Genomic DNA, 72,089 nt, shown 5'->3' with positions numbered 1-72,089 from the left:
GGATGCTGAGAGGGGAGTGGAGTGGAGGAGGGATGCTGAGAGGGGATTGGAGTGGAGGAGGGATGCTGAGAGGGGAGTGGACGAGGGATGCTGAGAGGGGAGTGGAGTGGACGAGGGATGCTGAGAGGGGAGTGGAGTGGAGGAGGGATTCTGAGAGTGGAGTGGAGAGGAGGAGGGATGCTGAGAGGGGAGTGGAGTGGAGGAGGGATGTTGAGATGGGACTGGACTGAAGGAGGGATGCTGAGAGGGGATTGGAGTGGAGGGGGATTCTGAAAGGGGAGTGGAGTGGAGGACGGATGCTGAGAGTGGATGGGAGTGGAGGAGAGATGTTGAGGCGGGAGTGGAGGAGGGATGCTGAGAGGGGAGTGGAGGGGAGGAGAGATGTTGAGATGGGACTGGACTAGTGAGGGATGCTGAGAGGGGAGTTGAGTGGAGGAGGGTTGCTGAGAGGGGAGTGGAGTGGAGGAGTGATGCTGAGAGGGGATTGGATTGGAGGAGGGATGCTGAGAGGGGAGTGGAGTGGAGGAGGGATGCTGAGAGGGGAGTGGAGGGGAGGAGGGATGCTGAGAGGTGGCTGGAGTACAGGAAGGATGCTGAGAGGGGATTGGAGTGTAAGGGGATGCTGAGAGTGGTTTGGAGTGGAGGGGGATGCTGAGAGGGGATAGGTGTGGAGGAGTGATGCTGAGAGGGGAGTGGAGTGCAGGAGGGATGCTGAGAGGGGATTGGAGTGGAGGAGGGATGGTGAGAGGGGATTGGAGTGGAGGAGGGATGATGAAATGGGTAGGCCATTTAGAACAGAGATGTGGAAAAACTTTTTCACCCAGAGAGTGGTGGATATGTGGAATGCTCTGCCCCAGAAGGCAGTGGAGGCCAAGTCTCTGGATGCTTTCAAGAGAGAGTTAGATGGAGCTCTTGAGATAGTGGGGTCAAGGGGTATGGGGAGAGGGCAGGAATGGGGTACTGATTGTGTATGATCAGCCATGATCACAGTGAGTGGCGGTGCTGGCTAGAAGGGCCGAATGGCCTACTCCTTCACCTGTTGCCAATTGAGTGGGGGATGGAGTGTAGGAGGGAATCCGAGAGGTGGCTGGAGTGGAGGAGGGATGTTGAGAAGGGGCTGGAGTGGAGGGGTGATGCTGAGAGAGGGCTATGGACAGTTGGGGGTTGTGGAAATTTCCAGATCTTTCCCTCCAAATTACATATTGCCAGGCCTTGGAAATACATTGCTGCTCCTTCAGTGTCACTGGGTCAAAACCCTGGAACTCCGGATCATCATTGTGGGTGTCCCCACACATCAAGGATTGCAACAGGCCAAGGACAGGCCACCACCACCACCTTCTCAAGGGAACCTCTGGTGGGGCAGTTATACACTGGCTCAGACTCTGAAACTCACGTCCCTTCGAGGAATAAAAATAAATATTGTTGCCCAGGGGTTGCTGAGGGTGGAAGTGTAGATGGGGGTTGTGATCGGTAGAGAAAGAGGATGGGGAACGTGAGCTGTACATTAACACTGAACATCGTTCTGTCCCTCAGTCACAGACTCCACACTCGGTGATCCGTGTGTAACCCACACCGTCCTGGATCAGCCCTGGAGGAGCACAAATTGTTCCAACACTGAGTGTACCAGTGGACAATGGATGGGTGATGACAATCTTGCTATGGGATGGTACAGATTTAACAGGTAAAGTGAGGAGATAATCACTGAGAAACTGGACACAGAAGGGGAATGTAAACAGGGGAACAAGGGGTGTGTGAATGGGAAATGCAGGGAGACCGGGATCATCAGTGACTACACTGAGATGGGGAGTAAATACAGGGAGAGGGGAGATCCCACATTCTCAGGTTAGAGACAAGGGGGAGTACAACAGAGAGGGAATTCCCAGGATTGGGGTGTTATTGACCAGAGACAGGGTACGGACAGGGTGAGTGTAATTTCCCATGTCTCTCTGAGTGAATAAACTCCCTCAGATCAGTGACTGACTCTCTGATTGTTGTTTCAGTTCTGGAGGATGGAAGATTCCCGAGACGGTTGTTCCACAGGATCACTGCTCTGGGAAGTACCCAGGCTGGTTAAACGGTAGGGTCAGAGTTTACATCAGTGGGGCTCGGTTATTTTTGGGGAGAGTCAAACTGATGACCCGGATCTCTTCAGATAGGTTTCAGTGAGATCCCCCAGACGTTTGACAAGGTCCCTCATGGGAGGCTCATTCAGAAGATGAAGGTGCTGCTGTGGGGAGGGTGGGGTGGAGAGGGAGAGGGCAGCAGCTCAGTGCTGACTGAGGCCGGACCGGACCGTGGGTTGTGAACCACTGATTTACAGTGGGTCCTGATTCACATTCCCCGCTGTACTGTGGGACCGGGTACATTTTACAGTGTTTATAAATCTCATTCCAGGTCCCCATCCCAACGTGGGAGAGGGGGAGGTGACCAGGACCGTCTGCTTCACTGTGGGTGAAGACACCTGTTACTGGAGACGGGGGATCAGGGTGAAAAACTGCTCCGGTTACTTTGTGTATCGGCTGAAGCCGACACCGGACCAACATTCTGTGTACTGTACAGGTAGGTCACCGTTCCCCAGTGACACAGCAGTGTGGTAGTTGTGGGGAAATTCTGGGACGTCCTGAGTCACCAACACACACCACGGGCTGAGTTTTCCAGTCGGCTGCCCTGCCCGTGGTCTGTGATCACCTTTCCCGTATCCCCCTTCACACCGGGCGGGGTCAGAATGAAACTGCCCAGTCTGACCTGTGACAGAGATCATAGAACACAGAACAGTACAGCACAGCACAGGCCCTTCGGCCCACAATGCTGTGTCAGCTGCCGGGAGAGAGTCCGCCCATCCCCTGGAGTGAGGCTGACAGGAAATGGAGGGAGTGAGGGGAGAGAGGGGGAGTGAGGCTGACAGGAAATGGAGGGAGTGAGGGGAGGGGGGAGTGAGGCTGACAGGAAATGGAGGGAGCAGTGGTGAGAGTGAGGGGAGAGGGGGGAGGGAGAGAAAGATAGGAAATGGAGGGAGTGAGGGGAGAGGGGGGAGTGAGGCTGACAGGAAATGGAGGGAGTGAGGGGAGAGGGTGGAGTGAGGCTGACAGGAAATGGAGGGAGCAGGGGTGAGAGTGAGGAGAGGGGAGTGAGTCTGACAGGAAATGGAGGGAGTGAGGGGAGAGGGTGGAGTGAGTCTGACAGGAAATGGAGGGAGTGAGGGGAGAGGGTGGAGTGAGTCTGACAGGAAATGGAGGGAGTGAGGGGAGAGGGTGGAGTGAGGCTGACATGAAATGGAGGGAGTGAGGGGAGAGGGGGAGTGAGTCTGACAGGAAATGGAGGGAGTGAGGGGAGAGGGTGGAGTGAGTCTGACAGGAAATGGAGGGAGTGAGGGGAGAGGGTGGAGTGAGGCTGACAGGAAATGGAGGGAGTGAGGGGAGGGTGGAGTGAGGTTGACAGGAAATGGAGGGAGTGAGGGGAGGGTGGAGTGAGGTTGACAGGAAATGGAGGGAGTGAGGGGAGGGTGGAGTGAGTCTGACAGGAAATGGAGGGAGTGAGGGGAGAGGGTGGAGTGAGGCTGACATGAAATGGAGGGAGTGAGGGGAGAGGGGGAGTGAGTCTGACAGGAAATGGAGGGAGTGAGGGGAGAGGGTGGAGTGAGTCTGACAGGAAATGGAGGGAGTGAGGGGAGAGGGTGGAGTGAGGCTGACAGGAAATGGAGGGAGTGAGGGGAGGGTGGAGTGAGGTTGACAGGAAATGGAGGGAGTGAGGGGAGGGTGGAGTGAGGTTGACAGGAAATGGAGGGAGTGAGGGGAGAGGGGGAGTGAGTCTGACAGGAAATGGAGGGAGTGAGGGGAGAGGGTGGAGTGAGTCTGACAGGAAATGGAGGGAGTGAGGGGAGAGGGTGGAGTGAGGCTGACAGGAAATGGAGGGAGTGAGGGGAGAGGGGAGTGAGGCTGACAGGAAATGGAGGGAGTGAGGGGAGGGTGGAGTGAGGTTGACAGGAAATGGAGGGAGTGAGAGTGAGGGGAGGGTGAACTGAGGCTGACAGGAAACGGAGGGAGTGAGGGGAAGAAAGGGAGGGGCAGAGGGGACGGGGAGGGGGTAAGAGGGGGAAGGGGGATTTTATCTGCTCCGATCGCCGATACATAAATCTCAAAACGTTGTTTAAATTTTCTCCAGTTCCCCAACAAATGAAGTGTCGGTGCCGGTCGCAGCCCTTCCATTTGTAAAACTGTCAGCAAACACCGAAACAGTGCAAACTCAGTTTTTTCCGATTATCTTCGATTCTCCCGGAGAAAACGGATTATATTTCCAGACCAACTTCTGACACTATGTCATGTTCTTTATATTAATATGTTCCGTGGGTTTCTAATAACGAAACATATTCTGGAAGAATAGAATTTTTTTGACAACAGCAGCAAAACCAGACGAGTCTCACAGTGCCATGCTTCTCGATGTTTCTCGATCTTTCTCAGATTTCTGCGCATGCTCAGAACTCTCTCCAATCACGGTCTTACACGTCACATCTCCACCACAGGGAGCGCCCGAGGTGTGGGGTAGAGGGGGAGGGGCAGGGGGAGGGGGAGATGGGCAGAGGGGAGGGGGAGAGGGAGGGGCAGAGGGGAGGGGGAGGGGGAAATGTGGGGAGAGGGAGGGGCAGAGGAGAGGGGGAGAGGTGGGGAGAGGGGAGAGGGAAAGCGGGAGATGGGCAGAGGGGAGGGGGAGAGGGAAAGAGGGAGAGGCAGAGGGGAGGGGAGAGAGAAAGAGGGAGAGGCAGAGGAGAGGGGGAGATGTGGGGAGAGGGAAAGAGGGAGAGGCAGAGGGGAGGGGGAGAGAAAGAGGGAGAGGCAGAGGGGAGGGGGAGAGGGAAAGAGGGAGAAGCAGAGGGGAGGGGGAGAGGGAAAGAGGGAGAGGCAGAGGGGAGGGGGAGAGAGAAAGAGGGAGAGGGAGGGAGGGGGAGATGGGGAGAGGCAGAGGGGAGGGGTAGACGGGGAGAGGCTGAGGTGATGGGCAGAGGACAGGGGGAGATGGAGAGTGGACGAGGAGAGTGGGAGTGACGTTGAGGCAGAGGGAAGGGGGAGATGGTGAAGGTCCGAGGAGAGGGGGAGATGGTGAGGGGTCGAGGGGAAGGGGAGACGGGGAGTGGGAGTGACGTTGAGGCAGAGGGGAGGGGGAGATGGTGAAGGTCCGAGGAGAGGGGGAGACAGGGAGATGCCGAGGGGAAGGGGAGACGGGGAGAGATTAGTGAAGGGGACACTCCAACTGGAGGGAAGGAAGGAGTGACTGACCGGAGAGTGATTCAGACAGAGAGAGGGACACGTGACAAGATGGGTTTGACCAACAAGGGTTGGAGGTATTAAACAGGAAATTAGAGGAGATCAGAGACAAGTGAGCCGAGTCTGGGTTTGACCATTACCCCAGCAGGGTCTGCGAGCTCCGGTACAGATTCCCAGTCGGACACAACTCAGGAAATCCGGATATCAGTGACTGGAGAGCCTGATTCGGGTTTGACCAACCCCCCAGCAGGGTCTGCGAGCTCTGGTACAGATTCCCAGTCGGACACAACTCAGGAAATCCGGATATCAGTGACTGGAGAGCCTGATTTGGGTTTGACCACCCCCCCAGTAGGGTCTGCGAGCTCGGGTAACTGTGGTGGGATCACTGAAGGGAATGATCTTTCTCTCCTTCAGCCCCAGATATTCATCTGGGCTTTGACTGAGAGTAGTGACTGGTCACAGACATTCACGAGGGAGAGTTGCTGAACAGGGACTGGATGGTTTTGGTATCTCTTCAGATCAGAGACTTCCTTTTCAAATTGTTGTCCCAGTGGCTCCCATTTCAATTCAACTTCCCATTCCCATTCCCACGTGTCTGTCCAAGGACTCCTGCACTCACCTGATGAGGCCAGAATCAGGATGGAGGGGTAACACCTCACATTCCTTCTGGGTAGCCTCCATCCTGACGACATAAACATTGATTTCTGTAATTTCCGGTAATTTCTACCCCTACCACTTCTCTCGATTTCCATCCCCACTCCGGCTCCCATCTTGGTCCTTCTCTTCTCCTCATCTGTCCATCCTCTCCCTCTGTTCCCCCTCCTCCAATCCTCCACCCTTGTCTCTCAAATCCCTCTCCTCACATCCCCCTCTCTCGGCATTCACTCTGTCTGCATCACTCTCTTTTCAGTCTCTCCTTCCCTCCCTCCAGTTGGAGTGTCACTCTCACTGATCTCTCTGCCCAACTCACCTCACACAATCATCACTCCCTCTTCACTCGCCTCCCTCTCCATCCCTCTCTCCTGTGTGTTTTCACCCATTTCCTTCTGTCCATGTACTGAATTACTCAAATCCCACTCTGGTCGTTTCTATGTCTCATCAGTCACCGTGTAACTCCTCACAGTCATTCCTCCCTTCCTCTCTGTGACCATCCTCCCCTCTCACCTCCATCGCTCCTCCCCTTTCTCTGTGTCCACCCCTCTCTGCCCTAACGTATTTGAGCGGTGGACTGACAGGCTGGATTGTGTGTGTCTGTACACTTCCGGGAGACAGTACCATCGACTGCTGGACATTGTCTCTCAGGGTCTTGTACTCTGTATGATTTCCTTTTCAAGTGAAGATGCTTCTTTGCTCGATATTCTGAACTCTGTTACTCAGTGTTTTTGAATGTTTGGTACCTTGTCCCCAGAGGAATGTGGCCTTGTTCGGCTGTATCCATGTATGGTTTGAATGATAATTAACGTTAATTTGATTTGATATGTAGAGCTATTGTGATAGGCAAATCACAGTGGGTCCAGGTCCTCGCTCTGGCACGAGTTGATTCTAGTCATGAGTAATTCAGTACGTGGACAGCAGAAAATGGGTGAGAGGGGTGGAGAGAGAGGTGCAATGCGGGAGATGTGAGGAGAGGGATTTGAGAGACAAGGGTAGAGATATTAAAGACCAAAGGAGAGGGGAGATTTGACCTGGATTTGAGCCTCCTGTTCCTGCCATTGAGTTCCTACCTGACTGAAGGTAAAACTTGTTTACTACTTTACCCTTCCATTGTATCTTTACTTATTGCAGAACTTCTGTTGGACACAACTCGGGAACGCCAGGGATCGGTGACCGGAGAGCCTGGTCCAGGGTTGACCACCAGCCCAGCAGGGTCTGTGAGCTCAGGTACAGATTCCCAGTCGGATAGAACTCAGGGTCCCCAGGTAGCAGCAATGGGAGAAACAGGTCCGGGTTTGACCACCAGCCCAGCAGGGTCTGTTAGCTCAGGTACAGATTCCCAGTCAGACACAACTTGGGAAGCCCAGGAAACAACGACAGGAGAGCCTGGTCTGGGTTTGACCACCAGCCCAGCAGGGTCTCTGAGCTCAGGTATTAATGATGGGGTTTGTGAGGGTCAATGAATAGAACGATCTTTCCCTCCTTTAGTCCTCGATATTCATCTGGACTTTGTCTGAGAGACGTGTCCAGTCACAGAAATTTTGGGAGGGAGAGGTGGTGAATGGTGACTAGATGGTTTTGGCTTCTTTTCAAATCAGAGATCTCTTTGTCAAATTCTTGTTCCAGTGGCTACCCAATTTAATTCTACTTACCATTCCCTTCTGATATGACTGTCCACGGCCTCCTCTGACTTGATGAGACCACCCCAAGGTTTGAAGAGCAACACCTCATAGTCTGTCAGGGTCACCACCAACCTGATGGCATGAATATCGATTTCTCTTACATCCAGTAAATTCTTCTCCCTCCCACTTCCCTCTTTTTCCACTCCCATTCTGGCTCTCCTCTCAGCCCTTCCCCTCTCCTCATCTGCCCATCTCCTCTCTCTGGTCCCCCTCCTCCATCTATTTAATCCATTGTCCACTGTCCTGTCTCGTTGGATTTCACCTGCTTCATCTCTTTACCTCTTCCACATATCACCTCCCAGCTTCTCGCATCATCCTGCTCACGTTCCCAGACATCTTCTCACTGCCTGGCTTCACCTATCACATGCCAGTTTGTACACTCTCCACCTTCTTATTCGGGCTTCTGTCCCCTTCCTTTCCAGTCCTGAAGAAGTAACTTGGCCCAAAACTTGGACTGTTTATTCTCCTCCAGAGATGCTGATGGACCTTCAGCATTTTCAGTGCATTGTTCTGGATTCCCAGCATCTGGAGAAACGCTCGTCTGTACAACTGCTTGTCCCTGTTGTGATGTTTAAGGTCTGTCAATCTCCCGTGTCTGTGTTACTTTGTTCCAGACCTGGAGACTTCAACACTGGAACAGTCTACAGGATTGTCTACTGGAGAGCACACCCAGGAACTGTCCTCTGTCCCAGCGGGAGACACATCCTCAGGTAGCAAGTCTCATGTCAGTCTGTGTTCATTCAGTCTCTGTCACTCTGTGAGGTTGAACCTCCCATGGACCAGTTCACCTACTGGATGTACAGTGCATTGTGGGTAGGGGTGTGAATGATGGAGTCAGTGGTTCCTCTCTCCTGTCTGTTGGGTTGGGTTTGGTGAGTCGTGAGGGATGAGGCTCTGTTGGGGGTTGGAGAGAGTAGGCTGGGAGGAATGAGTGGAGAGGTGTGGAGTGACAGTGGTACTGGAGGGAGGGGAGGAGTGATAGAAGTGAGAGGGGAGGATGGTCACAGAGAGGAAGGAAGGAATGACTGTGAAGAGTTACACAGTGACTGATGAGACATAGAAATGACTGCAGTGGGATTTGAGTAATTCAGTACGTGGACAGAAGGAAATGGATGAAAACACACAGGAGAGAGGGATGGAGAGAGAGGTGGGATGCTGGAGTGGGAGGAATGAGGCGAGTGAAGAGAGAGTGATGACTGTGTGAGGAGAGTTGGGCAGAGAGATCAGTGAGAGGGAAGGAGAGACTGAAAAGAGAGTGATGCAGACAGAGTGAATGCCGAGAGGGAGATGTGAGGAGAGGGATTTGAGAGTGAAGGTTAGAGGTATTACAGAGCAAAGGATAGGGGAGTGTGTTTATTTCAGTGGACAGATTTGGATGCTGGTGATGGGTGGGGGAATAAATTTTGCTTACTGTAAGAGACATCGATATTCATACGAATAGGTAGCAGGCTACCCGTATAAGGTGTCGCTCCTCCACATTGAGGGTGGCCTCATCTTGACCCAAGATGCACCTCCACACCTCTGCAACATCTGTTCACAGGTTGTGGTTTTCCATTCCAAGACATCAGAGATGTCCTCCTCATTTAAAGAACAGAGTTTCCCCTCCCTCACCCACAACTCCTCCATTTCACGTACATCTGCACTCACTCTACCTTCCCACCGTCATAATAGTGATCGAGTCCTTCTTGTCCTCATCTACCACCCATCAGCCTCCCTCTCCAACAAATTATGCTCTGAAACTTCAGCCATATCCAAAGAGATCAGACCACGAAACATATCTTTACCTTTCCCCCCCCACCACCCCTCTGCTTTTCACAGTGGTCGCTTCTTCAACAATTGCCTTGTCCATTTATCCCTTCCCACTAATCTCCCTCCCAGAACTTACCCCTGCAAGTGGCCTAAGTGCTACCCCTGCCCCGACACCTCCTCCCTCTCCTCCATTCAGGGCCCCAAACAGGTGAGGCAACACATCAACCGTGAATCTGCTGTCTGTTGTGTCCAGTGTTCCCGGTGTGGCCTCCTCTACAATGGTGAGATCTGTCGTAAGCTGGGGGAACAGCTTCTCGAGCACCTCCGCACTATCCACCATAAGCGGGATTTCCAGATGGCCAAATATTTTAATGACTATTCCCATTCCCGTTCCGACATGTTGATCCATGGTCTCCTCTTGTGCCAAGATGAGGCCACCCTCAAAGTCAAGGAGCAACACATTATATTCCTTCTGTACCCTCTAACCTGCTGGTATGAATATCGATTTCTCCTTCTGCTGAACAAAATTCCCCCTCCTCCTCCTACTTCCTCTATTCTCCACTCTGACCTTTTATTTCTTCTCATCCAACTGTTACTTACCCCTGGTTCACATCCTCCTCTCCTTTCTCCCATTGTCCACTCTGGTCTCCTATCAGATACTTTCTTCTCCAGCCCTTGACCTTTTCCACCCACCTGGCTTCACCTATCACCTTCCAGTCAACCTCTCTCCCCTACCCCCACCTTTTAATTCAGGCATCTTCCCCCTTCCCTCTCAGTCCTGAAGAAGTGTCTTGGTCTGAATCATTGGGAGTTTACTCTTTTCCACAGATGTTGCCTGACCTGCTCAATTCCTCCAGCATTTTGTGTGTGTTGCTTTGGATGTCTGGCATCTGTCGATTTTCTCGTGTTTGTTAGAGTAATAAACAAGTGCATCGATAATAAATTTAATCTGAACTTTAATTTTTGATGCATCTCCTTTTGAAAATGTCCTCGATGATGGGGAAGATAGTGCCCATGATGGAGCTGGCTGAGTTTACAACCCTCAGCAGTTTTTTCCGATCCTGTGCAGTGGCCCCTCCACACCAGACAGTGATACAACCCGTCAGAATCCTCTCCACGGTACATCTGTAGAAATTTGCTGGAGTCTTTGGTAACAAGGCAAATCTCCTCAATCTCCTAATGAGATATAGCTTCTGGTGTGCCTTCTTCATGATTGTGTCACTGTGTGTTGCCCAGAATAAATCTTCAGTAATGTTGATGGAATCTCTCCACCCACCACCTCCCAACCCATTCCAGATTATTTACATCCACTGACCAATTTACATTTATGAAATGTTACTTTGTATCTGTCATAATGAAACATCCTTTGTTCCCTCACGAAAAATTAACCTGTGAGATGTTTCTGTTAGAATTGTTGGAACACCAATAGACAATTATTCAGAAGATATGGTGTAGGAAAGTGTAAATCAGTCCAGCAGCCCCATGACAGTGATTGATGGTGTCTGGGGAGTGTTGTACAATAGATGGTCAAGATGGTGTCTGGGGTGTGTTGTACAATAGATGCTCAAGATGGTGTCTGGGGAGTGTTGTACAATCGATGGTCAAGATGGTGTCTGGGGAGTGTTGTACAATAGATGGTCAAGATGGAGTCTGGGGAGTGTTGTACAATCGATGGTCAAGATGGTGTCTGTGGAGTGTTGTACAATAGATGGTCAAGATGGCATCTGGGGAGTGTTATACAATCGATGGTCAGGATGGAGTCTGGGGAGTGTTGTACAATCGATGGTCAGGATGGTGTCTGGGGAGTGTTGTACAATCGATGGTCAAGATGGTGTCTGGGGAGTGTTGTACAATCGATGGTCAAGATGGTGTCTGGAGAGTGTTGTACAATAGATGGTCAAGATGGTGTCTGGAGAGTGTTGTACAATAGATGGTCAAGATGGTGCCCGGCTGAGCTCTCCATCAACATCATGCCTCAGGTTTAGTTGTTTTTATAAGTTTGTAGAGATGGTATTGGGGACAGAGTGGGAAGTTAGTCATCAGGTTAGAGTTTAGGGAGAGGGATGTGGAGGAGACCAGGGCTTTTGAAGATGTCCTCGATGGTGGGGAGGCCAGTGACCATAATGGAGCTGGTTGAGTTTACAACCTTCAGCAGCTTTTTTCCATCTTGTGCTTTGGTATCTCCATATCAGACGGTGATACAACCAGTTACAATGATCTCCACAGTGCACCTATAGAAATCTGCTGTGTCTTCAGTTATAATTTATTATTATAAACTGATTATTATTAGAGCATTAAAACACATTATTAGAATATTAGAATTACTATGGCAAGAAGTACAGACAGACATTGTTTACCCTTCTTGCTGCCTCAGTAAAGCAGCCAGTGTAATCAAAGACCCCACCCTGGACATTCTCTCATCTCCCCCTCCCATCGGGCAGTAGATACAAAAGTCTGAAAGCACGTACCACCAGGCTCAAGGACAGCTTCTACCCCCACTGTCATCAGACTCTTGAACAGACATCTTGTACGATAAGAGGATCTGTCCTGGGACCAGTATGTAAGTGTCATTACAAAGAAGGCATGGCAGCTCCTCTACTTTCTGAGAAGTTTGCACAGATTCAGTCTGTCACCAAAAGCTTTGATCAACTTCTATAGATGTGTGGTGGAGAGTATTTCTGACTGGTTGCATGACAGCCTGGTATGGAAACACCAATGACCAAGATCAGAACAGTAGTGGATGCAGCCCAGTCCATCACAGGAAAAGCCCTCCCCACCATTAAACACATCTACAAGCAGCATCCATCATCAAGGACCCCACCATCCAGTCCATGCTGTCTTCTCACTGCTGCCATCGGGAAGGAGATACAGGAGCCTTAGCTCCCACACTACCCCTCAAACCATCAGGCTCCTGAACCAGTGTGGATAATGTCAATATTTATCTGAGTGTTTCTTAAATACCCCTAATATATCTGAATTTACCACCACCCCTGGCAGGACGTCCATGCGCCCATGACTCTCTGTGTGTAAAAAATATAAAGAAAAAACCTTAGCTTTGAAAATTATGACCCTTGGTATTAGCCACATCCATCCTGGGAAATAAATAGCTGGCTGTCCATTCGACCCATTCCTCTTCCCATCCTTTACACCTTTATCAAGTCCCCTCTCATCCTCCTTCACTCCAGTGATAAAAGCCTGAGCACACTCTCGAAAGCTTCCACATCCTTCCCATAATGAGGTGAGCAGAACCACCCAACCCAGTCTGCCCTGACACACATGGGGAGCAGGGAAATATTGTAAAGGCCACGGTGGGGAGGAAGGGAATGGGGAAGAGTGAAGGAGAATGGAGGAGTAGGAGGGGAAAGACTGGGGTGGAGGGAAGACCAAGGGAAGAGGAAGAAAGGTGGGGAGGAGACATCAGGGGAAGGGAAAGTGGAGGGAGACCGGAGGTGGGGGATGGGATTAAGGTCTGGTGTGTGGGATGAAGCGAGGTGATTAGAGGTGTGGGGGGGAAGTCATTCCCTTCTTACCCCTCCCTTTTCAATGTCCCCTCCTCTCTTCCCTTTACGATCTTCACATGCTCATTATGTGTGAGAGGGTGACAGGTCACCTCATTGTAGGAAGGATGTGGAAGCTTCAGAGAGAGTGCAGAATAGATTTACCAGGACAATATCTGGATTAGAGAGCAGGTCTTGTGAAGAGAGGTCGAGTGAGTGCGGGCTTTTTCTTTCGAGTTAAGGAGGATGAGGGGTGATTGATGGAGGTGGACAAGATGGTAAGAGGCATAGATCAAGTGGACAGCCAGACTTTTTCCCAGGGAAGAAGTGGCTAATACCAGGGGTTGTAATTTTAAAATGACTGGAGGAAAGTATAGGGTGGATGTCAGAAATTGTTCTTTACACAGAGAGTGGTGGGTGTGTGGAACACCCTGCAAGGGGAGGAGGTACACACAGAACCCCGAATGTATCTGTCTATACCACCACCCTTTGCAGCGTGTTCCACACACCCACCACTCTCTGTGTAAAGAACTTTACCTCTGACATCCACCCTCTACTTTCCTCCAGTCACTTTAATATTACACCCCCTGGTATTAGTCACTTCTTTCCTGGGATAAAGTTTGGCTGTCTGCTCGATCTATGCCTTGTACCATCTTGTACACCTCCATCACGTCACCTCTCATCCTCCTTCACTCCAAAGGGAAAAGTCCTCACTCACTCAACCTCTCCTGACAAGACCTGCTCTCTAATCCAGACACCGTCCTGGTAAATCTATTCTGCACTCTCTCTAAAGCTTCCACATCCTTGCTACAATGAGGTGACTTGAGTCCCTGTATCCCCCTCCCCCGGCTGAACATTGCAAGGGAGGGGGGTGGACATTGAGGAGAATGGAGGGGTGAGAGGAGAATGACTGGGGTGGAGGGAAGTGGGAAAGTGGAGAGGAGGGAGAGTGATGGGTAGAGAAAGGGGAGAGAGGAGGAGGGAGGAAAATGAGGACAATAGAGGGAGATTGTAGGTAGGGATGGGAGAGAGGTCTGGGATACAAGATGGAGACTGGAGGGAGGAGGGGTGCTGAGAGGGAGCTGTAGACAGTTGTGGGGGGAGAAACAATGGATGCCGGATGGTCCACAGCTGAGGAATTGGTGGTGGGATCATCTAAGGGAACGCTGATCCCCATGGTCAGTCCCAGAATTTCATCCCGACCCGTAGCGATGAAGGAGGAGACAGGCGTTCGAACATTCCAGAGGTCTGATCAGCGTAGGGAGCAGAGCACTGCAAATTAAATAAAAGTACAGAAGGGGCAAACGGGGCGGCCATTGTTGGGAAGTAGGTCGGTGATGAGGGTAGGAGTTGTCAGGCTTTGATAAGAAGAGGCTGAGGTCAAAGAAACAGGTTAAAAGATCTGGTCTTTGTTACCCATCGTACAGTGCAGGCAGGGTGGCAGATATGATAGTGGAATAGAAAGATAGAAATATAGAAATCCTGCAGCACAATACAGGCCCTTTGCCTACAAAGCTGTGCCGAACATTTCCTTACCTTAGAACTACCTAGGATTACCCATAGCCTCTATTTTTCTAAGCTCAATGTATCTATCCAGGAGTCTCTTAAAATACCCTGTCGTATCCGTCTCCACCACCGTTGCCGGCAGCCCTTTCCACGCACTCGCCACTCTCTGCGTAAAAAACTTACCCCTGACATCTCCTTTGTACCTACTTCCAAGCACCTTAAAACTGTGCCCTCCCGTGCTAGTCATTTCAGCCCTGGGAAAAACCCTCTGACTATCCACATGATCAATGCCTCTCATCATCTTATACACCTTTATCAGGTCACCACTCATCCTCCGTCACTCCAAGGAGAAAAGGCCGAGTTCACTCAACCTATTCTCATAAGGCCTGCTCCCCAATCCAGGCAACATCTTTGTAAATCTCCTCTGCACCCTTTCTATGGCTTCCACATCCTCCCTGTAGTGAGGTGACCAGAATTGAGCACAGTACTCTAAATGGGGTCGAGCAGGGTCCTATATAGCTGCAACATTACCTCTCGGCTTGTAAATTCAATTCCACGATTGATGAAGCCAATACACCATACGCCTTCTTAACCACAGAGTCAACCCGCGCAGCTGATTTGAGCATCCTGCGGACTCGGACGGCAAGATCCCTCTAATCCTGCACACTGCCAAGAGTCTTACCATTAATAACATATTCTGCCATCATATTTCACCTACCGAAATGAACCACTTCACACTTCTCTGGGTTGAACTCTATCTGCCACTTCTCAGCCCAGTTTGGCATCATGTCCCGCTGTAACCTCTGACAGTCCTCCACCCTATCCACAACACCTCCACCCTTTGTGGCATCAGCAAATTTACTAACCTACCCCTCTACTTCCCCATCCAGGACATTTATAAAAATCACCAAGTGTAAGGGTCTCAGAACAGATCCCTGAGGCACATCACTGGTCACCGGCCTCAATGCAGAATGTGACCCGTCTACAACCACTCTTTGCCTTCTGTTAGCAAAGTAGTTCTGGATCCACATAGCAATGTCCACTTGGATCCCATACCTCCTTTCGTTCTCAGTAAGCCTTTTTAAAAAAAATTTTTTAATGCATTTTCGACAACACTACAGGTAAGAAAAACCCCAAACCAAAATGAAGAAAATTAATAGTGCAAAAATAAACATACAATAATAATAAAATATAAAAAAGATAATTGAAAAACCACCCAAATTGAAGTCATGTAAAGTTAGTATCCTCCCCAAGCCCCACAACAAAAAAAAAACTCCAGACCAACCACAACACAATATAGAGAATATAAATCAGGACATTCAAACCCCCAAAACTGTAAATACACTTGAAAACAGAAGATAATAATGCCTACTACCAAAAAAGAGAGCTGAAAGCAAGGGACCGGAAAAAAAAACCTTAATTAAGAGGAAGGTTATGAAAGTACTCAATAAAAGGTCCCCAGACCTTATGGAAATTTACATCCGAATTAAGAACTGAATAATGAAATTTTTCAAGGTCTAAGCAGGACATAATATCATTAAGCCATTGAGCATGCGTGGGCGGGGCAACATCTCTCCATCTAAGGAGGATTAAACGTCTCGCCAGGAGAGAAGCAAAAGATAATATTCGACACTTAGTCGAACTCAAACGTATATCTGTCTCACCCAAAAAACCAAACAGAGCAATTAAAGGGTTAGGTTCTAAATGGTGATTCAGAATATAGGATAAAGTTATGAAGACATCTTTCCAAAATTTCTCTAAGCTAGGACAGGACGAGTACATATGAATAAGAGAGGCCTCGCCCCTTTTGCATTTATCACAAAGAGGACTAATATTAGGGTAAAATCAAGATAATTTAGATTTGGACATGTGGACTCTATGAACAATCTTAAACTGTAAAAGGCAATGGCGAGCACAGAGAGAGGTTGAATTAACCGATTTGAGAATCAATCCCAAGTCTCAACAGATAAAGAGATGTTTAAATCATGCTCCCAAGCCATTCTAATTTTATCCACAGGGGCACGCCGTAAGAATGCTAATTTATCATGAATAAATGATATTAAACCTTTACCCAGTGGATTAATAGAAAGAAAGAAATCCATAACATTTTTCTCAGGCATTTCAGGGAAGTTAGGAATTAAAGGATTAATAAAGTGTCTAATTTGGAGATAACTAAAAAAATGGGCATTAGGCAGATTGAACTTAGCAGAGAGCTGTTGAAAAGATGCGAAGCGATTATCGATAAAAAGATCTTCAAAATGTCTAATGCCCTTCCCATACCAATCATGGAATGTTGAATCATACATAGTAGGTAAAAAAAGGTGATTATGTAAGATAGGACTAGAAAAGGAAAAACCATAGAAACCATAAAATTTCCTAAACTGAGCCCATATTCGCAAAGTGTGTCTAACAAGAGGATTAACAATTAGTCTAGACAAACTTCTAGGGAGTACAGAGCCAAGAAGTGCAGAAATAGATAAATCTATTGGCAATGGAGTTGAGTTCCGTAAGCCTTGCCTGGGGTACCTTATCAAATGCCTTGCTAAAATCCATATACTCTACATCTACAGCTCTACCTTCATCAATGTGTTTAGTCACATCTTCATAAAGTTCAATCAGCTCGTAAGGCACCACTTGCCTTTGACAAAGCCATGCTGACTATTCATAATCATATAATGCCTCTCCAAATGTTCATAAATTCTGCCTCTCAGGATCTTCTCTATCAAATAACCAACCACTGAAGTAAGACTCACTGTTCTATAATTTCCTGGGCTATTGCTACTCCCTTTCTTGAATAAGGGAGCAACATCCGCAACCCTCCCATCTTCTGGAACCTCTCCTATCCTCATTGATGATGCAAAGATCATTGCCAGAGGCTCAGCAATCTCCTCCTTTGTTTCCCACAGTAGCCTTGGGTACATCCTGTCTGGTCCCAGTGACTTAACCAACTTAATGCTTTCCAAAGCCTTCAGCACATCCTCGTCCTTAATATCTACATGCTCAAGCTTTTAAGTCCACTGCAAATCATCCCTACAGTCACCAAGATCCTCTTCCATAGTGAATACTGCAGCTAAGTATTCATTAATACCCTGCCATCTCCTCCGGTTCCATACACACTTTGCCACTGTCACACTTGATTTGTCCTATTCTCTCATGTCTTATCCTCTTGGTCTTCACATACTTGTAGAATGCCTTGGGGTTTTCCTTATTCCTATTGGCCAAGACCTTCTCATGGCCCCTTCTGGCTCTCCTAATTTCATTCTTAAACTCCTCCCTGCTAGCCTTATGATCTTCTAGATCTCTATCATTACCTAGTTTTTTGAACGCTTCATAAGCTCTTCTTTTTGACTAGATTTACATCAGCCTTTGTACACCATGGTTCCTGTACCCTACCATCCTTTCCCTGTCTCATTGGAATGTACCTCTGCAGAACTCCACGCAAATATCCCCTGAATGTTTGCCACATTTCTGCTGTATATTTCCCTGAGAACATCTGTTCCCAATTTATGCTTCCAAGTCCTTCCGGATAGCCTCATATTTCCCTGTGCTCCAATTAAACACTTTCTTAACTTGTTTGTTCTTATCCCTCTCCAGTGCTATGGTAAAGGAGATAGAATTGTGATAACTATCTCCAAAATGCTTCCCCAGTGAGAGACCTGACACCTGATCAGGTTCATTTCCCAATACCAGATCAAGTACTCTTGTAGGCTTATCTACATATTGTGTCAAGAAACCTGCCTGAAAACAGATAACAAACTCTATCCCATCTAAACCACTCACTTTAGGGAGATGCCAATCAATATTTGGGAAATTGAAATCACCCACCACAACAACCTGTCTCTGTACCTGCTCCTCGATGTCCTTTTTACTATTGGATGGTCTATAAAAAGCACCCAGTAGAGCTATTGACTCCTTCCTGTCCCTAACTTCCTCCCACAGAGACTCCATAGACAATCCCTCCATGACTTCCTCCCTTTCTGCAGCCGTGACACTATCTCTGATCAGCAGTGCCACGCTCCCACCTCTTTTTCTTCCCTCCCTGTCCTTTCGGAAACATCTAAAAAGCCTTACAATTCTACCGCCAGGACTTAAGAACTTTTTAAAAGCTATTATTAATGCTTTCTGAGATAGTGATTTAGATGCATATCATATTTTTTACTGAGTTAAGTATTGTATGTAATTAGTTTTGCTACAACAAGTGTATGGGACATTGGAAAAAAAGTTGAATTTCCCCATGGGGATGAATAAAGTATCTATCTATCTATCTATCTATCTATCTATCTAGCCATTCCTACCCCTGCACCATCCAAGTCTCTGTAATGGCCACAACATCATATCTCCAAGTACTGATCCACGCTCTAAGCTCATCCACTTTATTCATAATACTCCTCGCATTAAAACAGACACATCTCAAACCATCGGTCTGAGCGCATCCCTTCTCTATCACCTGCCTATCCTCCCTTTCACACTGGCTCCAAACTTTCTCTATTTGTGACCCAACCTCCCTTTCCTCCGTCACTTCAGTTTGGTTCCCACACCCCGGCAATTCTATTTTAAGCTCTCCCCCGCATAGCCTTTGCAAACCCACCTGCCAGGATATTTGTCCCCGTCAGATTCAAGTGCAATCCGTCCTTTTTATACAGGTCACAGCTGCCCCAAAAGAGGTCCCAATGATCCAGAAATCTGAATCCTTTCCCCCTGCTCCAAACTCTCAGCCACACATTTATCCACCACCTCATTCTATTCCTATACTCACTGTCACGTGGCACAGGCAGTAATCCGGAGATTACTACCTTTGAGGTCCTGCTTCTCAACTTCCTCCCTAACTCCCTGTAGTCTGTTTTCAGGACCTCCTCCCTTTTCCTGCCTATATCGCTGGTACCAATATGGACCACAACCTCTGGCTGTTCTCCTTCCCACTTAAATATATCGTGGACGCAATCAGAAACATCCCGGATCCCGGCACCTGGGAGGCAAACTACCATCCGCGTTTCTTTTCTGCGTGCTCAGAATCGCCTGTGTGGCCCCCTAACTATAGAGTCCCCTATCACTGCCGCCATCCTCTTCCTTTCCCTACACTTCTGAGCCACAGAGCCAGACTCTGCCCCAGAGGCGTGGCCACTGTTGCCTCCTCCAGGTAGGCCGTCTCCTCCAGCAGTACTCAAACAGGAGTACTTATTCTTAAGGGGGACCACCACAGGGGTACTCTCTAGCATCTGCCTCTTGCCCTTCCCTCTCCCTACTGTTACCCACTTCTCTGTCTCCCGAGGCCCTGGAGTGACTACCTGCCTATAGCTCCTCTCTATGGTCCCCCTGTAGGAGGTGGGAATTCCTGGAACCGGATAGTCTCCCTGATGACTGCACCTGCGGGAGGTGCAGCCGATTCCAGCTCCTGAAAGACCCCATAAAGGAGCTGGAGCTGGAGATGGATGAACTTAGGAATATCCAGCAGGCAGAACAATTGATAGATACAACTTTTGAACAGGTGTCAGACCCAGAGTGCAGAATTCGGAGAGCAGATGGGTGAACACCGAGAGAGGTAAAGGGAGAAGGAAGTCAGTGTAGAGTGCCCCTGTGGCCATTCCTCTCAGCAACAGGTAGGATACTGCTGAGGGGGGTGACCTATCTGGGCAAGGCAGCAGCAGCCAGATCAACAGCACTGTGGTCAGCTCTGAACTTCAGAAGGAGAGGGTGAAGTCAGGCGAAGCAATAGTCACAGTGGACTCGATAGTTCGGGGAACAGACAGGAGATTCTGTGGCAGGAAAAGAGACGCCAGGATAGTGTGTTGCTTCCTGGGTGCTGGGGTCCAGAATGTCTCTGAGCGGTTGCAGAATATTCTGGAAGGGGAGGGTGAGCAGCTGGAGGTCGTGGTACATGTTGGTACCAATGAGACAGGAGAGGGATAGAGGTCATGCACAGTAAGTTTAGGGAGTTAGGAAGGAGGCTGAAAAGCAGGACCTCCACAGTGGTAATCTCCGGATTACTCCTGTTGCCACGAGCTTGTGAAGGTCAGAACAGGAGGATAGTGCAGATGGCTGAGGAGATGGTGTAGGAGGCAGGGTTTCGAGTTCTTGGATCTTTGGAACCTTTTCTGGGGAAGGGGTGACCTGTACAAGTGGGACAGGTTGCACCTGAACTGGAGGGGAAACAGTATCCTGGGAGGGAGGTTTGCTAATGCTATTGGGGAGGGTTTAAACTAGTGAAGAGGCAGAGGATGGGGTGGTTGGTGCACAAGTAGTGACAGATTCTTGGGAATTATGAGGAAGGATAGACAGATGATACAGCAAAGAAGCACTCAGCCAGATGGTTTGAAATGTGTCTGTTTTAATGCAAAGAGTATCATAAACAAGGCGGATGAACTTAGAGCATGGATCAATACATGGAACTGTGATTTTGTGGCCATTACAGTCTCGGATGTCTCAGGGACAGGAATGGCTGCTGAGTGTGCCGGGCTTTAGATGTGTGAAAAAGGACAGGTAGAGAGGCAAACGAGGTGGGGGAGTGGCACAACTATTCAGGGATAGTATCATGTTTGCAGAAAAGGAGGAAGTCATGGAGTCATTGTGGCTGGAAGTCAGAAACAGGAAAGGGCAATAACTCTGCTGTTTTTTTTTTACAGAACCTCCCCCCCCCCCCCCCCATAGACATCGAGGAGCAGATAGGGAGGCAGATTCTGGAATGGAGCAATAATAAGAGGGGTGTTGTGATGGGTGATTTTAACTTTCCTTACATTGACTGGCATCTCCTTAGAGCAAGGGGTTTGGATGGGGTGGAGTTTGTTAGGTGTGTTCAGGAAGGTTTCCTGATGCAGATAAGCCAACTGTGGGAGAGGTTGTAGTTGATCTGGTATCAGGAAATGAACCTGGTCAGCTGTCAGGTCTCTCGGTGGGAGAGCATTTTGGAGATAGTGATTACAACTCTATCTCCTTCACCATGGCGCTGGAGAGGGATAGGAGCAGACAAATTGGGAAAATATTTAATTGTGGTGGTTGTGGTGGGGAGAATATGCTATTAGGCAGGAACTTGGGACATTAAATTGGGAGCAGATGTTCTCAGGGAAAAGCATGGCAGAAATATGGCAAATGTTCAGGGAACATTTGCATGGTGTTCTGCAAGGTTTGTTCCATTGAAGGACAGAAAGGATGGTAGGGTAAAGAAACCATGCTGGACAAAGAATGTAGAAAATCTAGATAAGAGAAAAGAAAAGCGTTAAGAGAAAGGTTCAAGAAACTAGGTACTGTTAGAGCTCTAAAAATTACAAGGGTGCCAGGAAGAAGCTCAGGATTGAAATTAGGAGAGCTCGAAGGGGCCATGAGAAGGCCTTGGTGAGCAGGATTCAGGAGAACCCCAAGGCATTCTACAAGAATGTGAAGAGCAAGAGGATGAGCCGTGGGAGAATAGGACCAGTCAGGAGCAATAGTGGAAATGTGCATGGAGCCAGAGTAAGTAGCCGAGGTACTTAATGAATTATTTACTTCAGCGGTCATTACTGAAAAGGACCTTGGCATTTGTGGGAATGACTTACAGTGGACTGAAATACTTGAGTATATAGACATTAAGAAAGAGGCTGTGCTGGAACATTTGAAAAAATATTAATTTAGGTAAGTCGCTGGGTCCAGATGAGATATACCCCAGGCTACAGAGGGAAGTGAGGGAAGAGAGTGCTGAGCCTCTGACGATGATCTTAGCATCATCAATGGGGACAGGTGAAGTACCAGAGGATTGGAAGGTTGCAAATGCTGTTCTGTTGTTCAAGAAAGGGAGTAGAGATAATCCAGGAAATTATTGACCAGTGAGTCTGACTTCTGTGATGGGCAAGTTGTTGGAGAAGATCCTGAGAGGCAGGATTTATGAGCATGTGGAGAAACATAATCTAATTCGGGATAGTCAGCATGGCTTTGTCATGGGCAGGTCATGCCTTACGAAACTGATTGAATTATTTGAGGATGTAACAAAACACATTGATGAAGGTAGAGCAGTGGGTGCAGTGTATATGGATTTTAGTAAGGCATTTGATAATGCTAGGCTCATTCAGAAAATAATGAGACATGGGATCTAAGTAGATCTTGCTTTGTGGATCCAGAATCAGCTTGCCCACAGAAGGCAAATGGTGGTTGTAGGTGGTTTGTATTCTGCATTGAGGTCAGTGACCAGTGGTGTTCCGCAGGGATCTGTTCTGGGACCCCTCCTCTTTGTGCTTTTTATAAATCACCTGGATGAGGAAGTGGGTGTGGGGGGGTTAGTAAGTTTGCTGATGACACAGAAGTTGGGGATGTTGTGGATAGTCTGGAGCATTGTCAGAGGTTACAGCGAGACATTGATAGGATGCAGGACTGCTCTGAGAAGTGGCAGATGGAGTTCAACTCAGATAAGTGTGAGGTGCGTCACTTCAGTTGGTCAAATTTGAAGACATTATAATATTAATGGTAAGACTAGTGGCAGTGTGGAGCATCTGAGAGATCTTGGGGTCCATGTCCATAGGACACTCAAAGCCGCTGCACAATTTGACAGTGTTGTTACAGCTATACAAGACCTTGGTCAGACCCCACTTGGAGTCCAGTGTTCACTTTTGGTCACCTCGCTACGGGAAGGAATGGGGATACTATAGAGAGAGTGCAGAGGAGATTTACAAGGATATTACCTAGATTGGGGAGCATGCCTTATGGAATAGGTTGAGTGAACTTGGCCTTTTCTTCTTGGAGCAATGGAGGATGAGGTGTGACCTGGTAGAGGGGTATAGGATGATGAGAGGCATTGATCCTGTGACTAGCCAGAGGCTTTTCCCAGTTCTGAAATGGCTAACACGAGGGGGCATAGGTTTAAGGTGCTTGGAAGTAGGTACAAGGGGGATGTCAGGACTAAGTTTTTCACGTAGAGAGTGGTGGGTGTGTGGAATGCACTGCCGGTGACGGTGGTAGAGGCAGATACAATAGGGTCTTTTAAGAGGCTCTTAGGTAGGTACTTAGAGCTAGAAACATAGAGGACTATGTAGTAGGGAAATTCCAGACAGTTTCTAGAGGCTGTTTACATCAGCCTTTGTACACCACGGTTACTGTAGAGAAGGGCCTGTAATGTGCTGTAGATTTCTATGTTCGATGTTCTCTTTGCATTGTTGTCATCAGGAAGAAGGTACAGGAGCCTCAGGACACACACCACCAGGTTCAGAAACAGTTATTACCCCCTAGACATTAGGCTGCTGAACCAGAGGGGTAAAACTTCACTCACCACTCATAAACTGTTCCCACAACCTATGGACTCACTCTCAAGAACTCTTCATCTCCTGTTCACAATGTTTATTGCTTATTTATTATTATTATTATTATTTGTATTTTCACTGTGATGATCTTACAGTCTGCTGCATCACTTTTTATTCTGAGATTCTCCGACTCGAGAATCGGCAGAAAACTCTCACAGTGTTGAGAGAGACAGGGAGAGGGAGAGGGGGAGAGATAGAGAGAGAGATCGACCACAGAGATTTCCATCCATACATCTGCCACAGTGAAATCCTGATGTTCCTTCTCCCATTGTAGTTGAGAGGGGAGGATGGTCACAGAGAGGAGGGAGGAATGACTATGAGGAGTTACACGGTGACTGATGAGACATAGAAATGATCGGAGTGGGATTTGAGTAATTCAGTACGTGGACAGAAGGAAATGGGTGAAAACACACTGGAGAGAGGGATGGAGAGAGACGTGGGATGGTGGAGTGGGAGGAATGAGGTGAGTGAGGAGAGAGTGATGACTGTGTGAGGAGACAGAGAGATCAGTGAGAGTGACACTCCAACTGGAGGGAGGGAAGGAGAGACTGACAAGAGAGTGAATGCCGAGTGGGAGATGTGAGGAGAGAGATTTGGGAGACGAGGGTAGAGGTAGTCAGATTTGACCAGGACTTGAGCCTCCCATTCCTGCCATTGAGATCCTTCCTGATCGAACGTAAGACCTGTTCACTACTTTACTCTTCCTTTGTATATCTTCTTATTGCAGATTCTCAGTCAGACACAACTCGGGAACCCCAGGGATCTGTGACTGCAGAACTTGGCCTGGGTTTGACCACCACCACAGCAGGGTCTTCAAGCTCACGTACAGATACCCAGTCAGACATAACTCCGGAACCACAGGGCTCAATGACAGGTGAATCTGTTCCGGGTTTGACCACCACACCAGCTGGGTCTGTGAGCTCAGGTAAAGATCCCTATTTCAATTCAACGTCCCATTCCCAGTTGTCTATCCAAGGCCTCCTCTACTGACATGATGAGGCCAAACTCAGACTGGAGGGCCAACAACTCATATTCCATCTGGGTAGCCTGCAAACTAATAGCATGAACATTGATTTCACTAACTTCCAGTAATTTCTCTCCCCTACCACTTCTCTCTAATTCCATTTTTACTCTGGCTCCCCTCTTAACCCCTCTGTTCTCCTCAGCTGCCCATCACCTCCCTCTGGTCCCCCCCCCCCCATCTCTTATTCTGTTCACTGCGATTCGATTGCTCCGCCTTCAGCCCTTTACCTCTTCCACATAACACCTCCCAGCTTCTCAAATCAACCCCTCCCTCACCCACCCACCTTCCCACTCACCTGGTTTCACCTGTCACCTGCCAGCTGTACTCCTCCCCACCTCTTCATTCTGGCTTCTTCTCCCTTCCTTTCCAGTGCTGATGAAGGGTCTCACCTGAAAACATTCACTGTTTATTCCCCTCCAGAGATGCAGCCTGACCTGCTGAGTTCTTCCAGCATTTTGTGTGTGTTGCTCTGGATTTTCAGAATCTTTAGTCTTTGTGAATTATTGTCCCTGTTGTGTTGTTTAAGCTCTGCGTTGCTTTGTTCCAGACATGAAGGTTTCCACATTGGACCAGTCTAAAGGATCGTCTACTAGAGAAGAGACTCAGAATCCGACCTCTATCCCAGCGGGAGACACATCCTCAGGTACCAAGTCTCATGTCGGTCTGTGTTCATTCAGTCTCTGTCACTCTGTGAGGTTGAACCTCCCATGGACCAGTTCACCTACTGGATGTACAGTGCATTGTGGGTAGGGGAGTGATTGATGGAGTCAGTGGATCCTCTCTCCTGTCTGTTGGGTTGGGTTTGGTGAGTCGTGAGGGATGGGGCTCTGTTGGGGGTTGGAGAGAGTGGGGTGGGAGGAATGAAAAGAAAGCGGTGGAGAGACTGAGAGTGACACAAGAGGGAGGTTTCAAATGGCTCCATTTATTATCAGAGAATGTATGCTGTGTAGAACCTGAAGTACTTGATCTTTGCAGAAATCCATGCTGGAGTGGGAGGAAAGAGAGAGTGATGACTGTGTGAGGAGAGTCAGACAGAGAGATCAGTGAGAGTGACACTCGAACTAGAGGGAGGGAAGGAGAGTCTGAAAAGAGAGTGATGCAGACAGAGTGAATGCTGAGAGAGGGAGATGTGAGGAGAGGGATTTGTGAGACAAGGGTAGAGGAATTAAAGAGCAAAGAAGAGTGAAGTGTATGTATTTCAGAGGACAGATTTGACCTGGACTTGAACCTCCTGTCACTGCCATTGAGTTCCTTCCTGATTAAATTTAAAACTTGTTTACTACTTTCCCCATCCTTTGTATATCTTCTTATTACAGATTCCCAGTCAGACACAACTCATGAACCCCAGCGATCTGTAACGGGAGACCCTGGTCTGGGTGTGACCACCACCCGAGCAGGGTCTGCAAATGCAGGTATGTGTGGTGAGGTCATTGAAGGGAACGATCTTTCTCTCCTTCAGCCCCAAATATTCATCTGGGCTCTGACTGAGAGTAGTGACTGGTCACAGACATTCACGAGGGAGAGTTGCTGAACAGGGACTGGATGGTTTTGGTATCTCTTCAGATCAGAGACCTCCTTTCCAAATTGTTGTCCCAGTGGCTCCCATTTCAATTCAACTTCCCATTCCCATTCCCACGTGTCTGTCCAATGACTCCGCCACTGACATGATGAGGTCAAACTTTGATTGGAGGGGCAACACCTCATACTGTGTCTGGGTCGTGTCCAAACTGACAGCATGAACATTGATTTCTCTAACTTCCAGTAATTTATACCCCTACCAATTCCCTCTCCTTCCACCTCTTTTTGGCACACTATTTAGCCCTTCTGTTCTGCTCACCTGCCCATCATCTCCCTCTGGACACTCTCTTCACTTCCTTTACTCTATGGTCCATTGTCCTCTCCGATTGGATTAGTCCTCCTTCAGCCCTTGTTCTATGTATCACCTCCAAGCTTCTCAAATCATCTCCTCCCTCACCCACCCACCTTCCCACTCACGTGGCTTCACCTATCACCTGCCAGCTGTACTCCTCCCCACTTCTTTATTCTGGCTTCTTCCCCCTTCCTCTCTAGTGCTGATGAAGGGTCTCAGCCCAAAACATTCACTGTTTATTCCCCTCCAGAGATGCAGCCTGACCTGCTGAGCTCTTCCAGCATTTTGTGTGTGTTGCTCTGGATTTTCAGCATCTGCAGAATCTCTCATCTTTATGAATTATTGTCCCTGTTTAATCTCTACCACTCTCCCATGTCTCTGTTACTTTGTTCCAGACCTGGAGGCTTCCACAAAGAATCAGTCCGATGGATCATCTACAGGACAACCCACCCCATCACCATCCTCTGTCTCAGCAGGACAGACAACTTCAGGTATTAGTTCTTTTACCATCGGGGTCTCTCAGTCTCTCTCTGTGATGTCGAACTTCTCACAGACCAATTCAGCTGTTGGATGTGCGTCGTAACGGGCTGCCAATGAGTGTTCAGTTATTCATCCCACCTGTCTGTGTGAAATTTCTGCGAAGTTCAAGAGAGCTCACATTTGGTGAAGGCATTTGCTTCGTCATTAACCACTGGTGACTGGAAGGGAAGGAGGGATAGTTGGGAAGGTAGGAGAGAGGGCAGGAGAGAGCACCAGCAAGGGAATGGAGGGGAATGTGTAAGATAGAGTAGTGGAGGGAGGATGGTGACTGGATGGATGGAAATGGGGCGAGTGAATGGAGAAATGGGTAGAAAGTAGGGCTAATTGGAGGGGAAAGGCAGACAAGGAGGGAATGAGGTACGAGAAGGTGTCATAGAGTTGGGGGAGGAGTTGGGGAAGAGGTGGCTGGAGATGAAGTGATGCTGAAGATTCACAGGTCCACAGCTGGACAGTGCAGATCCGGATCAATGCTGGGGATCATTGAAGGAAACTCTGGGAATATTTGTTTCATCGCTCACCGCTGGTGCCTGGAATGTGGTGAATGTTGTTTCAGTGTTTAAAGAGGGCAACGAGGATGGGACATGGATATCGACGGGACTCGGGTTCACTGGCAGATGCTGGGCTATCAAATGGGTTGAGTCGGGTTGGGATGGCCGAGGGATTGGAGATTGGTCATCATGTTGGGATCGGAGGAGATGCCTGGAGAATTGTAGCCCCTGTGGTGGGTGGGAATACACAGGACACCTGCTGAATAGTGGACGTTATATGGAGGTTGGGCAGGACTATGGTGCATCAGGGTATTGGGTGGTTTTTGAAGTGTTTGGGAATCAGAGAGCATTAGGGGACTTGGTGGACACAGTGAGAGGGATGATTGAGCTGAGAGTGATGGAGTAAGTGTCAAAGGGATGTTCTGAGTGGTCAGAGAGAAAGACTGACAGATCAGAGGGAAGAAACTAGTGAGAAATGAGAGAAGGGGAGATAGGAACTGTGACAAGATGGAGAGGGAAGGTATGTTGGACCACAGTTGTTGGACAGAGTAATAGAGGAAAGTGGGATGTATTGGGTGAGTAGCAGACAAACTGAGGAGACAGTGTGATGGTGTCTGGGAGAGGGAGGGATGGAGTGTCTAACAGGAGAAAGATGGAGTGAATTGCGAAGGTTGTGTTTGTGGAGTGGGGGAGAACTAAGGGGAGGGATTTCAGTGTCTCAGATAGGAAGGATGGATGGTTATGAGAGAAGAATGGGGTGTGAGATTAAAGAAGAGGGTTGACTGAAGAGGGAGGTGTGAATGGCCCGGGGGTGGGGGGTGGTGGGGAGAATAGTGTGGAGTTTGAGGTTTAACCCATTTGATTTTAGTTGATAGTTTCTTCCTATGTTGTTACCTCCCATCTCCCCAGTGGTGTTCCCCCACACCACAGTTAGTTCTCTGACTGGTTCACATTCGTAGTGAACTAGTGGGAACCCAGGAAGCAATGACTGAGAACCTGGGCTGGGTTTGTCCACCACCAGATCTGGTGTCAGAGGAGAAGATCACTGAGGGGAATGTTTCTCTCCCTGTTCAATCCGGGAATAGAGATTCATAATTGGAAGTGGCATCACAGGTAGATCGGGTCGTGAAGAGCGCGTTTGGCAGTTTGGCCTTCATAAATCAAAGTATTCGGTCGTGATGTTATGGTGAAGTTGTATAAAGCATTGGCAGGGCCTGATTTGGAATATTGTCAACTGCTGGCAGGAAAGACGTCAATAAGATTTGACAGAGTTCGGGGAAAATTTACAAGGATATTGCTGGGACTTGAGGACCTGGGTTATAGTGAAAGGTTCAATAGGTTTGGGCTTCATTCCCTGGAATGAAGGAGAATGAGGGGAGATTAGATGGAGGTATGTATAATGATGAGGGTACAGGTCGTGTCAATACAAGCTTTTCCACTGACATTACAGAGGTCATGGGTTAAGGGTGAAAGGTGAAATAGTTAAGGGGGAACCTGACAAGAGACAATAGATCTAAAGTACTCATTATATTCTTCTGCCATTTCTCTGTTTCCCATAACAATTTCACCTAATTCATTCTTCAAGGGCCCAACATTGTTCTTAACTATCTTCTTTCTCTTCACATACCTAAAAATGCTTTTGCTATCTTCCTTTATATTCCTAGCTAGCTTGCGTTCATACCTCATTTTTTCTCCCCATATTGTCTTTTTGGTTAAGTTCTGTTGTTCCTTAAAAACTTCCCAATCATCTGTCCTCCCACTCACCTTAGCTCTGTCATACTTCCTTTTTTTTTTAATGCTATGTAATCTCTGACTTCCTTTGTCAACCACTGTGGCCCCTTTCCCCCCTTTGAATCCTTCCTTCTCTGGGGGATGAACTGATTTTGCACCTTGTGCATTATTCCCAAGAATACCTGCCATTGCTGTTCCACTGTCTTTTCTGCTAGGCTATCCGTCCAGTCAACTTTGGCCAGCTCCTCCCTCATGGCTCCATAGTTTCCCCTGTTCAACTGCAACACTGACAACTCCGAGCTGCCCTTATCCTTCTCAAATTGCAGATAAGAACTTATCATATTATGATCACTACCTCCTAATGGCACCCTGTCTGCAAGATCGCTTATCAAATCCTGTTCATTACATAACACTAAATCCAGAATAGTCTTGTCCCTGGTCGGCTCTCGTTCCAAGAATGCATCCCGTAGGCACTCTACAAACTCCCTATCCTGTGGTCCAGCACCAACCTGATTTTCCCAGTTCACCTGCATATTGAAATCCCCCATAACTACTGCGACATTACCTTTGCCACATGCTAATGTTAACTCCCTATTCAACTGGCACCCAATATCCATGCTACTGTTTGGTGGCCTGTAGACAACACCCATTTGGGTCCTTTTGCCCTTACTGTTCCTCAATTCTATCCACACAGACTCCACTTCTCCTGACCCTATGTCCCCCCTTGCAAAGGACTGAATCTCATTCCTCACCAACAGGGCCACCCCACCCCCTCTGCCCACATTTCTGTCCCTACGATAGCACGTATACCCTTGAACATTCATTTCCCAGGTCTGATCTCCCTGCAGCCATGTCTCCGTTATCCCAACAACATCATAGTTACCCATTCGCACCTGGGTTTCAAGCTCATCCGCCTTATTTCTGACACTTCGTGCATTCAGATATAGAATTTTTAGCCCATTTCTCCTCTCTCTGTTTGAATCGCTGTCTATTGTGCTTAACCCAGCTCCCCGAACTCCCATCGGGCTATACGCCCCTAGAATTTTGTTGTCCTTCCTAAATTTACTTATTCTTTCAACACATTTAACTCCATGTTCCGTCAGACCATCCCTCTGTACATGTGTCCTCCTTATCACTTGTTCCGCCTCACCTTTCTCTACGACACACTTAATATTCCGGAACCATGTAGTCCCCACCTGTCCTTTATTCTTCATCTCGCTATCCTCTCTCACATTCTGGATCCCCGCCCCCCGCAAATTTAGTTTAAACCCCCCCAAGAAGCACTAGCAAACTTCCCTGCAAGAATGTTAGTACCGCTCCAGTTCAGGTGTAAACCGTCCCTTCGGAACAGATCCCACCTTCCCTGGAACAAAGCCCAATTATCTACAAACCTGAAGCCCTCCCTCCTGCACCATCCTCTCAGCCACGTATTAATCTTTATAATCTTTCTGTTCCTTGCTTCACTCGCACGTGGCACAGGTAGCAATCCAGAGATTGTTACCCTGGGGGTCCTTCTCTTCAGCTTCGCACCTAACTCCCTACGCAGGACCCCCTCACTCATCTGACCCACGTCATTGGTCCCTACATGGACCACAACATCTGGATTCTTGCCCTCCCTCTCGAGAATAACCTGCACCTGATTTGAGATGTCTCGGACCCCGGCAGCAGGGAAGCAACATACCATCCGAGACTCCCGATCTTCCCCACAAAATCTCCTATCCGCCCCCCTGACTATAGAATCCCCTATCAATACCGCTCTCTTCTCTTCCCTCCTCCCCTTCCTAGTCGAGGGTCCAACTTCAGTGCCAGAGACAGGACCACTGCAGCTTGTTCCTGGTAGGTCATCCCCACCAACAGTATCCAAAACAGTATACTTATTTTTGATGGGAACGGCCACAGGGGTGTTCTTCTCTCTCTGTCTGCTCCCCCTGCCTCTCTTGACTGTCACCCATTTGCCTACCTCCTGTCTTTTCGGTGTGACTACCTCCCGATAACTCTTATCTATCTCTGCCTCTGTCTCCCGACTGATCCGTAGTTCATCCAGCTCCTGCTCCAATTCCCTAACTCGGTCTGATAGGAGCTGCAGCTGGATGCACCTTTTGCAGGTGTGGTCATCAGGGACAACTGTGTTGACCCTGACCTCCCACATACTGCATACGGAGCACACCACTGCTCAAACTGTCTCCCCCATCACCTGATCCCAGATTAGTCAGAATAAATGAAAAGCAGGATACTTGCCGAAGTCCTCTTGCGCCAAAGCCCAGCACTCTGCTCCTGCGCACTCCGCTGCCCGCTCCTGAAAGTGGGCCGCTTTGTAAAGCCCGCGCTCGCCGCTGACGTCACCCGCACTTGCGCAGCTTTACCTTCCTCCTCAGGTATTCTCCAGGTAGGTCCGACGGTCTCGGCCTACCTACAACGGCTGATCCTCCAATCTCCAGTCGTCTGTCGATCACGAGCACTCCTTACTCCCACTCCGCTGCCCGCTCCTGAAAGTGGGTCGCTTTGTAAAGCCCGCGCTCGCCGCTGACGTCACCCGCACTTGCGCAGCTTTACCTTCCTCCTCAGGTATTCTCCAGGTAGGTCCGAGGGTCTCGGCCTACCTACAACGGCTGATCCTCCAATATCCAGTCGTCTGTCGATCACGAGCACTCCTTACTCCCACTCCGCTGCCCGCACCGACACTGCCCGCTCCTGAAATTGGGCCGCTTTTTAAAGCCCGCGCTCGCCGCTGACGTCACCTGCACTTGCACAGCTTTACCTTCCTCCTCAGGTATTCTCCAGGTAGGTCCGACGGTCTCGGACCTGAGGGTCAACCTCTTCACTCAGAGGGTACTGAGAGTGTGGAATGAGCTGTCAGTGAAGTGGTGGATGTGGGTTTGAATGCAGCACTGAGGAGACGTTTGGATAAGTACAAGGATGGGAACAGTATGAGGGACTATGGTCCAAGTGTGGGTCAATGAGAATAGGCAGAATAGCAGGTTGCACAGACTAGACCCTGTAGCTCAACACTCTGTGTCGGACTGGGGAATACACGAACAACGGAAACCCGTTAAAGTCCTTGTGATGTCTGATACACATCTCCACAGATCTGGGTGTTTAGTTTGTGTGTGATGGAGATGAGTGGAGGAGGGGTCAGAGGATTAGAGAGTGTGGAGGGGAGGGGATGAGAGAGAGCAGAAGAGATTAGGGACAGGGTAGGAGAGGAGATGAGAGAGAGGAAGTGAGTGTGGGAGAGTGGAAGGAAGGGACAGCATAGGGGAGGAGGGAGAAGATAAACAGTGTAGGTCAGGAGAGAATAGAACGGGGGGATGAAGGGGTATAGATGATGGAGGTTGAGAGAGGGTCTGTGGGGTGAAGGGTATGCAGGTAAGTGCTGAAGGAGTAGTGGAGGACTGACAGTGGGGGAGGAAAAGGAGGGAGGGGAGTGCAGGAGAGGGGAATGAAGAGAATGGAGGGGAGAGTGTGACAGAGAGAAGAGGGGAGAGTGGAGAATCGTGGATGGAACTGGTGAGTAGTCTGTAGGGGAGTGAGGATAGTGAATGCAGAGAGGAGTGAGGGGGAGTGAAGTAAGAGGGTGGTAAGAAGGAGGGTTGGATGGAGTGAATGACAGATTGGAGGGGAAATTCGGGTCTACGAAGGGGCAATTGAGTGGACGGGTGAGAGGTGGCTGGAGAGGAAGTGACACTGGAAGTATACAGACCCACAGCTGGACAGTGTGGGTCAGGAATCAGTGGTGTGGATCATTGAAGAAACACTGATCCCCATGTTGATTCCTGAACTTCGTCCCGACTCCCACTGAAGGGAATGATCAGGGGTGACAGGGAATTGGGAGAGACAGTGGAGAGACCCTGTGTAAAGTTGGTTTCTACACGCACCTATTCCTCTGTTCCTCTGACTCATGGTGATTGCTTCAGTGTCTCCACTCTCTCACTCTCTCTGTTCCTCTATTCTACACACAGGTAGTTCCACAGGGAAACAGACCGATGGGTCAGTGTCTGGAGAACACACCCAGAAATCATCCTCTGTCCCAGCAGGAGACACGAGCCCAGGTGTGAATTCTTCTGTCTGTATGGATTCAATCTCACACTGTAAAATACAGCTTCTCAGGGATCAGTTTACCTGCTGGATGCAGGGGATGGGGTGTAAATGATGGAGTGAGAGGTTCCTCGCTCCTCCCTGTGACAAATTTCTGCACCATCCAGGATCACTACAAGGGAGGGTGTTGTACAGTTATAACGTGGGCAGTAATGACCTTGGTCTGAGTTTAGTCCATGGGCCGGGTGAGGTGGGTTGGTGACCAGAGCATGAGGACTCAGCTAGGGTCGTGTTAGGATGGGATGGATGAGGGATCGGACAATGATCATTGTGTGTTGGGGTGGTGGGAAACACTGAGAGGGCCAAGGCCCCAATGACCGGGTGGGAACTGACTGGATACCTGGTGAGTCCATGGAGTTAGTGATATTGGGGAGTTTTTGAAGAGTTGGGACATGAGAGTGCATTGTTGGTCTTCGCAGTGGAGAATGGTGAAGTTTTGAAGTAACGTCGTATCTGTATGTAGAGATTGTTTTTGTGACATGTTGAATAGGGTCAGGATTGGGGTTGGAGAGTGTGAGGTGGAATGAATGAGCAGAGAGGGGTGGATGTTGGACTGGAGATGCTAAAGGAGAGAAGATGATTCATGCTTGACAACTACCTGATAAGACTCTGCACGCTCGGGAAATGGTAGTGGGATTCACTGAAGGGAACCCTCATTACCATGTTCAGTTGCAGAAATTCATGCTGAGGAGAGAGACCTGGAGTCATGGTGGTTTGGGAGGGAGAGTCAGAATAGGGAAGTGGATATTGTTGGTTTCTTCACACACCCCATCCCCATTCCCTCAGACGCATGTCTTGTCTAATGATCTGTTTCTGTGTTTCCACTCTCATGTTTCTCCATTTCTTTATTCCAGGTTTCTGGACTTACACAGGGAAACAGTCTGAAAGGTCATCCACTGGAGATTTTCCCCAAGAAACTTCTTCAGACCCAACTCGAGATACAGCCTCAGGTACCAAGTCTTGCGAACGTGTGTCATTCCATAACTTTGTAACCTGGAAGTTCTCATGAGCCGATTCAAGTTGAAGTTTATTGTAATTCAACCATGCATTTATATATAGGGAAGTGAAACAATCATTCCTGTGTCAAACTGAGGGCAGTGAGGGGAGGATTGGGAAGGAGAGGCATGGTGTCAGTTTCACCACAGACCCAGTCTCCCATTCCCTGAACTCCTGTCCCACTGTGATGACCTGTTTTGGGTGTTCCTTCATTGCAGACCAGGAGACTTCCACAGGGGAACAGCCCAAAGGATCAACTACTGGAGGGTGTATACAGAAACCGTCCTCCGCCCCAATGGATACCTCAGGTACGAAGTCTTGGGACTGTTGGAGACATTTGATCATTTCCACTCCTCCACTCCCTTCTCCCCCTCTCCCCCATTGCCCCAGTCCCCCACTCCTGCGCCTATTCACCTGCTCGACCTGCAGTGCAGGGCACATGAATGACAGAGTCAGGGGAGACAATGGGCCGAGAGGCCAGTAGGTGGCTGGAGAGGGTAAGTGTGGAGACCAGGGAGAGGGTCAGAGTATCCGGGAGAAAGGGTGTGTGGGGGTGTTATGACAGGAAAGTGATGGGGAGACGGAATAGCATTCATCATTAAAGACACCCATCACTCAGTAATCCCTCTTCACATTGCTATCACAAAGGAGGAGGAACAGGAGTCTGAAGACACACAATCAGCATTTCACGAACAGATTCTTCCCTCCGTCATCAGATTCCTGAATGGACAATGAACCCACGATCACTACTTCCATTACTTTGTCCTCTCTTTGTGCACTGCTGGTTTGTAAATGTATGTTCATGTGGGAGGAGATTATGCCGGTGACATTAAACCTGATTCTGAATAGAGAGACCTGATGTCACTGAGGAAGGGAATGACTGGATGTGGTGGGAGGGATGTGTGGGTGAGGAGAGATGGTCGGTGTGATTGAGGAGGGAGAGGGTGACTGAGGAGTGGAGGGGGAATAGAGAGACCTGATGTCACTGAGGAAGGGAATGACTGGATGTGGTGGGAGGGATGTGTGGGTGAGGAGAGATGGTCGGAGTGATTGAGGAGGGAGAGCGTGACTGAGGAGTGGAGGGGGAATAGAGAGACCTGATGTCACTGAGGAAGGGAATGACTGGATGTGGTGGGAGGGATGTGTGGGTGAGGAGAGATGGTCGGAGTGATTGAGGAGGGAGAGCGTGACTGAGGAGTGGAGGGGGAATAGAGAGACCTGATGTCACTGAGGAAGGGAATGACTGGATGTGATGGGAGGGAGGTGTGGGTGAGGAGAGATGGTCGGAGTGATTGAGGAGGGAGAGGGTGACTGAGGAGTGGAGGGGGAATAGAGAGACCTGATGTCACTGAGGAAGGGAATGACTGGATGTGATGGGAGGGAGGTGTGGGTGAGGAGAGATGGTCGGAGTGATTGAGGAGGGAGAGGGTGACTGAGGAGTGGAGGGGGAATAGAGAGACCTGATGTCACTGAGGAAGGGAATGACTGGATGTGGTGTGAGGGATGTGTGGGTGAGGAGAGATGGTCGGAGTGATTGAGGAGGGAGAGGGTGACTGAGGAGTGGAGGGGGAATAGAGAGACCTGATGTCACTGAGGAAGGGAATGACTGGATGTGGTGTGAGGGATGTCTGGGTGAGGTCAGGTGGTCGGAGTGATTGAGGAGGGAGAGGGTGACTGAGGAGTGAAGGGGGAATAGAGAGACCTGATGTCACTGAGGAAGGGAATGACTGGATGTGATGGGAGGGAGGTGTGGGTGAGGAGAGATGGTCGGAGTGATTGAGGAGGGAGAGGGTGACTGAGGAGTGGAGGGGGAATAGAGAGACCTGATGTCACTGAGGAAGGGAATGACTGGATGTGATGGGTGGGATGTGTGGGTGAGGAGAGATGGTCGGAGTGATTGAGGAGGGAGAGGGTGACTGAGGAGTGAAGGGGGAATGGAGAGACTTGATGTCACTGAGGAAGGGAATGACTGGATGTGGTGGGAGGGATGTGTGGGTGAGGAGAGATGGTCGGAGTGATTGAGGAGGGAGAGGGTGACTGAGGAAGGAAATGACTGAATGTGGTCGGAGGGATGTGTGGGTGAGGAGAGATGGTCGGAGTGATTGAGGAGGGAGAGGGTGACTGAGGAAGGAAATGACTGAATGTGGTCGGAGGGATGTGTGGGTGAGGAGAGATGGTCGGAGTGATTGAGGAGGGGGAGGGTGACTGAGGGGTGGTGAGGGGGAGTGGGAGCTGACTGATATCTGGAATGGCCTGAATACAGAGGGATGGTGAGTGAATGAGGGAGGTTTCTTGCCAGTTTCCATGACGTGTTCATCCAAGAGTCTATTCTCCGTGTGATCATAAGTCTTCACTCCTCGTTAACACACTACACCCAATAGCAGCGGCTCTAATCTTCTGTACCAGTGACCATGTACTGCTCTAATCTTACATGTGGATATAACTGACATCATTTCCCATGTCCATAAATCTGTCCAATGCAGGTAATTGGGAAATCCCACATTCCATGTCTCTGTCTCTCACTCTGGATTCATCCATCTTTCTCTTTCTTTTCTCACTACCACTTTCCACCCCACTCACTGTCTGCCCCTCCCTCCTTCTCTGCCTCTCCTCACGACCTGTGCACACACTCTCCCTGACCCCACCCCTGCCCTTTTCCCACACTCTCCCTGTCTCTGTCTAAATGAATATTGACATAGATATTTGATGAGGATGTGGGGAGGAATCAAGCTGTCAGAGGGTGGGGTGGGTGTGGGGAGGAATCAAGGTGTGCAAGGGTGGGCAGTGGGGGAGAAGAGATTGCACGATCGAAGGGACGGAGACGAGGGAGCACATCCTGTGAGCAGCACTTGACCTGACAGTGACACCATGTTGACACTGGGCTGTTTTGTTCAGGAGAAGAGGACGGGTGGATTGACGTGCAGGTGACAGCGAGTGGAGACATGAGTGAGGAAGAAGTGCGGGAAGCCATTCGAAACAAGGTGAGAGAGTGAGCTGAAAGGGATGGGGTGGAGGGAGGGCGGAACACGGGGACAAATATCCTCTCCTTCCCCTTGCCACCTTCCCCTCCACCACCCAGACCCTCATTTCTGTATCACCCACTCAATTTTCTCTCCTCTCATCCTCCTCTTTCCTCTTAGCTCCCTCCCTCTCTGTCACACCTCTGCCTCCTGTCTCGATGCTCCTCTCCTCCCGTCAATCCTTTAACTTCTCCTTCCTCGGCAATCATTCATCTTTCGTCCTCTCTGGCCGCAGCTCCGGGAGATGTTCGATGATCCGGATCCTCAGATCGAGCTTGTGCAGTGCACGTCGGAGCCTCCAGAGGAGTGAGGGAGTGATCCGTCAACAAGTGAAGGAGTCTGCAGTTCCATCTCCCTGACGCTTTACACCCTCTCCCTTACTCCAGCCTGCCTTTAGACTAGTATACGGCTCACAGAGGGTTAATCCTAGGAGAGCCCTGAGATGTTGCTACACTCTGCTGATTCCCCAGTGTGCCGCAGCCTGCGAGCTTTTAGTTGGTCACATTGTGAAGTACGATCCCATTGAGTAGTGACACCAGAAGCCTAGAACTGAGAATGAGCACACAGACCTGGCCTGTTCCAGGAGGAGCAGATATCCCAAATGATGAGATTAATCACAGAACATCCCAGGTATAGTCCCCATAAACACCAACACCCCTCACTACAGGACTGTCAGTGTGAGACACACACCTTCCGCAGTGTACGGTCTGTAAACACCGACACCCCTCACTACAGGACCGGGTCAGTGTGAGACGTCACACACCTTCCGCAGTGTACGGTCTGTAAACACCGACACCCCTCACTACAGGACCGGGTCAGTGTGAGACGTCACACACCTTCCACAGTGTACGGTCTGTAAACACCGACACCCCTCACTACAGGACCGGGTCAGTGTGAGACGTCACACACCTTCCACAGTGTACGGTCTGTAAACACCGACACCCCTCACTACAGGACTGGGTCAGTGTGAGACGTCACACACCTTCCACAGTGTACGGTCTGTAAACACCGACACCCCTCACTACAGGACCGGGTCAGTGTGAGACGTCACACACCTTCCGCAGTGTACGGTCTGTAAACACCGACACCCCTCACTACAGGACCGGGTCAGTGTGAGACGTCACACACCTTCCACAGTGTACGGTCTGTAAACACCGACACCCCTCACTACAGGACCGGGTCGGTGTGAGACGTCACACACCTTTCACAGTGTACGGTCTGTAAACACCGACACCACTCACTACAGGACCGGGTCAGTGTGAGACGTCACACACCTTCCGCAGTGTACGGTCTGTAAACACCGACACCCCTCACTACAGGACCGGGTCAGTGTGAGACGTCACACACCTTCCGCAGTGTACGGTCTGTAAACACCGACACCCCTCACTACAGGACTGGGTCAGTGTGAGACGTCACACACCTTCCACAGTGTACGGTCTGTAAACACCGACACCCCTCACTACAGGACCGGGTCAGTGTGAGACGTCACACACCTTCCGCAGTGTACGGTCTGTAAACACCGACACCCCTCACTACAGGACCGGGTCAGTGTGAGACGTCACACACCTTCCACAGTGTACGGTCCGTAAACACCGACAGCCCTCACTACAGGACTGGGTCAGTGTGAGACATCACACACCTTCCACAGTGTACGGTCTGTAAACACCGACACCCCTCACTACAGGACCGGGTCAGTGTGAGACGTCACACACCTTCCACAGTGTACGGTCTGTAAACACCGACACCCCTCACTACAGGACCGGGTCAGTGTGAGACGTCACACACCTTCCACAGTGTACGGTCTGTAAACACCGACACCCCTCACTACAGGACCGGGTCAGTGTGAGACGTCACACACCTTCAACAGTGTACGGTCTGTAAACACCGACACCCCTCACTACAGGACCGGGTCAGTGTGAGACGTCACACACCTTCCACAGTGTACGGTCTGTAAACACCGACACCCCTCACTACAGGACCGGGTCAGTGTGAGACGTCACACACCTTCCACAGTGTACGGTCTGTAAACACCGACACCCCTCACTACAGGACTGGGTCAGTGTGAGATGTCACACACCTTCCACAGTGTACGGTCTGTAAACACCGACACCCCTCACTACAGGACCGGGTCAGTGTGAGACGTCACACACCTTCCACAGTGTACGGTCTGTAAACACCGACACCCCTCACTACAGGACCGGGTCAGTGTGAGACGTCACACACCTTCCACAGTGTACGGTCTGTAAACATCGAAACCCCTCACTACAGGACCGGGTCAGTGTGAGACGTCACACACCTTCCACAGTGTACGGTCTGTAAACACCGACACCCCTCACTACAGGACCGGGTCAGTGTGAGACGTCACACACCTTCCACAGTGTACGGTCTGTAAACACCGACACCCCTCACTACAGGACCGGGTCAGTGTGAGACGTCACACACCTTCCACAGTGTACGGTCTGTAAACACCGACACCCCTCACTACAGGACCGGGTCAGTGTGAGACGTCACACACCTTCCACAGTGTACGGTCTGTAAACACCGACACCCCTCACTACAGGACCGGGTCAGTGTGAGACGTCACACACCTTCCACAGTGTACGGTCTGTAAACACCGACACCCCTCACTACAGGACCGGGTCAGTGTGAGACGTCACACACCTTCCACAGTGTACGGTCTGTAAACTCCGACACCACTCACTACAGGACCGGGTCAGTGTGAGACGTCACACACCTTCCACAGTGTACGGTCTGTAAACACCGACACCCCTCACTACAGGACCGGGTCAGTGTGAGACGTCACACACCTTCCACAGTGTACGGTCTGTAAACACCGACACCCCTCACTACAGGACTGGGTCAGTGTGAGACGTCACACACCTTCCACAGTGTACGGTCTGTAAACACCGACACCCCTCACTACAGGACCGGGTCAGTGTGAAACACACATCTGGGTTTGCAACAAAATGGGAAAATTAACTGATGCTGGGCTTCATTGCATTAATATATCATCAATAATTTGCTGTAACTGATTGAACTGAAATTTTGTGTGAAATTATGAATCGCTTTTTGATAAAAACACAGAACCGTGAAGGCATCATGGACTGTGGAAGTAATGAGGAAGATCCCTGATCTCCAGAGGTCCTGAGGAAAGTATCCTGTGCACCTTTGCAGACATCTGTGTACACTCGCAGAGCACAGGACAATCCTGCACATACCCACCCAATCAACACGACACCCCGACACATCTGTCTGACACCGTCCTGATCTCCATCTCTCCCTCAGACACTCTCATTCACCATCTCTCCAGATAACACACAGTTTTACTCCATCTCGCTCTCTCTGATACACTCTCATTTCCATCTGTTTCTCTCTCCGATACCCTCGCATTTCCATCTGTTTCTCTCTCTGATACACTCTCATTTCCATCTGTTTCTCTCTCTGATACACTCTCATTTCCATCTGTTTCTCTCTGATACACTCTCATTTCCATCTGTTTCTCTCTCTGATACACTCTCATTTCCATCTGTTTCTCTCTCTGATACCCTCGCATTTCCATCTGTTTCTCTCTCTGATACACTCTCATTTCCATCTGTCTCTCTCTCTCTGATACACTCTCATTTCCATCTGTTTCTCTCTCTCTGATACTCTCATTTCCATCTGTTTCTCTCTCTGATACACTCTCATTTCCATCTGTTTCTATCTCTGATACACTCTCATTTCCATCTGTTTCTATCTCTGATACACTCTATTTCCATCTCGCTCTCTCTGATACACTCTCATTTCCATCTGTTTCTCTCTCTCTGATACTCTCATTTCCATCTGTTTCTCTCTCTGATACACTCTCATTTCCATCTGTTTCTATCTCTGATACACTCTCATTTCCATCTGTTTCTATCTCTGATACACTCTATTTCCATCTGTTTCTCTCTCTGATACACTCTCATTTCCATCTGTTTCTCTCTCTCTGATACTCTCATTTCCATCTGTTTCTCTCTCTGATACACTCTCATTTCCATCTGTTTCTCTCTCTGATTCACTCTCATTTCCATCTGTTTCTCTCTCTGATACTCTCATTTCCATCTGTTTCTCTCTCTCTGATACACTCTCATTTCCATCTGTTTCTCTCTCTCTGATACTCTCATTTCCATCTGTTTCTCTCTCTGATACACTCTCATTTCCATCCGTTTCTCTCTCTGATACACTCCCATTTCCATCTGTTTCTCTCTCTGATACACTCTCATTTCCATCTGTTTCTCTCTCTCTGATACACTCTCATTTCCATCTATTTCTCTCTGATACACGCTCATTTCCATCTGTTTCTCTCTCTGATACACTCATTTCCATCTGTTTCTCTCTCTGATACACTCTCATTTCCATCTGTTTCTCTCTCTGATACACTCTCATTTCCATCTGTTTCTCTCTCTGATACACTCTCATTTCCATCTGTTTCTCTCTCTCTCTGATACACTCTCATTTCCATCTGTTTCTCTCTCTGATACACTCTCATTTCCATCTGTTTCTCTCTCTGTCTGATACACTCTCATTTCCATCTGTTTCTCTCTCTCTCTGATACACGCTCATTTCCATCTGTTTCTCTCTCTGATACACTCTCATTTCCATCTGTTTCTCTCTCTGATACACTCTCATTTCCATCTGTTTTTCTCTCTGATACGCTCTCATTTCCATCTGTTTCTCTCTCTGATACACTCTCATTTCCATCTGTTTCTCTCTCTGATACACTCTCATTTCCATCTGTTTCTCTCTCTGATACACTCCCATTTCCATCTGTTTCTCTCTCTCTCTGATACACTCTCATTTCCATCTGTTTCTCTCTCTCTCTCTGATACACGCTCATTTCCATCTGTTTCTCTCTCTGATACACTCTCATTTCCATCTGTTTCTCTCTCTGATACACTCTCATTTCCATCTGTTTCTCTCTCTCTGATACACTCTCATTTCCATCTGTTTCTCTCTCTCTGATACACTCTCATTTCCATCTGTTTCTCTCTCTGATACACTCTCATTTCCATCTGTTTCCCTCTCTCTCTGATACACTCTCATTTCCATCTGTTTCTCTCTCTCTCTGATACACTCTCATTTCCATCTGTTTCTCTCTCTGATACACTCTCATTTCCATCTGTTTCTCTCTCTGATACACTCTCATTTCCATCTGTTTCTCTCTCTCTGATACACTCTCATTTCCATCTGTTTCTCTCTCTGTGATACACTCTCATTTCCATCTGTTTCACTCTCTGATACACTCTCATTTCCATCTGTTTCTCTCTGATACACTCTCATTTCCATCTGTTTCTCTCTCTGATTCACTCTCATTTCCATCTGTTTCTCTCTCTGATACACTCTCATTTCCATCTGTTTCTCTCTCTGATGCACTCTCATTTCCATCTGTTTCTCTCTCTCTGATACACTCTCATTTCCATCTGTTTCTCTCTCTCTGATCCACTCTCATTTCCATTTCTCACATCGAGCAAGTCAGTCGATCTGTAACCACAGATTCCCACAAATGGAGAGAGGGAGATTGGGACAGGGCGTCGGAGAACAGAGTGCAGAGACGGTATAATGTGTCCTCAGTCTGCAAGGGTTTGAAGGGTTGAAATCCAAGGGATCTTTGACATTCCTGAATATTATTTGTGTGTGAAGCTGATGATTTGCATTGCTATTGCTTGTTGTGCTGCTCAATAAACATGGAACTGTCCGAACGCGAGGTTCTGAGAGATGTGTTCCTTTTATATCATCTGTAATTGCGGGTCAATGTGGAGAGCTGAGCATTGGCGCCCCCTGCTGAGGAGAGTGGGCAGGGCAGAATCAGTGGGTGGCGGGAGGTCAGGGAGTGTGTGTACAGATCATTCGGGTGGGTGGGGGGGGGGGTTGCGCAAGTCCCTTCATGGACCTGGGGGAATTTGCAGTGTTTGTCCTAACGGGGTGGGGGGTTTGGATTGAGTGATAATGAGGAGGTGGAGAAAGAAATTGGACCCTTACTCTCTCAGGTGCCTAATTTGTTCTCCCTTCCTGTAAGCTCATTCTGTCCTTCCCTCTCCCCCCGCCCCATGGCAACATATCCCTGTATAGGGAAGAGTACGTATATCTGCACACTGTCTGTCTTCATCCTTTCCTCCCGTTTCCCTTCTCTCCTCCAATGTTCTCTCTATCATTCCCACTGTCTCTCATTCTCCCTCACATGCATTCACCCCATTCCTCCCTATCATTTAATCTCTCTCTGTGTCCCATTCTCTTTCACTCCTTTATCTCCCATCCATCTCTTTCATTCCATTTTCTCTCTTTCATTGCATCTCTTTCTTGTTCTCTTACTCCGTCGCTCTCTGAAGACCAGGTTCAATCCCCATCCCCGTGCTGTCTCTGTGAAGTGTGCATTCTGTCCCCTCACCCTCCCTCCCTCAGATCAGGTGTGGGGGGAACAAATCCTCTCTCACCTCCTTGGTAAATGTGCGTCCTTTAGTCTGACCCTGTCCTCTGGTACGAGGGTTCCCATTTCCTCCCTCCACCTTTCCCACCCTCTCATTCTACCTCACTATATATTTCTCTCTCATTTTCTCAATCATTCTATCCTTTCTCATAACCTTTTTCCTCTCCCATTCATACACCATCTTCCCTCCTCCTCATTCCTCTATCTTCACTTTATCTTATTCTCCCATCCTTTTGTCTCCAGATCCCATCCTCACTCCATCTTTCCCTTTCCCATTATCTCACTCCCTCTCCAGCTTCTCTCCATCTTTTCACCTCTCCACCCCTCCTCCCCTATTCTTCTCCCGTCCTCTCCACCTCTCACTCTCTCCATCAGCCTTACTTTCTCCAGGGGAGCCCGCAGTGAGCCTCAGCACCCCCTCCAGCTCGACATTCCCCTAGCTCAGGGGAGGATCCAGTCTCCCCCGCAGGGGTCGGGCCTGGATGTCGCCGGTGATCCTGGATCCTCATCTACTTCCGCTGGGCTTTGATGATCTCCGGGAACTCGGGTTTGAGCCCTTTCCCTCCCCTCCTCCCACCCAACCTGGAATCCGTCCACATCTGGCATCCCAGCCAATTCCCTACACCGGGCCGCTGAGAGAGGGTTAATTACTCGGTCTGGGAGAGGAGGCGTTAATTTAAAAAGCAGGGTGTTAATGACCGGGGCCACAAGAGGAGGGTGTTACTGTACGGGGACAAAAGAGGAGGGTGGTAATGTCTGGGGACGAAAGAGGAGGGTGTTAATGTACGGGGACAAAAGAGGAGGGTCTCAATGTACTAGGCCAAAGGAGTGGGTGTTAATCCACCAGGCTGGGAGGGGTGGGGGAATAGTGGGAATTAAGAGGTAAGAGTGGAAAATAGGCGAAGGGCGTGGGGTGGGGGGGTGAATTTGTTCACCGGAAGGAGAAATCAATATTCATGCCTTCAGGTTCGAGGCTACCCAGACGGAATATACGTTGTTGTTCCTTTACCCTGAGGGCAGCCTCATTAGGCACAAGAGGAGGCCAAGGACTGACACATCGGAATGGGAATGGGAAACGGAATTAAATTGTTTGGCCACCGGGAAGTCCTGCTTGTGGCAGATGGTGCGGAGGTGCTCGATGAGGCTGTCCCACAATTCAGGCCGGGCCTCACCAATGTAGAGGAGGCCGCACCGGGAGCACCGGACACAATAGAAGCTGATACTCAGGTGAAGTGTTACCTCACCTGGAAGAACTGTCTGAGGCCCTGAATGGAGGTGAGGGAGGAGGTGTGTGGACAGGTGTAGAACTCAGGCCATTTGCAAGGTTAATGAGGGAGGGATATGAGTGGGGAGGGATGAATGGACAAGGAGATCGTGGAGAAAAAGATCCCAGTGAAAGGCGGAGATGGTGAGGTTGGGGGGGGGGGAATTTCTCCTGTGTTACGATCCCGTTGGAGACTGTGGAAGTTGCAGAGGAGAACGTATTGGGTGCAGAGACTGGTGGGGTGGGGATGGGGCAATTTGTTCTGTGTTACGATCCCGTTGGAGATTGTGGAAGTTGTAGTAGAGAACGTATTAGGTGCGGAGACTGGTGGGGTGGTCGGTCAGGATAAGAAGAACTCTATCACTATTAAGGTGGCTAGATGGGGTGAGTGCGGATGTAGGGGAAATGGAGGAGATGCGGGTGAGGGCATCATCAATAGCAGAGGGAGGGAAACCCCGTTCTTTAAAGAAGGAGGACGCCTCTGATGTCCTGGAATGGAAAACCACGTCCTGGGAACAGATGCGGCGAAAACGAGGAAACTGAGAAAAGGGAATAGCATTTTTACATGAGACAGGGTGGGAAGAGGTATTGTTGAGACAACTGTGGGAATCAGTAGGCTTATAAAAGATCTTGGTTTTCAGTTTGTTTCCAGAGATGGAGTCAGAGAGATTGAACGGAGAGGGAGGTGTCAGAGATGAACCTAGTGAATTTATGGGCAGGGTGGAAGTTAGCAGCAAAGTTGATAAAATTGACGAGCTCAGCACGGGTACATGAAGCAGCGCCAATGCAGTGGTCAATGTAGCGGAGGAGGAGTGGAGGAGTGTAACCGGGGATGGCTTCAAACATGGATTGTTCTACGTAGCCAGCGAAGAGGCAGGCCTAGCTGGGGCTGATCGAGTGCCCATGGTCACGTCTCGAGTTTGGAGAAAGCGGGAGGTGAAGGAAAAATTGTTCCTGGGGAGGACCAGCGCTGCCAGATGGAGGAGGGTGGTGGTGGAGGGGGATTACGTGGTTCTTCTGTCAAGAAGGAAACAGAGGGTTTTGAGGCCTTCTTGATGGGGGATAGAAGTGTTCAGGGACTGAACATCCATGGTGAAGATGAGGCGTTCAGGGCCAGGGAATTGAAAGTTACTGAGGGGATCGATTTCACCTTTCACCCTGAACCCATCACCTCTAGTTGTAATCTCACCCAACCTCAGTGGAAAAGTGTGTTTGCATCTATACGCCTCAATTTTACACACAGTAGGAGTGGGATCCGTTGCCATTGGAGGCCCCAGTGAGCCTCAGCAACACCCCCTCCCCCGCTTGTCACTCTCTGCAAACTTTGATAATCTTCCTCGCTGTCCACTACACTCCCAAACTTGGTGTCATCCGGAAATTTTCTGATTTAGTAAACCATGTTATCACACAGATCATTGATATAGATGACCAACCATGGATCCAGCACCGATCCCTGGCACTCCACTCGTCACAGGCCTCCAGTCAAAGAGGCAACCATCCACTGCCACTCTCTGTCTCCTCCCACAAAGCCAATGTCTCATCCAATTTACTCTCTAATGTCAAATGCCGAGCGATTGAACCTTATTGACCAACCTCCCATGCCGTACTTTGTCAAATGCCTTGCTAAAGTCCGCGTAGACAACATCCAATATCTTGTCTTAATCAACTTTCCTGGTAATTTTCTTGAAAAACTCTATCGAACCTACCAAGCACCGAGCCATGCTGACCATCCCGAATCAGTCCATGTCTATCCAAATACTCATGTACCCGGTCCCTTAGAATACTTTCCAATAAACTTCCCATCACTGATGGCGTGTTTACCTACCTGTAATTTCTTTGTTTCCATGGTGAATTTTCTGTTCGGATTCAGAACTGGATTCTCCATTGAAGACCCGGTTGTTCTAGATATTCTCGCTCGAGGTTTGTGATTCCTGATGTTCCACTGGGATCTGTACAAGGAAGGTATGATGAAGATTTATTAAACTTTCGGTAGGCCGCGTCTGGAGTATTGTATCAGTCCTGGGCGCCTCATTATTGGAAAGATGCCGAGGCTTTGGAGAGAGTGCAGAAGATGGTGCCTGGATTGGAGGGCATGTGCTATTACAAGAGGGTGAGCAAAGTGGGGTTGTTTACTCTGGAATGAAGAGGCAGAAGGGAGATACGATAGAGGTTAATAAGATTTTGAGAGGCATAGACAGGGCAGACGCAGAAACCCTTTCCCGAGGGTTGAAACATCTCATACCAGAGGACATGCATTTCAGGTGAGAAGGGGTCATTTCACGGGAAAGGTGTGGAGTAAGTTTTTTTGCTCAGACAGTGATGGGTGTCTGGAATGTTCTGCCTGGGATGGTAGTGGAGGCAGAAACATCAGAAACTTTTAAGAGATGTTTTTATAGGCACATGAATGTGAGGAAAATGGAAGATATGGACATTGTGTAGACTGAAGGAATCAGTTGGGTTGGCATTTGATTACTAATTAACTTGGTCCAGCATGACATTGAGGGGCCGAAAGGCCTGTTTCTGTGCTGTACTGTTCTATGATTGAAGACATCCCTGACCCTGACACCAGGAAGGTGATGAACCTTGCTGTCAGCTACAGAGTTACTCACTGTTCCTGTCACTGATGATTCCCCACAGTCCCTGCTCACCGTGGACTTTGCCCTCCCCTGCTCAGCATCAGAAACAACCTGGGTATAGGAAGGGAAAAGATGAAATATGAGGGCAGGCTAGCCAATAATATAAAGCAGGATACCAAAAGTTACTTTCAGTTATATAAAGAGTTAAAGGGAAGTGAGACTTGATATTAGACCACTGCAAAATGATGCTGATGAGGTAGTAATGGGGGGAAAAGTAATGGCAGATGAAATTAATGGGTACTTTGTATCTGTCTTCACTGAGGAAGACACTAGCAGTGTGTCAGTGGTCTGTGAATGTCAGGGAGCAGGAGTGAGTGCCATTGCTATTACAAAGGGAAAGTGCTAGGCAAACCCAAAGGTCTTAAGGTTGGTAAGTCACCTGGACCAGATGGACAACATCCCAGAGTCCGGAGAGAAGTTGCTGAAGAGACAATGGATGCATTGGTCATGATATTTCAATAATCACTTGATTCTGGCATGGTCCTGGAAGACTGTCAGTTCACTCTCTAAGAAAGGAGGAAGGCAAAAGAAAGGAATTTATAGGCCAGTTAGCCTCACCTCAGTGGTTGGGAAAGTGTTGGTGTCTACTATTAAGGATGAGGTTTGGCGATACTTGGCAACTAATGATAAAGTAAGTCAAAGTCAGCACGGCTTCTGTAAAGGGAAATCTTGCCTGACAAATCTGTTAGAGTTTCGTCATATGAAGTGCTTTTAATGGATCTAGGTCTTTATTCACTGGAATTCGGAAGAATGATGGGTGAACTCGTTGAAACCTATCAAACAGCGAAAGGCCTTGATAGAGTGCATGTGGAGAGGATGTTTCAACTCTAAGAAGCGTCTAAGACGAGAGGAGACAGCCTCAGAATAGAGGGGTGTCCCTTCAGAACGGAATTGTGGAAAATTTTCTTTAGCCTGAGAGTGGTGGATTTCTATGCCACTGGCAGATTTGTATAATTAATGTGGAGGTTAATAGATTTCTGATTGGTCAGGCTATGAAAGGTTACGGGGAGAAGGCAGGAGACTGGGGCTGAGAGGGAAAATAGATCACCCATGATGAAATGGTGGAACAAACTCGATGGGCCCAAAGGCCTAATTCTACTTCTATATCTTATAATCTTATGGTAATCTGCCATAGCCCTCTTCACTATGAGCAAGACTTCGTGCTTTTGTGCCATCCCTAGATGTACTGATCCTGTAACAAGAGACCTTGACGAAGGATGGTTTGGACGCAAATATTGGAGTATCCGACGCCAGGATTGAGACGTGGTCTGAAACTGGCCTCCAGTCCGAGAAAAACACATTCAACCTTCACCCTTTGTGTCCGAGCATCGAGCCAATTATGCATCCACCAAGCCACCTCTCCCTGGATCCCATTCGATCCAACCTCCCAGACGAGCCCTGTATGTGGGACCGCCTCTGTCCTCATACCCTCTTGATCTAAAAAAAAGTTCCAATAGATTTTTTTCAGACATGCGCAGAACCATCTAAAAGAAATGCTGGTAGATTATATCCCTCAGATACCCCATCCGGTACAACAAATACAATTAAACAGGTTGGGGAGGCAGCATTAAGAAGAGGGACGCCTCACGTCTTAATAAGCTGGTAAGGAAGGCGGGCTCTGTCGTGGGCAAAGTACTGGAGAGTTTAACATCGGTAGCAGTGCGAAGGGCGCTGAGTAGGCTACGGTCAATTATGGAAAACCCTGAACATCCTCTACATAGCACCATCCAGAGACAGAGAAGCAGTTTCAGCGACAGGTTGCTATCGATGCAATGCTCCTCAGACAGGATGAAGAGATCAATACTCCCCAATGCCATTCGGCTTTACAATTCAACCGCCAGGAGTAAGATATGTTAAAGTGCCGGGGTTAGGACTCAATGTATTTAAGTAAACTACTTAAGAACTTTTTAAAAGCTATTATCAATGCTTTTTGAGAGAGTGATTTAGATGCATATCATATTTTTACTGAGTTAAGTATTGGTTATAATTAGTTTTGCTACAATAAGTGTATGGGACATTGGAAAAAAAATGTTGAATTTCCCCATGGGGATGAATAAAGTATCTATCTATCTATCTATCTATCTATCTATCTATCTATCTATCTATCTATCTATCTATCTATCTATCTATCTATCTATCTATCTATCTATCTATTAACCAGGGCATTACAAGATGAAGCAACAGTTTCTGCAAGGGTTTACTCGATTTCTTCCTTACTTTTCTACAAGATCTAAAAGTAAACTTGCTGTGGCCCTGGGGATTTTATCCACCTCAGGCTAGTCAATACCTCTCAGGTGGTAACCGGTGAAAATCACTGACGGCCCTTGGTGTTGGCACGGTACATAACAGTTAGTGTAACGTTTCACAGCGCCAGCGACCCGGGTTCAATTCCGCGGTCTATAAGTTTGTACGTTCCCAACGTGGGTTTCCTCAAGGTGCCCCGGTTTCCTCCCACATCCCAAAGACGTACGGGTAAGCATGGTAACTGGTCACATGGATGTAATTGGGCGGTGCGAGCTCATTGGCTGTTACCGTGATGTATCTTTAAATAAATAAATCACTCCATAGAGATGGAAATGAAGCTGACGTCAATACAAGTGGGAGATGCGGTGAAAGTGAGATTGTACGTCTCTTGAAAGTAGAATGTTAAGTGCTGTCAGCATCTTACCCAGAACGTCAGTTTAAGGTAATATGTATTCAGGAGTCAATATTGCATTCAGAGCAAAGAAAAAAAAAAGCTACATCTCAGTCTGAGTGTACAGACGGACCAAATGCGTGGTTTATAACATCAATACCTGGATATAACAACAAGCACCACAGCAGTGAGAATGCAGAACCGAGCTATATCTTTCACGTGTAATACCACGCTCTGCCTCGGGGCGGCGCTGTTGTCCCGGCAGTGCCGATGGAAATGATCTCACGGAAGTGTGGGAAGAGCCATATTTACTGATGAACTGGAGAGAAGGAAAAGTCACCAAACGTCAGCGGTTTCCAGTGAGACCGTCATTAACTACAGTCACTGAACAAACACACTCGTTTAACCGTTTCCAGCCCAGAACATCTCCCGCAATATCAGATGAAACAAACGTGATCTTAAACACATACATTTCTGAAAGCTGCAGAATAATTTTAGGTTATCACCGAGAGCTGGGATGTAGCTGTATTCGTGGCATATAATGGAGGGGTCAGACAGAGCATGGAGAAGGGAATAGAAGGATTGAAAATACGTGGCCGAACAGGAAAAAATATACATACAAGCGCGTGCGAGCATATACAGTACTGTGCAAATGTCTGAGACACAGACAAATATACAACTCAAGTGCCTAAGAGTTCTGCCCAGTATTGTATTTGTCAACATGCAGTGTAGAACGAGTTGGTAGATTTGGCGGGAGCAAAGGGTCTTGGGAAAGGTGAAGGTGGAGCGCCGCGGGAGGGAGTGTTGGACGGGTGGTAGAGAAGGAGCTCCGGGGTCAGAGTGACGTAGGTACAGGCACTCAGCACTGAGGCAGCAGGCAAGGTCGTCTGATTCCAAGCAGTCGGTTTATTGATCATCGCCGAATGTCTCACTGGTGCTTCCCGCTCTCTCCCATCTCCCTTCTACTTTTCCCAAACATGATTCCCCTTTCCCTGTCTCCTTCCCACTCTCAATCCACAACAGAGACCCATATCAGAATCAGGTTTGTCATCACTCACATATCTCATGAAATTTGTTGTTTTTTCGGCGGCAGCAGTAAAGTGCAATACATAAAATTACTACAGTACTGTGCAAAAATCTTAGGCTTCAGAGCTATTTATATGTGCTTAACACTTGTTGACATTACTGTACAAGGAATTCGCTGTGGTGTGCTCGACAACAAGAAAAACACGCGAAGAAATACCTCAACATTCAGCAATGATGAAGAATAAAGAATATTATAAAATGTAGTTAGTGGTTAAAGTATGGATATGGAATAAAATACATTTCTAATATAAAAAGGCGTTTTAAAATGCTGACGGTGCAGTGACGTGGGTGAGGTAATAGATAGAGGAGGTGGGGGAGGTCTAACTAAAATAGTTGATCAGATTATCCACGCGGAAATGGAGAGAACGTACAAACTCCTTGCAGGTAGCGGCAAGGTGAGTGGAGGAGAGTTTAGAGAAGATGTCAGAGATAAGTTGTTTGTACAGAGTGTGGTGGGTTTTGGAACAGTGTGGTAGACGCGTTTGTAACTGCGAATTTTAAAAGACACCTACGTAGACAGGTGAGCGTTAAATTGTCGGATTATGGCCTGTGTAGGAGGGAAGAGTTATAGTTACGGGAACGTAGGTTTACATAGGTGGAGAAAACATGGTGGTCTGAAGGGCCCCTAGTGTGCTGGACAAGGTCTTTGTTCTTTGTTCTACTTTGGTCCTGTCTTCCAAGGTCAGACATAAAACACCTCCCAGATTTGTTGAGGAAGGAGATTGAGAACGTGAAAGGTGTCAGTTTTATGTTCAGAAGCATTGAATGGGCTCGTTTGTCTAGTAGTATTATTCTCGCTTAGGGCCTGAATTTGCGAGCATGCGAGAGGTCCCGGGTTCAAATCCCGGACGAGCCCCTCTGAATAATACGTTTTAGGACTTCATTCAGTGAAGCACAGGAGAATGAGGCGAGATGTTTTGTGGTAAACAAAATTATGAGGGATATAGATAACGTCAACGTCAGCAGGGTTTCCCCCTCAGATTGACAACTCGAAGTCACAGGTTGAATATGAAAAGTTATATATTCAAGCGGAATCTTTGGGGCAACGTCTTCGCTCAGAGGATATCGCGAGAGTGGAACGAGATGCAGGTTGAATTGTAACAATTAAGAGAAGTTTGAATGCGAGGGATTTGGAAGGCTATGTTCTTGGAGCGGGTGGATGGAACTAGTCAGACGGCTGGTATGGACTAGATGGGCCGAAGGGCCGCTTCTGTTCTGCAGTGCTCTTTGACTCTATAATCCATTGCGGGATTTGGGTCAGGATATAAATGGAGTGGGTGGGAAGTGTTGGGAAGCTGGTGGCCAACTCCTGCCCCATATTCTTTTGCTTATGTGTTACTGAAATTCAGGTCAAATACTAACAAATGTTAGTAGTCATACTCTCTACATTGGAACGAAATAAAGATAGTGAGCATGGAAAATAGTATTTCAGTGGATGACCGTCTTCCAAAATTTCTCTGACGTCTGGAAACGTTCCTGCCGAGCAGAGTGTGGCTAACGTAACCTCGTTGTTTGATAAAGGAACTGTGAACCCAGGGAATAAGAGTAAACCAGGTTGTACATAATTATGAGGGGTATAGACAGGGTTAATGCAAGCAGGCTTTTTCCACAGAGGTTGGAACTTGAGGTCATAGGTTAAGGGCAATTCTTGAGCGATCATTACTACCGTCTCCACAATCCCTCCAGCTACCTCTTTCAGAAATCTGGGGTGTCCATCAGGTCCGGGTGACTTGTCTAATTTCGGAACCTTCAGCTTCCCAAGCAGCTCCTCCTTAGTAATGGAAACCTCATTCACTTCTGTCCCCAAACTCTCTCGGATTTCTGGAATACTGCTAGTCTCCTCCACCGGGAGGACTGGTGCCGGATAGTTATCAAGTTCGTCCGCCATTTCATTGTTTCCCCCATTTCTAACTCTCCAGTGTCACTTTACAGTGGTCCGATATACACTCTCACCTCTCTGTAACTTTGTTTATATCTGAAAGTAAAACACATTCGGTATCATCTTTGATATTATCAGCCGGCTGACCTTCGTATTTCATCTTTTATCTCTTTAGCTGCTTTCTGTTGGTTTTTAACAGCTTCCCGATCCTCTATCTTCCCACTAATAGTTGCTATATGATATGTGACAAATGACGCTAATCTTTATCTTTTATCTTTAAGTGCAAATGCCTTGAAGAGTCAATAAAAGACCATTTTGCGACCAGTGACCATAATTCCACCAGGCTGAAAATAGTTCTGCAGAAGGTTAGGGCTTTTTCACAAGTTAAGGTGTTAATTTCGTGCGGGGCCAATTTGAGAGCGATTAGCCGGGGTTTGCCGAGGTTTAGGGTTGAGAACAGGCTGATTTTATTTTCTGGTAAATAGACATCTGGTTTCCAATCAGGAAAGGCAGAGGGGAATCCTCTGAGATTATATAAATATATTGTAAAAAGAGGGTACGGCATCGATCAATCAGGAAAGGCAGAGGAGAATCCTCCGGGATTATATAAATATATTGTAAAAAGAGGGCACGGCACCGATCAATCAGGAAAGGCAGAGGAGAATCCTCCGGGATTATATAAATATATTGTAAAAAGAGGGCAAGGCACCGATCAATCAGGAAAGGCAGAGGAGAATCCTCCGGGATTATATAAATATATTGTAAAAAGAGGGCACGGCACCGATCAATCAGGAAAGGCAGAGGAGAATCCTCCGGGATTATATAAATATATTGTAAAAAGAGGGCACGGCACCGATCAATCAGGAAAGGCAGAGGAGAATCCTCCGGGATTATATAAATATATTGTAAAAAGAGGGCACGGCACCGATCAATCAGGAAAGGCAGAGGAGAATCCTCCGGGATTATATAAATATATTGTAAAAAGAGGGCACGGCACCGATCAATCAGGAAAGGCAGAGGAGAATCCTCCGGGATTATATAAATATATTGTAAAACGAGGGCACGGCACCGATCAATCAGGAAAGGCAGAGGAGAATCCTCCGGGATTATATAAATATATTGTAAAAAGAGGGCACGTCACCGATCAATCAGGAAAGGCAGAGGAGAATCCTCCGGGATTATATAAATATATTGTAAAAAGAGGGCACGTCACCGATCAATCAGGAAAGGCAGAGGAGAATCCTCCGTGATTGTATAAATATATTGCGGAAAATGCATGATCAAAGAGTGAGTGGATCTGTCCGGCCGTCTGTGTGGAGCCCGAAGGAAAGGGCGAGGTGTCAGATGAATACTTCCCAGCTGAATTTAGCATGGAGGATATATGGAAGCAAGGAAATTCTGGGAAGAAGACGGTGCTGCCTTGAACCATACGCCCGTTGCAAAAGATGAGGTGCTGGCCGCCTTACACTGCAGAGTAAATGCATACTGTATATCTCGACCCCCCCCCCCCCAACGCTGACCATTCTCCATTAACCATTCTCTTCTCTCCAGTTCGCCAGCTGTTAGTTTTTTCCGTTTGCTTTAAAGGAACTGTGCACTCTTCGAAACTCCCGCTGGATAGAGAAGAAGGGAATAATTAACCGTTGATTCTCACCAGTAATTGGGACAACTATAATTGACACCCAAACAACACTAGACCCATGTTACACATTCGGCGCAGGTTGAGAGGATGGTTCTGAAGTCACGTGGTGCGCTAACCTTCATTGGTCAGAGATTGAGGTCAAGTACCGCGAGGTAACGTAACTCTGTCAGACTCCAGTTAGAACGCACTTGAGTATTGTGTTCAGTTCAGCTCGTCCCGTTATAGGAAACGTGAGCGATCAGGGATCAGGGATTAGGGATCAGTGTTTTCCCCGATACATTTCCGTGTCTTCGTAAGCTGAGGTGGTGTGTTGGGATGGCATGCAACAAAAACAACATTTACCAGTGATAAAGCGTAAACAATTATATAAATACCGTTCGTGATTACAGTACGGATTTAGAACAGAATGTGCATAAATAACAAAGACACCAGCGTGTATTTACAATGTAAACAACTTGATAGAAATGTGGTTTACGGTATTTTCATTGTGGTGCAGTGACTGGGGTGAAAGATAGAGGGCGCTTCGGGGAGCGGTGGTGGTTCTACATAGAACGGTTGAGCGGAATAACTGTCTGTGGGGAGGTGTGGAAAAAACGTTTAAAAATACTTTAGAGAAGGTGCAGGGGACGTTCAGCGGGATGTTCCCTGGATTAGAGCACGTCTTGTGAGGGAAGGCTGAACGAGCTGGAGCATTTCTCTTCAAAGCTACAGAGCGTGATGCCGGTGTATAAGATTACAGGAGACACAGGGTGGACAACAACACCTTTTTCATCAGGGTGACAGCGGCCAATATGAAAGGACACGCGTTCAAGATGTGTGGAGGAAAGTTTAGGTGAGTGGTAAGTTGTTTTTATTTTGAACGATTTGGTGAGTTCTGGGAACGCACTGACGGGATGCTGGTGGCTGACACAATAGGGACATTAAAAAGATAGTTGGATAGACAGGTGGATGTAGTGAAAATAGCAGATTGTGGGCTGTGTAGGAGGGAATTGTCATATTGTTGGCAGAGTAGGTTTACATAGGCGGGCACAGCATCGTGGGCCGAAGGGCCTGTAGCGTGCTGTACTGGTCTTTGCTCTTTGAACTAATTTGGTGGTAAAATTACCACGTGATGCGTTGAGGAAGGAGATTGAGTAAGTGAAGGGCATCAGTTTTATGTCATAAATATAGAACGGGCTCGTTGGTCTAGAGGTATGATTCTCGCTTTGGGTCTGAATTTACAAGCATGCGAGAGGTCCCGGGTTCAAATCCCGGATGAGCCCCCTGAATGATACGTTTTAGAACTTCTGTCAGTGGAGCGTAGAAGAATGAGAGGAGATATTTAGATGAATACGAAATTATGAGGGCGACAGGCAAGGCGAATTCCTGCAGGCTTTTCCCCTCAGGTTGGGCGAGACGACAACTCGAGATCAAAGCTTTAGAGTGGACGGTGAAATATTCAAGTTTAACGTCTTCATCCAGCGGTTGTGGCGAGCGTGGAACGAGCTGCAGGTAGAATTATAACAATTATAACAATTAAGAGAATTTTGGATAGGTATGTGGATGGAAGAGGTGTGGGAGAGGCTATGTTCCCAGTGCGGGTGGGTGGTACTAGACAGAAGGGCGGCATGGACTAGATGAGCCGAAGGGTCTGTTTCCGTTCTCTAGTGCAACGCCACTCTATAACTCTATGAGGGATGTGGACTGGCGTAGAATTGGAATGGATGGGAATCGTTGTGAAGCTGTGTGGCCAATTCCTGCTCCTGTGTTCTTGTATTACTGAAATTCAGCTCTATCGATAGGAACAGGTGTTCTGAGTGTGATACTCTCTACATTGAAGCGAGGTACAGAACGTGAACATGGGAAATAGTGTTTGAGTGGATGACCATCTTCCAACTTTCTCTGACGTCTGGGGACGTTCCTGCCGAGCAGAGTGTGGGAAACGTAACCTCGTAGTTTCACAAAGGAACCGAGAAACCCGGGGAATTACAGCAACCCAGGTGTACAGAATTATGAGTAGTATAGACAGGGTTAGTGGAAGCAGGTCTTTTCCACTGAGGTTGGAGCCAGAGGTCATGGGTTAAGGGTGAAATGTTAAAGGAGAGCCGGTGGTTTAATGCATTTGGACTTTCAAAAAGATTTTGGTAAGTCTCCCTAAAGGAGTCTGGCATGGATTGTGACATTGAATACCAACCCACACGGGGCATTGTCAGGTGACAGAGCCGAAGCAGGGAAGAGGGGGATGCGGGCCTTTTGCTGGATGGAAGGAAGTGACAAGTTGGAATTCGCGGGGTTCGGTCCCCAGCCCAGTTGTTCACTGTGTACGGCGATAACTTTGAAGCTTCAGTACAGTATTTAAAGATTAGATTTATTTGTCACGTGTACATCTAAACTTCGGGTGAAATTCGTCATCGGTGTCAAATTGAATCAGTGAATATTGTGCTGGGGACAGCCCGCAAGTGTGCAGCACCAACATAGCGTGCCCGCAACTCATCAACCCGAACCAGTACGTCATTGCAACGTGGGAGGAAACCGGATTACCCGGAGGAATCCCAGGTGGTCGGGGGTAGAACGTACAAACTCCTTTCGGTTAGCAGTGGAAATTGAGTCCCGATCTTACAGCGGCCGCTCGAGTAGCCTGACGCAAACCGCTCCACTACAGGGTCATGTTGTGGACACATTGCCTGTCTGCGGACGACATGAAACTACACTGTTGCTGGTGGGATAGGGAGCAGTGAGCAGGACGCAAACCGCTCCACTACCGGGTCATGTTGTGGACACATTGCCTGTCTGCGGACGGCATGAAACTGCACCGTTGCTGGTGGGATAGGGAGCAGTGAGCAGGACGCAAACCGCTCCACTACCGGGTCATGTTGTGGACACATTGCCTGTCTGCGGACGGCATGAAACTGCACTGTTGCTGGTGGGATAGGGAGCAGTGAGCAGGACGCAAACCGTCTCCGATACGGTCCATTCAGGATTGGTGAACGGGCAGATGTGTACCAGATGTGGACGGTGATAACTGAAAGGCTAGTCTTCATTCTTACAAACTAGAAACCAGATTATTAATGACGTGAGGGAAATGGGTCACGAAAATGAAATGGGACCGGAGTGTCCGTGTACACGAGGCAGGGACACAAGAGATTCTGCAGATACCGGAAACCCAGAGTAACACGCACTAAATGCTGGCGGATCTCAGCAGGTCGGGCAGCAGCATCTATGGAGAGGAATGAATGGTCATCCCTTCCTAACCAGACCCTTAATCCGGGCTGATAAGGATTCGGAAGCAGCGAGCACTTGGAGTGACATGTGGGAGGCCATGCTTTATTGCAAGAGGGAATGCGTACAGGAAAGTCCCAGCGCAGACCCACAGGGCCTTTGTGAGACCCCACGGTGCGCAGTATCACCGTTTTATCTATGGAGAGGTGTTCGCTTCATGGCGAGGATGCGAGCCGGTCTGTTCGCCAGTTGTCTCTCCGAGCGGAGGATGAGAGACCGGGCCGATCATTCTGTGCTGTACCCACCGTGAGGCGGGATGTCAATGACACCCTTCAAATTCCAACATGTCCCGATACGATGGAAAGTGGTCCCGACTTTCACCGGAGGTTGACAGGTTCCTGATGAGTGAGAGCGTAAACGGAATGAGGAGAATGGGATCGGGATGAATCAGCCACGATGGAATGGCGGTGATGGGCGGAATGGCCTCATTCTGCTCCTACGTCTTATGATCTCGGAGTGGACTCCAAACCTGGGGGTCACATCGTCAAGGTATTTACAAACATGACGTATATGACCACGGGAGCACACGACTATAAGGCACAGGAGTAGAATTAGGCCATTTGGCCCATCGAGTCTGCTCCAACATTCAATCGTGGCTGATCCGTTTCCCCCACCTCAGCCCCACTCCTCGCCCTTCTCTGTAAAACCATAAAATGGAGATCGGGACTCATCTCCCCACCGAGAGGGCAGCGGATCTAAGAGTTCCGTACGAGATGATGAGGCATAGATCGAGTCGGTGGGTAAGTACACTTTTCCCAGGGTGTAAATGGCTTGCAGAAGGGGTATAATTGTAAACTGCTCGATCGGAGGAAAGTTTGGCTGGGGTGGGGGGAAAATGTCAGAAGTGGTTGGTGTGTGCGTACCGGTAGTAGTGGTAGAGGCAGATATATTAGAGGAATTTATGAAGCTCACAGCTACATACAGAAATGACAGACAAATACATGTCCAGTCCTGTCGAAGGGTTTCGGCCCGAAGCGTCGGCTGTACTCTTTTCCATAGATGCTGCCTGGCCTGCTGAATTCCTCCAGCATTTTGTGTGTGTTGCTCGGATTTCCAGCGTTTGCAAATTTTCTCTTGTTTGTAGCGAGGGAGGGTTAGGTTGGTCTTGGCGTACGTTTAAAGGCCGGCACAACATCGTGTGCCGAGGGGTCTGTGCTGTGCTGTATTCTCCAGGTGTTGCCAAGGGCAGATTGGCCTCCCCACACTTTGCTGCGGTTGTTTGGTGTGTGGGCCTTCAGATGCCCGGGGGTCGGGCAGGTGATCCCGGGGTCGCTCAGGTGGCCGAGGCGCCGATGACCCGAAGCAGCGAGGTGACCGGATACACCGCCGCGCTCTTCAGCTGCTCCCGGAACCTGGACTGCGTCGCCGCGTAAATGAACGTGTTGGTGCAGCAGCTGACGGTCCGCAGCATAAACCCGAGCAGCGTAAAGATGAACTGTGAGTCGTTTCTCCCGGCCGCCGTCCCCGTGATCTGATAGTAGACGAATTCCACGACGTGCGTCAGCCACAGGAGGATGAAGCTGCCGGAGAGGGTGAAGAGTAAAACTATAGACCTCCTCCTGCTCTCCATCTCCGGGTCGCTGCGGTTCTCCCCACTGCTCTGACCCCGCAGCCCCTTCCGGACCCGGCTGGCCACCAAAATGTGCCTGACTGTCAGAGCGTTGAGCAGCAGAATGACAGCGAAAGGGAGAAGCGGGGTTAAAACCGTGTTGAACCAGTCATACCCCATCCAGCCTGGTTCGGTAAAGAAAGCGATCATTGGGTAGCAGCCCCGCGGCACATTGTCGATGATCACTCTCGGTACATACGTGAAGTAGTAAGGGACATTTTTCAGACACAGCAGAACGCCGGTTGTCCCCAGGACCACCGCCGCAGTCTCCCCGGTGCAATATTTTGTTTTCAGCCGCTGGCAACAGATGGCAACAAACCGATCGAGTGTGAAAGTGACGGTGAACCAGACGGAGCAGTCGGCGGCGGAGCGACGCAGCACGGTGATGACACTGCACACCGGGGTTATGTTGAGGAAGCACTCCGGGAAATAATGGAAGTTGATCCGGTACAGAATAACCTCGGTGAGGATCAGCATCAAGTCCGCCGCCGCCATGGCGACCAGGTAGCGAGTGGTGCAGGTGGAGAGACCGCACTTTCCCCGGGACAGGATGGCAATCGCCACTAAATTCACTGGAGGGAGAGAGAAGGGATCAGAACGGGGGAAGTAATGAACTCGTGTTAGAGCACACAACATACACTCGGTGTCCACTCTATTAGGGGCACTGGTACCCCTGCTTATTAACACAAATATCTCATCAACCATTAAGCGTTTAAAAACATGCAGACATGGTCGAGAGCCTCTGTTGATGATCAGCTGGTGTTGGCCGAGTATTTTAGAAACTGCTGTACTGCGAGGATTTTCACGCACAACAACAGAGAATGGCGCGGAAAGAAAACATCTAGCGAGCAGCGGTTCTGTGGGCGAAATCGCCCCGTTATGGGGGGGGGGGGGGTGAGATAAGAACGGATAAACTGTTCCAAGCGGACAGAAGGGCGACAGTAACTCAAATGGCCACGCGTTACAACAGCGGTGTGCAGAAGAGCATCTCTGAACACACAAAACGACAATCTCTGAAGTGGATTGTGTGTCTTCAGGCTCTTGTACCTTTTCCCCGATGATAGCAAAGAGAGCGGGAAATGTCCTGGGTGCTGGGGGTCTTAATGATGGATGACGCCGTCTGGACTCATCGCATATTGATAATGACTTCGCTGGTGTTCAGACTGGTGCCTGTGATGGAGCTGGCCGTGTTTACAACTCCACAGCTTCTTTCCCGAATGTGTGCCGTGCCCCCTCACCCACCCACCCGCGACGAAAACCAGACAGTAATGGAGCCAGTCAGAATGCTCTCCACGGTCTATGTACTCTTTAGACATTTACGGATGTTATACAAATCTTTGGTGACGTAGCAGATCTCCCCAAACTCGTGAAATATGATCGTAATTGTATCAAAATATTGGGCGCAGGGTAGAACTTCAGAGATGTGGATACCCAGGAACTCTGCCCATCGAAATCGAAATTCCCGGTTGGCCGGGGCATGAAGGGATTCGGGGAGAAAGCAGCACATTGGAGCTGAGAGGGAATGAGGATCAGTCATGATGAAATGGCAGAGAAGACTCGATGGGATGAACGGCCCAATTTTGCTCCTATAGTTTATGGTTTTATGGTCCTATGGAACAGTTTTGCCGAGGCTCTCTTCAGATGCATTTAAGATGCCATCCTCCTGCTGTCAAAAGTTCCCTCAATGAGGGACAACGTGACGGGGACGGTGTCACCGCTTGCTGCGCCGGAGTGACTGTTGTCAGTGAGTGATGCGCTTTCCCACGAGTTATGACGTCAACGCGCACACCGGCTGGTCAGACATGACCTTCCTCCCACACAGCAACGCTGGCCTTTTCTAGTCTCTGCCAGGTATCTGTGCGCTCTTTCCTTATAAAGAAGCGAACTCTACACCTGTGGCTGATCCCAGGCTAAATGATCACCAGTTACCCGCGCTTTCTCAGTCTCTCACTTCCTCCCTCTCCAACAGAAAGATATACTTCACACAGACATAGCAGCAAGAACCATTTTGTTGTGAAATATATGGGGATGCTGGAGGTATCATTTTTGTATAGAGTGGTGAGTATGTGGAACGGCCTGCCACGGTTAATCGTGAATATAAAATTTAACGTAGAACATTTCTACGCAATACAGGCCAATCGGCCCACGATGTCGTGCCGACCTTTTAACTTACTGCAAGATCATTCTCCCCTTCCCTCTCACAATGCCCACCATTTCTCGTTCATGTTTGTGCCTAGCCTGGGGATTCTTAAACACTCCTTGTGTATCTGCCTCTAACATCATCTCTGGCAGGGTGTCTCACACAGTCACCGCTCTCCGTGAAATTAGCTCTGACATCCTCTTGCATTTTCCCTCAAACAGTTTAAAATTCTGCTCCTCGTCTATTCCATTTCCACCTTGGGAAAAGTCTCTGAATATCCACTTGCTCTGTGCCATTTCTCATCTTGCACCCCTCTGTCAAGTCTCCTCTGATCGTCCTTCTCTCCAAAGGGGGAAAAAATAACACCTAGCTCACACAACCGTTCCTATAAGGGATACTCTATTCCAGGGTGAATCCCGGTAAATCTTCCCTGCATCCTCTCGAAAGCTTTCACGTCCTTTCCGTAACTAAAAACCGAGAGAAATATTCCAGGTATTGCTTTAGTTCTTGTCTTTACCGTTTCTGTGTTAACTTTTATAAAATCACACCCGGAGTAACAGTAATTGAATGGTGCGTTCACTTACCAGGAACACCGATGACGGCGATGATAACATAGACTATTTTCTCAACACTGTAATAGATATACAGCATTGCGTGCGTGAAGTGGTGTCCAACCTGCAGGTAACCCTTTCCGAATGAAACTTCGGGGCGCTTCAGAGCCGAAGGCTTTATAGCCATTGAGATTCCCACAGGGACATGGAAGGTTCAACAGTTAAAAATAGTGATTTTGGAAATGCGAGTTAAAAATAAAACATCGGCCGGGCGAATTCCCTGCTGGGATTTTCATTTGCTTGATTCAGAGAGTTACTTGCGAAACTACAAAGAGTGGAAAATATGGCACATTTAAGAGAGAGTATTTAGAGCAACGTTCTTCCAGCCATGAGAATATTGTTTCAGGGTCAGTGACCCGCCTGCTGTTGTCGCCTCAAGTCCTGTAAACTAATCCGCCCAGCTTGGCAGGAGAGACGTGGCTCATCCCTGTTCCCAATCCCTTGTGTTCCTGTAATTTGGACATTAAAGAGGATAGAGGACAACGAATGTCTTGAGTTTATGCTGCAGATACCAAAGAACTAAATGTGGTTAAAGTCAAAGTCAAAATAAGTTCAGTATCCAAGGACATAACTGTTTCCCTACACCGTCTTGAGATTCGTGTTCTTTCAGGAGAAAACAAAGCAATACAATAGAATTAATGTAAACTAAACATAAACAAAGACCAACGTGCAAAGGAAGACAAAATAGAACAAATAAAAATAAAAATATGAATCAATAATACTGAGAATATGATGTTGGAGTCGTTGGAAGCTGGGTCTCCAGGTTGTGGAGTCAGTTCAGAGTTGCGGTCAGTGACGTTATCCACACTGGCCGGATGGTTGGACGTTGTGGAAAGTCGTTTATACCCGGATGAGTATCTGCCACAATCCTTTGCGAGATGGACACGTTCTTAGGGATTGTAGTTCGATAAATGCAGCCGCTGCATTTCCAAAAGGAACAGAGAGATGCAGGAATAAGTTAGTATTGCAATTCCAAACGCTGAGGTTTCCCTCAGGCCACACGGCTGCGAATGGTTATAGAATCAAAGGGAGGTTCAGCACAGAATGACTGGCCGCTCTACTCATTTCATCCAAGGGACCCGTTTGAGCCGTTTCCAGTTGCCCGAGCGGGTTCAATAACGCTCTACACTTTTCCTGTACAAATGCCTGTCCACGTGACTTCTAAAGTTGTAAATTTGAAAGGGGGTTGCGTGGACCGTGGAACTAATTTGATATATCACGACCATCCAGCGTCCGTTAACAAGCCGAATTACTACTCTGGCTAATGCAACATCCATATACTTCATTCGGTATGTTCATACATTCTATTGATCCGAATGAACTGCAGGTAAAACACTCTCATCAGAGCACCCTCACCCCCCCACCACCCCCGCACCGAATTAGTATAACTTACTTTCGGTACCGGTGCCTTTTACATACAACTTGGACGAAACTGTAGATGGGTTGATTAGTATGCTTGCAGGCGATAGCGACAGAAATACTACAAGAATCGTGGATAGAGTAGGAAGTTGTTAAAAGACGCAGCAGAGGTAGGGAGGACTCCACTGATTGTCTCTGACCATCGCGGGCGCGGCGGGGACGATAGCACATTCCAATCAAATCGATCATCAACTCCTTCTCAGTTCTGACAGATAGTCTCAATGGACAATCTCCAGACGTATTCCCACGAAGTTCCACTTCATCAAAAACGCAACCCTCACTCTCCTAGAGTTGGCCAGGAAGGATTAAAATATGGAAGAGAACACTGAACTCGAATGGGTCAAGGAGAGTGGAAGTATACAAACCGATTGTCTTGGTTCTTGCCTTGTGAATGAAGGAATGGAGGCTGCCATTTTGTGAAGCTGCTCTGTATCCTCCATTTTGTGAACTGTCTTGTGAACTGCTCTGCTCAGGAGTAGCTGTATCAAAGCGCTTTAAAGTGACCTGATTGATAATCCTGATAGTCTGCTGATCTGGAGATCATTTCCAAATAAATGAGCAGAGCCAATGGGAAGCTGACACATATTAGCCAGACTGGGCAGAGTCATTGAGATTGAAGCTCAACTTTTGAACAGATAAGCAGAGTGTAAGAAGATGAGGCTTCGAAAGCAAAACAGCGGCAAATCCGGAGACTAACTATCGCAAGGATTCCCCCATGCCAGGTGCTGGGAGAAGAAGAATGCATCGTTTGGCCAATGGGAGATCTCCTATCTCAATGACATATATTGGAGAAATTTCTGCTACAGTGTGAACAGTAGAATTTATGTTTGAGTTGTTGCCAGAGTGAACATGGTTACGTAGAGTTAATAGAGTGCAAGTTTTGATTAATTAATAGTTGTGTAGTGACTTGCCTAACCTGGATTAGATCATGATAATCAACATCATCTCTACCTCTATCACGAGTGAAGTATGTGTAACCTGGAACAATGACCTGTCAGTATTGCTCATTCTTCATCCGTGATTGTGTTATAACTCCAATATTCCAGTCCCGTGTTCCGACCCATGGCCTGAATCCATCTGCCGTATCCATCACTCCGATATCCCAGTCCGGTTCTCTGATCCATGGTCTGAATCCATCTGCCGTATCCATCACTCCGATATCCCAGTCCGGTGCTCTGATCCATGGTCTGAATCCATCTCCCGTATCCGTCAGTCTAATTGTATTGAAATAAATGCAGCTTCGTCCATCAGACCCTTTCCCTCCTTCTTCCATCCCTGCCTGTCCGATCTCCCGAACTCACTCACTTTGACTTCTTCAATTTCGCACAAATATATCTTCTTCCTGCACGATGGGTCTGAATCCCAGCCACAGTCCAATTTGAGGCTTGGAATGTTTCAGCGGATAATTATCTTAATCTTTGCGATGAAATGCATGAAGACTAAAAACGTTGGAAATCGATTGCAGAAAAAAAACGTAATGCAGAAACCATCGAGACAGATGTGTGTGTGTGTGTGTGTGTGTGTGTGTGTGTGTGTGTGTGTGTGTGTGTGTGTGTGTGTGTGTGTGTGTGTGTGTGTGTGTGTACCCAGTGTAATTGGTTCCAGTATAGCAGAGCCTGGGTAGCTCAGTCGGTAGAGCATCAGACTTTTAATCTGAGGGTCCAGGGTTCAAGTCCCTGTTCAGGCGCACATTTTATATCACAGGTTGTCTCCTCATCGCCGTATTCAGTTCCATCCACTGACAGACAGCTTTTCCACTCCAAACGCATTGAAATGTCCGGGGGAACTCTTCACTCACAGGTGGCTGAGAGAGTGAAACCAGCTTCCAGCGGAAGTGATGGATACGGATTCGGTTTTAGCACTTTCGGGAATTTTGGGTGAGTACATGACTGGAGAGGGTGTGCTGGGGGCAATTGACCAGGTGCAGGTCCTAGGGACTAGTCAGAATAATAGATCGGTGCGGACTAAATGGTCTAAGCCTGTTTCTGTGCCTGTCCCCGTGACTCTGATTTCCAGAGTGGGTGATTTAGGTTGCAGTGTAATTATGCAGAAAGTACTCACATTGGTATTAACCCTATATTTCAGATTCAGTTCATCCATTGCCAGTCCAGAGGACACGACACATGTATCTGGCTGACCTTTGACATACCACGTCAGCACACAACACTCCATATTGGGCCTTTACCAGCGTCTTATACAATTTCACCCAGACATCCCAACTCCCGCGCTCTCTACTCTGATTTGTGAAGCCAATGTGCATGTTTCCACTGTGAGAGTCACTGGGATCTGCAGTGAGCCGACAGGCCGCGTCGTTCCGAACTCCACTCTAATGAGTATACAGATTATTGATTATACATTACGGAAATAAAATTGAATTTGACTCAAGACACACGGCCCTTCGCGGTCAAGCCGACTTCCACCATAACATATTGTGTGTCAGTGAGCCTCAGCTCAGCAGTAGTAGTGATGCTGGAAGTGATTGTTTTGGCTGGGGGTTTCTGTGCATTTGGAATGTATACCGTCAAATGTTGAACAGTCATTATTGTTTTGTGCCCTACAGGGCTTATTTTGATGGCTGACGGCGTGTGCTGAGAAATTAAAAAAATCATTAATGGTGATTGATGAGTGGATGTTTGTGAGGTGTTTCGGTCAATAAAACACAGAAGATGAACTGTCCATTCGGCCCATCGAATCCACTCCGCAATTTCATCATGTATGTTTTATTTTTCCATCTGAATCCCATTATCCCTCCCACTGCCCTTAACCTTTGACGCCTTCACTAATCAGGAGCCTATCAACCTCTGCTTTAAATATGACGTGTAACTTCGCTTCCGTAGCCGACTGAGGCAACAGTTCTACCGATTCGATACTCTCTGGTTTTCTGTCTCGCCCCATCCACCTGCCCACGAACCATTGTTCCCCAAACCGCTTTCACCCATGTACCTGCACAAACGTCCCTTCAATGTGACAACTGGATCAACACTCGCACCACCCCCTGAGTGACGAATTTGGGCTCGTGTTTTTATTAAACCTTTCATCGTTCACCCGCAACCCGTGACACTCAATATTTTAAACAGTATAGTCAAAGGTGAGTTTGTTAAGATTGATGTTGAGCCGGCCGGTCAGAGAGGGACAGCAAACCAAACACCGGGAACGAATATAAAAGAGAATCCCGAGATATTCCCGAGATATACCGACAGGCGGCGCTGTAATGACAGAGCTTAGAGCCGTCATAGAGGAAAACAAAGCAGCCCAGTTGCACAGCCTGCAGAGCCGCTGCCTCACAGCGCCGGACTCCAGGTTTCAGGCCTCGATTCGGACGCTCCTCTGTGGAGCTTCCAGATTCTCGGTATCCCGGTTTTCCAGCAGATCCTAAAGACGTGCGAGCTGGTCGGTAAATTAGCTCTGGTATATTGCCACTGGTGTTAGGCGGAGTGGTAGAGACTGGGAAGAGATACAAAGACGTTCAAAGTGAATTCATTGTCAAAGTGCGTATAGAACCCTGAGACACACTACCTTGCTGACATGCGCATTGAGACACAGAATTAAAAATGAATCAATGAAACGAGACACAAAGTCTGACAAACAGGGCAAAGACAAAATACTATGAATAATAATATGAAACAAACAAGTAAATAAACAATCCTGAGATTAACATAAACAGGCACTGCAGATCCTGAAAATCTGGAGCAACGGGCACAATGCTGAGGAAACTCAGCAGGTCAGTCAGCATCTGTGGAGAGGAATAAACAATCGACTTTTAGCGGTCATGACCCTTCATCAGTTCTAATTTTCCCTGAGAAACGGGGAGGAGATCATGAGAAGGCAAAGGGAAAATCTATCCTATGTATCTAATGCATAATTGCTGGAAATAGATGGCCGGTTTATAAGTTGGTGAGGAAGGCGGGCCTCCTGATCACTGTAACTCTGTAACATCTGGGGCAAATAAGAGAGGTAGCAAGCAAGTACGTTACGTGACTTTTACCAAGAAGACGATTCTACTGGGAGCTGACAAAAGATGTAGTAGTTAATTACACTATCCCGCTGTCGTTCTTACTCCACGCAAGTGTCCCAGACCATGATGAATAATTTGTTTATCTGAACAAGACATATTACCCAAGTTTGGCGCATATCACTGTGACCCCTTTCCGTCCATGTCCTAAGTGGCGTTCAAACATCGTAAATATCCTCGCTTTTCCCGGATACTTGTGTGAAAAAGTTTCGATAGGGATCTCCTTTAAATTCTTTCTGTCTGACCTGAAACCTATGCTGTCTTGCTTTAGCTTCCGTTATCCTGGGGGAAATACTGTGAACCTACAAGTTACCAATACAGCTCGTAGTTTAATATTAAGACCACAAGAACATAATGCATAACAGCAGAATTAGGCCATTAGGTCCACCGAGTCTGCTCTGCCATCTCATCATGGCTGATCCAATCTTCCTCTTAGCTCCAATCTCCCAACTTCGTCCCATGTTCCTTTGTTCCCTGACGAAGCAAGAACCTAACAAACTTTGTCTTAAATATTGTCAGGACCCTGGGGTAGGGATCCAAACGCAGACCCTGTACTGTGCACACAGTGATATTAATTGGGTATCAAATCCCAAGGTGCGAACAAAGTCAGTGTCAATGTTCAGGTAGAGATCAAAACATCCAGAGAAATCCAAAAACAAGAATCGTGAAACAGACAGAGTCGATTTTCAGACGGACGAAGTACAGATACGAATGCTGGAAAGGGTCAGGAAATTTCACTGATACAACCTGACTACAAACAGGTGAAAACACAGGACTGAAATACACTGAGCAACACAGAGAGGCAAATGATCGGTGGAGCACGATGGGACACTGGTGACAGCAGTACAGGTAATAGTGAGGAGCAAATGAGAGACGGAGTACTGTGACGAGATTTTAATGTTCATTCACTATGGATAGTTCTTTTAAAGGGAGAGAGGGCGGGCTGCTGATTCAGAGAGAGTAACGAACAGCTCGTGAGCTGCTATGGAAACTGAAGGGCGGAGCTATGTAATGGACAGCTAGCGTTCAGCATGTTTAGATAAATACAAGACCAGCTTGCTTTTTAGACAGACACACGGAAGACACGCAGAAATACAGAGACTTACTTTATGTTAATTTACTTTATTATCACCAAACAATTGATACTAGAGTGTACAATCATCACAGTGATATTTGTTTCTGCGCTTCGCGCTTCCTGAAGTACAAATCGAAATATAATAAAAATTTAAGTTATAAATCATAATTAGAAAATAGAAAAGGGAAAGTAAGGTAGTGCAAGTCAGGTCCAGATATTTGGAAGGTACGGCCCAGATCCGGGTCAGGATCTGTTCAGCAGTCTTATCACAGTTGGAAAGAAGCTGTTCCTAAATCTGGCCGTACGAATCTTCAGGCTCCTGAAACTTCTCCCGGAGAGAAGTGGGACAAAAAGTGTTTTGGGTCTTGTCCATGATTATCCTGGCAGCACTGCTCCGACAGCGTGTAGTGTAAAGTGAGTCCAAGGATGGAAGATTGGATTGTGTGATGTGCTGGGCTATGTTCACGATCTTCTGCAGCTTCTTTCTGTCTTGGACAGGACAACTTCCATACCAGGTTGTGATGCACCCTAGAGGAATGCTTTCTATGGTGCACCTATAAAAATTAGTGAGGGTTTTCGGGGACAGGCCAAATTTCTTCTGCTTTCTCAGGAAGTAAAGGCGCTGGTGGCCCTTCTTAGCAGTGGACTCTGCTGGTTAGACCAACTCAGGTCATTTGTGATATTCACCCCGAGGAACTTAAAGCTTTTGACCTATTCCACCTTCGCACCACCGCTGTAGATGGGGTTGTGCGGTCCTCTACTCCTTCTGAAGTTAACAACTAATTCCTTCGTCTTGCTGACATTGAGGGATAGGTTATTGTTTTCGCACCATGCCACCAGGTTCTTAATTTCCTCTCTGTACTCAGACTCATCATTTCCCAAGATACGTTCTACAATTGAGGTACCATCAGCAAACTTATACATTGAGTTTGATGGAAACTTGGCTACACAATCATTGGTGCACGGTGAGTACAGCAGGGGGCTGAGTACACAACTTTGTGGGGCACCGGTGCTCAGAGTGGTTGTAGAGGAGAGCTTGTCCCCTATTTTTCCAGCCTGGGTCCTGTCTGTGAGGAAGTTGAAGATCCAGCTGCAGATCTGAGTGCTAAGACCCAGGTTCCGGAGCTTAGGAATCAGTTTATTTGGAATGATGGTATTAAAGGCAGAGCTGTAGTCGATGAAAAGGAGCCTTACATATGCGTCTTTATGCTCCAGGTGTTCTAAGGAGGAATGTAGTGCCAGAGAGATGGCATCTGCCGTTGACCTGTTACTCCGGTAGGCGAATTGGTAAGCGTCGAGGCTGACCGGTAGGTTATGGTTGATGTGTGTCATAACCAGTCTCTCGAAACACTTCATAGCAATTGATGTTAGAGCCACAGGTCGGTAGTCATTCAGGCATGTCACCTTGCTTTTCTTCAGCACCGGGATTATCGTTGCCTTCTTAAAACACGAGGGTCAGCAAACACTCCAGCTCGCTCGCTTGCACAGGCCCGGAGAACCCGTCCCGGGACGCCATCTGGGCCCGTCGATTTCCTTGGATTTACCTTCAGGAAGGCTCTTCTAACGTCTTCCTCGGTGACGATGAATCATGATGCCACCAGGTCCGGTTCATCCAGAGGGGTAGAATCTTGCGTAGAATATGTTAAGTTCGTCAGGAAGAGGAGCACTATGGTTATTGATATTCCCAGCCTTTTCTTTGCGCCTAGTGATCTCATTTAGACCCTGCCATAGTCTACTGGCATCCCTCTGGTTAGTCTGGGCTTCCACCTTGGCTCGATATTGCCTCTTGGCGCCCTTAATGGCTTTACGGTGTTCACGCCTGGATTCCATGTAGCAACTGGTATCTCCGGACCTGAGAGCCGCAGCTCTAGCCTTCAAAAGGGACTGGATCTTATAATTCATCCAAGGTTTCCGGTTAGGGAATACCTGGATCGTCTTGCGAGAAGCACAGTCCTCCGTGCATTTCCAGATAAAGTCCATGATAGCTGAGGCATACACATCAAGGTACACATCAAGGTACTCATCAGCTTTGTGTGCCCACGAAAAGGGTGGGTTTTGATCACAATGTGGAAAAGGGGTGACTAGTGGAAAGCTATCAGTGTGTTTAACTCTTGCCTGAGTTGATAGCTTCACCGCGTAAAAATGGCACTCTCTTTTCTGTTGTCGCAGTCGGTGACTTTTACAGTGACTTCAGAGGACAATGGGAAGATTCGATGGCATCGGCACTCTGGGAAAACAAATCACCCCCCTCTCTCTCTGCTCAATCTACTCAACTCAATATCACGAACTGAACTGACTTCATACCTATACCATCGTGAGACCTATATCATCGAGCTCCACCTGAGCTTGGAGGAGTTTGGGAACTTTATTTACTCGCTTATATATGCATAAACTCTGCTAACCTGTTTGCCTTATCTTGTTTTATATTACTTCATTACGTAGATACTAATAAAATAGTGTTTGTTAACTGAAGACTCAGACTCCAGGTGTGTTCCATTTCGCTTTTAATCCGTTATGGGGTACGTAACAAAATTTGGGGCTCGTACGGGATTTGAAAGAAGTTGGTGGGAGCCATTCTAAAATTTGTTGGGGCCTTAATTGAGTGTTTATTGATTGATCTGATTCAGGAAAATCCCTTTTGATTTGTTTGAGTTGAATATCAGCAGAAGTGGTGTTTGAGGTTATTAAGTTTTTGGCAGAAGAAACCCTTGAGGCGTTGGATGATGCAAAGAGGGATGTGCTGTTGGGAATTGCTCAAAAGTTAAATGTAAAGGTGACTACTAGAATGAAGAAGGTTCAGATGCAGACTTTAATAGCACAGTATTATATATCCACGGGAATGTTCGAAGAGGATGTGTTAGAAATGTTTGCTGAAGGTAAACCTACTGAGCTTCAGCTTCAGGTAGCAAAAATGAAGTGTGAGCATTAGTTGTAACTGTCATGGTTCGGTCCGTGAAATCCGCATTCCGGTTCACTGCCCGGTCCATGTTCCTTATTCAAGGTTTTCCGGG

At 48.2% G+C, this 72,089-nt stretch overlaps 1 protein-coding gene and 2 non-coding genes across 3 annotated transcripts; all 3 read left to right on the top strand.

Annotated features, from left to right (window-relative positions):
- The first annotated feature begins 24,470 nt into the window (after positions 1–24,470).
- On the top strand, positions 24,471–37,884 carry LOC140722830 (uncharacterized). The gene is made up of 8 exons (XM_073037482.1): positions 24,471–24,528; positions 25,154–25,270; positions 25,944–26,039; positions 33,216–33,305; positions 34,206–34,301; positions 34,566–34,655; positions 37,243–37,328; positions 37,603–37,884. Exons 1-8 carry the CDS (start codon positions 24,471–24,473, stop codon positions 37,675–37,677), a joined length of 708 nt encoding a protein of 235 aa, XP_072893583.1. The 3' UTR covers positions 37,678–37,884.
- Positions 37,885–56,128: 18,244 nt separating this feature from the next.
- On the top strand, positions 56,129–56,216 carry trnap-ugg (transfer RNA proline (anticodon UGG)). Its single transcript is given in 2 exon segments — positions 56,129–56,164; positions 56,181–56,216. It is a non-coding gene; the product is annotated as a tRNA-Pro (tRNA).
- Positions 56,217–65,605: 9,389 nt separating this feature from the next.
- On the top strand, positions 65,606–65,678 carry trnak-uuu (transfer RNA lysine (anticodon UUU)). The gene has a single exon. It is a non-coding gene; the product is annotated as a tRNA-Lys (tRNA).
- The last annotated feature ends 6,411 nt before the right edge of the window (positions 65,679–72,089 follow it).

This window comes from Hemitrygon akajei, unplaced genomic scaffold (genome assembly GCF_048418815.1).
Source record: "Hemitrygon akajei unplaced genomic scaffold, sHemAka1.3 Scf000090, whole genome shotgun sequence".
Taxonomy (NCBI): Eukaryota; Metazoa; Chordata; class Chondrichthyes; order Myliobatiformes; family Dasyatidae; genus Hemitrygon; species Hemitrygon akajei.
Note: the sequence above shows the minus strand (reverse complement) of the source record. Positions and strands in the feature narration are given on the sequence as shown.

Excerpts from the sequence above, each read along its gene's own strand:
- LOC140722830 (XM_073037482.1), top strand. The coding sequence starts at position 24,471 with ATGACAGGTGAATCTGTTCCGGGTTTGACCACCACACCAGCTGGGTCT. Across the intron at positions 26,040-33,215 it reads AGCAGGGTCTGCAAATGCAG|GTAGTTCCACAGGGAAACAG; the intron begins GTATGTGTGGTG and ends TTCTACACACAG. Across the intron at positions 34,302-34,565 it reads AACTCGAGATACAGCCTCAG|ACCAGGAGACTTCCACAGGG; the intron begins GTACCAAGTCTT and ends CCTTCATTGCAG.